Source organism: Rattus rattus, chromosome 3 (genome assembly GCF_011064425.1).
Source record: "Rattus rattus isolate New Zealand chromosome 3, Rrattus_CSIRO_v1, whole genome shotgun sequence".
NCBI lineage: Eukaryota > Metazoa > Chordata > Mammalia > Rodentia > Muridae > Rattus > Rattus rattus.
This window is the reverse complement of record NC_046156.1, coordinates 142,675,718-142,747,806: the sequence shown is the minus strand read 5'-3', so window position 1 is coordinate 142,747,806 and position 72,089 is coordinate 142,675,718. Positions and strand designations below refer to the sequence as shown.

At 42.8% G+C, this 72,089-nt stretch overlaps 1 protein-coding gene across 1 annotated transcript; it reads right to left on the bottom strand.

Annotated features, from left to right (window-relative positions):
* Window positions 1–16,775: 16,775 nt before the first annotated feature.
* Window positions 16,776–65,813, bottom strand: Stmn2 (stathmin 2). The gene is made up of 5 exons (XM_032898637.1): window positions 65,462–65,813; window positions 36,475–36,570; window positions 32,657–32,829; window positions 23,409–23,600; window positions 16,776–18,123 (listed from the first exon to the last, which is right to left on the bottom strand). The coding sequence occupies exons 1-5, from the start codon at window positions 65,478–65,480 to the stop codon at window positions 18,064–18,066; spliced, it is 540 nt and encodes a 179-aa protein (XP_032754528.1). The 5' UTR covers window positions 65,481–65,813; the 3' UTR covers window positions 16,776–18,063.
* Window positions 65,814–72,089: the final 6,276 nt, after the last annotated feature.

Here is a 72,089-nt window from a genome sequence, read left to right as displayed (position 1 = left end):
AGCAGATTTCTTTGAGTTGGAGCCTGGTCTGTATGTCAAGTTCTAGGACAGCCAGGACTACACAGAGAACCTCTGTCTCCAAAAACAAAAACAAAAACAAAAAGTTAAGTATCTGGGCATAGTGGTGCATGTGCCTTTAATCCCAGTACTTGAAAGGCAGAGGCAGGAGGATTTCTGTGAGTCCAAGGACAGCCTGGTCTTCACTGTGAGTTCTAGGATAGGCAGAGCTACATGTGAGACCCTGTCTTGTAAAAACCAAAACAACAAATACATATTAAAAATTTAAGATACATTTTTTTTTGGTTCTTTTTTTCAGAGCTGGGGACCGAACCCAGGGCCTTGCGCTTCCTAGGCAAGCGCTCTACCACTGAGCTAAATCCCCAACCCCTTAAGATACATTTTAAAGTGAAAAATAAATGACCAGAATTAGAAAAATAAGTGTGGACTTATGTATGTGAGTCAAGCAAAAGAGGGCTTGACACACTCTGGAGTTGGTGCTAGGCCATTGCAAGCTGCCTGATGTGGGCTCTGGAAACCAAACTTGGATCTTCTGCAAGAGCAGGTAATATTCTTTTCCACTCATACTCACACACACACACACACACACACACACACACACACACACACACACACACACACACACACACACACACACACACACACACATGCACAAACACACATACACATAAACACACACACACACAAACACACAAACACACAAACACATACACACACAAACACACATGCACACACAAACACATACACATATACACCGACACATACACATGCACACAAACACACACAAACACACACAAACATGAACATACACAAACACACACACAGTGTCTTAGGGTTTTATTGCTGTGAAGAGACACCACAACCAAGGCGACTTTTATAAAGGACAACATTTAATGAGGCTGGCTTTCAGGTTCAGAGGCTCAGTCCAGTATCATCACGGTGGGAAGCATGGCAGTGTGCAGGCAACCATGGTGCGGGAGGAACCACGGGTTCTACATCTTGATCTGAGAGCAGCCTGGAGGAGACGCTCTCCTGCACTGGGCAGAGCTTGAGCATAGGAGAGACCTCACAGCCCACCCCCACAGTGATGCACATCCTCCATCAAGGCCATACTTCCCATGGGCCAAATATTCAAACACACGAATCCACAGGGCCCAAACCGATTTGCAGTACCACACACAGAGGTACACTTGAAAATTAAGTAGATATCACAATTTAGGGAAGACTGCAGTCTCTTATTCTCCGGAGCTTGTGTCTGTGTTAATTTGTGGTAGTTTGTCAACTATCACGAAAAGAAGTTTCTCTGGTGAGGGTTGAATGAATACACAGGTAAGTCATTAGGAGTGGGTTTAAAGCTAAGTCCATTTAGCAGAATATAGTAGTGAGTAGTAACTAAGTGTAAGTTTTGCACAAGGCTTGTGTGGCCAAGGGTCCTTGGTTCCATTTCTTTTCTTTTTGGAGTGGGACTTATCCAATCAGAAACTGCTTGGTTAGTCCCATAATATTAAGAGCTTTAGTATACTAACAGGCACGTCCTGTCAGGTTGACCATTAGTGTAGCTCACAGCTGGATACATATCTCCTTCAGTAGGGTGCACGGCACCTTAAAGCACCATGAAAGCTAGCCAGCAGGGGAGAGGATTCTAGGTGAGTACCAATCTGATCGCCTGTGTTCTGTAACTTCAGCAGTTAGGTCTTACCGTCAAGTTCTGGAAAGTAACCAAGAACAACAGCCATAGTCTTTAGTGTCTGAGGTCTATGGTGTCCCACTGACCAAATAACTCCAAAGGAGGTAACCTTTTTTTTTTTTTTTTTTAAATTTGATAGCTTATGGTTTCCAGGATGGGTAGTGTTCCCCTATTATTAGGTGACTGTTTAAATTGTGTGTGCATGCATGAGTCTCTCTCACTCTCACTCACTCACTCTCTCCCTCTCTCTCTCTCTCTCTCTCTCTGTGTGTGTGAGGGGGGGAGGGGAGGGGGAGAGATAGGAAGTTTCTATGGTAATATGTTTCCATTTGACTTTCTCATGGCTCGGAGATCATCACAGCAGAGGGGCAGCAAGATTGTAGGAAGAGCCCTAGGACTACAATGGACAACTGTTTCTGAGCACAGCAGGGTAGCTGCACGTGTGAACTGCAGCAGGGAAGCTGCAGTTGTTGTAGCATGCACAATAGCCCTGCAAGCTCAAGCCAGACACAGTTCAAGCATGGAGAGAGAGGTCATTATGTCCCTAGCCAAGGAACTACTGGTGGATTCTAAGTTTAAGGAGAGAGAATATGTTTCCTTAAGGATGTGGCCCCTGGTAAGTCAGGAACACTCTAGTAGGTCACGCTACACCCAGAAGTGTATGGGCAGCACAAAGCTAAGTTGTACAGGTTAGGAAACAAAGGACAGAAATATGGGGGCGGGGTAGGAAGTAGGGATGTGTTCAGGAGAGATTGGGGGACTGGAGGGTGACTGCGATATGAGATTCTCAAAGGATTAATTTTAAAATGAAAAAGAATAACATTGAAAGTAATAAGAAGGTTTATCGCCTTTGGTCTAGCCAGTTATTCCACACATTCGCTCACTCCACAAGGATGCACTGGCTTCTGCCATGAACCTGGTATGTCGTTGGATGTGATTGGCAGACCACAGGCCTTTCAGACACTCAAGGATGTCACAGTGCTCTCCCCATCCGGAAGACTGCAATGTGGAAGTACACTCTCTCGGGTGAAGAAAGAATAATCAAAACTTTTTTTTAGTGAAGAGAGGACACAGGCAGATTTCAGCATTAGAATCCCACCTTGGATGGCGTGCGTGGGTTAAATGTCGGAGGGTAAATTATGGGCGAAAGGCTATCCTGTACTTCGCATGGTTTTTCTTGCTCTCCAAAACCTGGAGTTGGCTTCGACCTACGAAAGGGAAGCCCAGTCAAGAAAATAAAAGCTTGTTAAATTTCGAAGGTTTCACTTGATGCTGTAATAGGGATTCTAACTGTGTAGTGTGGATCTCATGTTTCCCAGATTTCCCACCTCCCCCTTCTGTGTTTTTGCGACTCCTTTGGTGAGTGCTTGCTTTATAGCTCTGCATAGAAATTAAGCTCCTCCTGAACCAGCCCTATCCTGTAACCATCCTGGAACAAGGCCAGACTTCCAGCGGAGGGATCGGGACACCAACTCAGCCTCAAAGCTTTTGACCTATGATTTGTCCTGCTTGTAAGACGTGCTGTGGTAAAGCTGGTGCAGAAGTGACACTGCCTGGAGGGCCAGGAACCAAAAGCTAGCCCAGACACCTAGGGCGGAGCCAAGCACAACCAGAAAAAAGTCCATAAAATGATTCCTAATGGTCTTCTGCTACACTTGTAACTGGCATAACCATCATCAGACAGTCTTCATTCAGAGTCTGCTGGAAACGGACGCAGAGACCCACAGCCAAACACTAGGGGGAGCTTGGAGAGTTCTGCTGAACTGGGCGGGGGTGGGCGGCGGAGGATTGTGGGAGCCAGAAGGGTCCAGGACATCGCAGGAACACCCACAGAATCAACTAACTTAGGCACATAGGGGCGCATGAAGACTGGATGGACCCTGCATGGGTCTGCCCTAGGCCCTCTGCAAATACAGTTGTGTAGCTTGATCTTCTTGTGCGTCTCCTAACAGTGGAAGAAGGGGCTGTCTCTGACTTTTTGGACTGCTTTTGGGACTCCTTTCCTCCTACCGGGTCACCTTGTCCAGCCCTAATAGGAGAGGCGGTGTCTAGTCTTACTGCAACCTGATATGCCATGTGCGCTCGATACCCATGGGAGGCCTGCACTTGTCTGAAGGCAACTGGAGGAGGAGTGGATGGGGGCTGGGGAGAGGGGAGATACAAGGAGGGACTGGGAGGAGAGGAGGGAGGGGAAACTGCAGTAGGGATGCAATGTATTAGAGGAAAAGATCCATTTTATTCATATTTATACAAGGTGGTAAATCTTCTAAAAAGGATGCTTTCTTCTTTTTCTGTGGCCATTAGTTTCACAACAAATGTGCGAAAAGTCACGGTTGCCTGGGTCCCCAAGACAGAGAATTCTTGGGGTACTCTGCTTTTGTTCATCATTCCTTTGCAATACGTCCTTCATCACTGCAGGGACAATGAAAAAACCTATAAGCAAGTTATTGTTGCTGAGTGAATGCTCGCTAATGAGTAGATGCAGGGATCACACAAGGAATGCTGCTCACAGCTGTTCGAATTTATAACCGATTCTTACTGTTGTGTTTCTCAGTGTGTTCCCTCACCAGAGCAAATGCATGTGATTTACAGAGTAAATGTAGTATATTTGGGTTTCAAAATGATCAGTGGAAATATATTTACTCCTATTCTGTTCCAGAATTGACTATATAATTAGTCCTCATCATAGGGTAGTGGTGTTTCCTTCTCCCTCTCCTTCTCCCTCTTCCTCTCTCTCTCCCCCTTTCCTCTTCCTCTCCCTCCCTCCCTCTCTCTCTCCCTCTCCTCCCTATCGATCTCCCTCTCTCCACCTCTCTCTCCGTCTCCCTGCTTTCTCTCCCTCTTCCTTTCTCTCCTTCCCTTCCTCCCTCCTTCCTTCCTTCCCTCTCTGTCTCCCTCCTCCCATCCCCTCCCTTCCTTCCTTCCTTCCTCCCTTCCTCCCTTTCTTCTTTCTTCTCTACCTTCCTTCCCTTTCTTTTTTAGACAAGATCTTCCTTATTTCAGGCTGTCCTCGAACCTGCTATGTAGCTAGTTTAGCCTTCAATTTCTCCTCCTCCTGCCTCCTCCTCTTAAGTTCTAGGACCACAGGCATGAGCCGCTAGCCTGACTCATGCAGTTCTGGGAATTAAATCTCAGACTTGGCTTGTGTTAGGTAAGCATGTTGCCAATGAAGTAGCGTACGTAGCCCCTCATTTAATTTTTATTACAACTTAATAAGATGAGTATCATTGTGACCCCGCAGTTTATGACTGAGGAGATAGACAAGAGAGGCCGAGTATTCTGTTTATTGCTACATGATTGATAACTGGCACCACGGAGTTTGAACTGAGCACTTTGGCTCAGACACCTTTATGCTTACCCAGTGCACCTGCTTTTGTGGAGGTCAGAAGCTGTTGAACGTGGAAGACTGGGCAAAGGTTACAGAGAATATGGACAAGTGCATTAAACAGGGTCTGAGAATCACCTAGTTGCCTGGTATTTACCTAAAGAGTCTAAGACAAAGCCAGGATGAAGACAAGAGTGTTGGCTGAGCAGTTAAAAGGATGAGAGCATAGGAGGATGTGGAGTGAGGCAGGTTTGGGAAGGAGCGCTGTGAGTTTTGTGTGTGATGCCTTACTTTGAGATGTCAGTTATCTACACAGGGATGGTGAGCCAACAGTCGGCTCCAGACCACAGCTCAGGTGAGAGATGGAGGGATGGATTTAGAACTGCTAGCACGTGGACGCTGTTGGAACTGTAGGCTTGGTACAGAGCTCCATGAAGTGACGGTAGACAGGGGAGGAAGAAGCTCTGGGACTGAAGATGTTGGCGTGAAGAAGAGGGTCCAACAGAGGAGACGGTGAAGCTGTGACACCATGAGAGAAAGCCAGGAGAACCTACAGTTCCAACAGGGTTAGAGAGAAGACTGAGAAGATGGAGAGCATTGGTGGTGTCAACGCACAGGTTAGGTAGAATGAGGGCTGAGAGTCTCCACTGGGTGTAGCTCCAGAGGGTCCCTGGTGACTTGACCTGAACAGCACATCTTTAGTAGAACAGGGGTAAAATCGTATTGTGGGGTATGATGAAAGACGAAAACGGAAGAAATGTCAGAGTGTGAGTGGAGACAGGGCTTTAGAAGTATTGCTGCAAAGGGGAGCTTGTGTGGGAAATTAATTCTTTTTAAAGAAGAAAGAATAGCGTGGGGAGCTTCTGGGAAGGAGGGGGTCCCTGGACCAGACTGTCTGAGATGCTGAGGGGAGCTGGCTGCTGGAGAACAGACGTGAAAGCTCGCTGTGTGTAGCTCGCCTGCAGTGGTAGGTCAAAGGCAGGGCATGTGAGTGGTCCATGGTGTCATGGTTTATATGTGGTTTAACGTTTCGAAGATGTCCCCTGAAGATTCAGAATCTGAAACCTCTGGCCCTAGGAAATCGTATTCAAGTGTTGAAAGTGAACTAGATGGCGGGATAATGGAAGACAGTTGGGGTTAATTCCAAGCTCAAGGGAACAGGTTAGGGTTCAGGTGGCTGGATTAGATCTCCACTGAGTGTGTTATAAGCCGGGGCCAACCCATGTGCTTGATTCTTCTGCAGAAGGACAGTTCCCTTTCTTTGTGCTTCTCTGCCATCCATCTTGAAATGTAGGCAGCAGGCCAGCATCAAGTTGCCTAGATTCCCCAGGATCCTAGGCCAAGTAAACCTCATTGTAAGTTACCCGGCCGTATGTATTTTGTTACAGCAACACAAAATGGAGTAAGGTAGGAGTCTTAGGAAACTGTGTCTTCATTTCTTCAGTGAATCAGAAAGAAGAAACATTGTATACCTATTGTTTTAGTTAGGGTTTTACTGCTGTGAACAGACATGATAACCAAGGCAACTCTTTCAAGGACAACAATTAATTGGGACTGTCTTACAGGTTCAGAAGTTCAGTCTAGTATTATCAAGGCAGGAACATGGCAGCATCCAGGCAGGCATGGTGCAGGAGGAGCTGAGAGTTCTGCATCTTCATCTGAAGGCTGCTAGTGGAAGACTGGCTTCCAGGCAGCTAGGCCTAGGGTGTAAAAGCCCGTGCCCACAGTAATACACTTACTCCAATAAGGCCACTCCTCCAAATAGTGCCACTCCCTGAACCGAGCATACTCAAACCATGACACCTATCCTCCAGTGACAGTTGTAGCAGATGGGAGTGGCTTGGGCGCCCTATCCTCTAGTGTAATTGGATGCAGCCCTCATGGTCTCTCACTGCCTACTGCTGTAAGTATCAGACATTCTGTTCCTGGTCCTGGCATCTTTTAGTTTGTGCATCACTGCCTTAGGGGATGCTCATGGAATCTTACTCTAATCTACACTCTTTGGCTTCTTAGGCTTTCCTTAAGAAGCTGAGTGGAAGCTTCCATGATCTTGCAGCCCTAGCACTGTGTATGTGCAGTCAAATGCTCTACCACTGAACTATACCCCCAGCACTGTGTATGTGGACATTGTCACAGGCTATACGGGCTCAGCTGGTAGCTGCCCCCTCTAAGCCCTCATCCACAACAGTCACTGAGTGCCTAGGTGGCTGAACCTGGGAAAATCCTTTCCTAGATGACTCCATGTGAGCAGAGCTCCCTCATTCTCTAGGTTCTGGTTCTCAAAGGAAAAAAAAGACTTTACACTTTTACTGCCTTCAGACCTTCCCCATAAGTGCCACCAGATGGGACCAAGGCTTCAACATAGCCTGTAGGGGACTTTTCACATACACAATAGCAAGGACTGTACATAGCTCATCTCCCTGAGATGCCTATACACTGTGTTTAGAGGGATCAGAGTCCCCGGGAGAGAAAATGGATTAGATGTTTAAAGGAAGACAGCACACTGGGTTAGCACAAAACACTAGGGATAGAGCATGGATGTATACTCACCCATCTGACGACAGTTTAGTTCAGCTAGATGCCACTTTGTCAGGAGTAGTCAGAAACTTGAGGTTTCAAAGAGCTGTCTAGCTTCTGCCTTGTGTGATGTGACTTGCAGATGGTCAGCAGTTCAGGAGGTGCACTTAGTGGGGCTGGCATTACCTTGGTGGTGTAGCTGGAGGTTCAGGAGGTGCACTTAGTGGGGCTGCTATTATCTTGGTGGTGTAGCTGGAGGGTCAGAAGGTGTGCTTAGTGGGGCTGCTATTATCTTGGTGGTGTAGCTGGAAGGTCAGCTTTAACTCTCCAGCTAAGGAGTCATGTACACCTGGGTGGTGGAGAATTCTACTTTTCACAGAAGCTTATTTTCCGTAATTTAAAGTAGTCCTTTGTGGAATAGAGAGAAGGCTCTGTGGGTAAGAGCACTTGTTCTTGCAGAGGACCCAGGTTCAATTCCCAGCAGCCACATGGTGGCTCACAACTCTCTATATCTCCAGTTCCAGCAAATCCCCAGAAGGTACCAAGCATGGACATGGTACATAGACATATCTACAGACGGAACATTCATATATGTATAAAACTGAACAAAATAAAAATATAGTCCTTTGTATGATGCAAAGCTTAAGACAAGGTCAAACTGTAAAAGCAAACATACGCTTAGACAGGATTGATGAGAGAAGATGGGAACTCATGAGTAACTATCTGGAGTCAGGCATCACAGTGAGTAGTTCTCTCATTTGAATGCATTAATTCATTTTCTCCATTCGTTACTCCATGTGCAATGTCTGTATGTACCGACCACGTTAAATGGTAGGAAGTGAGCAAAAGCTAGAGACTGTGTCTCACAGGAGATTACAGCTCAATGAATAAAAGCAGTTCAGCAAACAGAAATTATAATAGTGTTAAGCATGTTACTAAGTGATAGCTTCGAAATGTTTCTTATGCACTGGATGCTTCTGGGTCCTGTTACACCAGCATGTTTAATCTCTGCAGTCCTTATCGACATTGTGTGCCTCAATTAAACAGATATTTACTTTCTGAAATGTTTTCTTCGCAGGCTGTTGGTCAGCCAGGCTTAGCTCCGGGTTTTTGTTGGGTTCAAATCTGCTCCACATGCCTCTAATTTCTCTTTGTTCCAGAAGCTTCCTCAGGATATGTTGTCACAGTAGATCATGGCGGGTAGAGGAGTTGTTGTATTAGCTGCCAAACTTCTGAACCTTTAAAACTGACTCAAATATCAGATCCACTGCTACCCTACGGGTCAGAGTATGTCACCATTAAGACGGAGAATCGCACCCTTCCCGATACAGTGGGAGGGGCTGCAGGCTCATGGAACCATGGGACAATTCAAAAACTGACTGCAATGACTCAAAGGGACAGAGAAGTTGGCTGTCCTGTCATTATTTATAAGTGGATGTTTTGCCCAGGATGCTTTGGGGGCAGACAGCAGGCACGAGCTGAGAAGGGCTGAATAGTAAGGTTTGGGGTAAGCCTGATTACCTTGGGTCGGATTCAGAACCTCTGCCATGTTGAAAACAACTGTGGGTCATTAGCATGTTTGAAAACAGTCTCATGGGGGAGGTGAGAACAGAGGCAGATGGTGTCAGATTAAGGGGGTGAATGGGAGGAGGAGGAAGAGACAGAGCTTCTGAGCCCGGCTAAGATGAGCAGGGACATCCAATCCAGCACTGGGACTGATATAAAACAGAGTGTCGCCTTTTCACTGCTCTTACAGAACACGAGTATATATATTTCCCATCCACTAGCTTTGGGTTTAACTTGCTGTTTCCTGAGCCTCTGAGGTAGGTCTTGAAGGTCTCAGTTTCAGTCTCCTTGTTTTGTGGGCGAACTCTCAGAGTTACGCTTCTCTCCGAGAGTGGCCTCTGCTGTGCCTAACAGCTTGTGTTTTTGTTTAATTTCCTTCCCCTAGTTGTACAGCTTCTCAATCTCCTCCCATTGACTTCTATTTTTCCCATTATTATCTGATAGGGAACAAGAAACATTTTTGGCTTCTTTGTGCTCAAGACTTCCTTTATGGCCTACAGTGGGATCAGTTTTGGGGACAGTTGCATGGGCTGCTAGGAATGCTCGTTCTGTAGCTGTTTGTGCCGTCTACTTTGTGGATGTCCATTTTTTTGTGGTTGTTTTGAGGTAGGGTCTCCTCCTTCTTCTTGAGCTTCATGTGGTCTGTGGATTGTATCTTGGGTAATCCGAGCTTTTGGGTTAATATTTACTTATCAGTGAGTGCATACCATGTGTGGTTTTTTTTGTGATTGGATTACTTCACTCAGGATGATATTTTCTAGTTCCATCCATTTGCCTATGAATTTCATGAAGTCATTGTTTTTGATATCTGAGTAGTACTCCATTGTGTAAATGTACCACATTTTCTGTATCATTTCCTCTGTTGAAGGGCATCTGGGTTCTTTCCAGCTTCTGTCTATTATAAATAAGGCTGCTATGAACATAGTGGAGCATGTGTCCTTGTTATATGTTGGAACACCTTTTGAGTATATACCCAGGAGTGGTATAGCTGGGTCCTCAGGTAGTACTATGTCCAATTTTCTGAGGAACCTCCAGACTGATTTCCAGAATGGTTGTACCAGCCTGCAATCCCACCAACAAAGGAGGAGTGTTTCTCTTTCTCCACATCCTCACCAGCATCTGTTGTCACCTGAGTTTTTGATCTTAGCCATTCTGACTGGCATGAGGTGGAATCTCAGGATTGTTTTGATTTGCATTTCCCTGATGACTAAGGATGTTGAACATTTCTTTAGGTGTTTCTCAGCCATGTTATATTCCTTGACTGAGAATTCTTTGTTTAGCTCTGTACCCCATTTTTATATAGGGTTATTTGATTCTCTGGAGTCTAACTTCTTGAGTTCAGGATTGCCTTTTCAATGGGAAAGATGAAAACCCATTCTTCCATCCGAGAGCTGAGAATTGGTAGTTATTTATAGCCTGGTGACCTGTATTATCTGTTGGGCCAGGGCATATTAAACTTTTACAGCTAGGAAAGGAGGTGGCTAGGAATCTAAATGACCCTTAGAGCTCCTTCAAGCTTCCGTAACCAGGAGCAGAGGTGGCTAATCACCCAAATGACATCTATTCTATCTGTCTGACTGAGACCAGGCTAGACCCTCAGGCCCTTAAGCTAGCACAGGTAGCATATCTCCAGAACCCATCTTCTGGAAGAAATGCCTGGTAAGTTGAGTTAAGTCTTAATGTAATTACATTTCTTGTGCAATGTGGATTGTATCAAACCAGGAAACATTTTTCCAAATTATGCGGGGGTTGAAAACACTGGGAATAGAAGGCCTGTCCTTAGACTCCCTGAAGTCTGATCCAGGTTGACAAAGTCAGTCTTCACGGGTTACAGTTCTTTTCTCTTCACTGGATTCACTCTCTGGAATGAACCCCCGTGGGACTTGTTGTGATAGGAAACTGCACGCAGCAGAGGTGGCAGACCCAGTTCTGCATAAGAAGCTTTTGTGTATAAGAGTTCACATGAAGTTTCCCTTTCCCTTTATTTCCCTGTTCCCCTTTAAAGGAAGACTGGTGATTGTAGCCACCATCCAACCAGGCAAGGGAAGAGGGCCAGCTTGCCCTGAGTCTCTGGATTCAATAGTTCACTTGGTTAGCTCAGGTCTCCCCAGTTATATCATGTCTGACTAGCTTCTTTGACACTTAGGCTTTGAGAAAATGGAAGGTACGTAAACCATTTCAAAACTGTTGAAAGAGTCAGAGAAACAATTCTTACCCCCTTCCGTGTAAGCTTTTGGATTGGGGACTATGTAGCTAACCAAGAGACCTCTAAGATGGTGAGAAGATGCCATAATATTTCTTAGCCCATACTAAACCACATAACTCATTTCTCAGTCACGCCAATGTCCTGCACTCGGGGCTGTGCTTTGTCGATGCCACCTCTAGTCCAAATGGCAGTGCAGAGGGAGAAAGCATGGCGCACTGAGCCTTAATTTCCTCTCGAACTCTCTAACTAAAAGTGCTCAGTGTCTTTTCTGCTCATGTTCTATTGGAGAAATCTAGTCACAGATCACATCTTCCTTCAGGTGCAGGGAGAGCACAGTCTGAAAACAATGCAAACCAGAGACATTCAGGCCACAGCACCGGTGGCACCAGTGGAAAAGGATCAGTTGTTATTCCTGCTGGCCGCTGAGAAAGTCTGTGGTCTGTACTGTGGACAGCATGCTGTCTCCTGTGTTCTCTGCCCCACTTCATCCCGCACAGCTTCAGAAGCTGAGCTCACCACACACTTCCTTGTTCTCTGTGTTTTGGCTGCGTTTGGTCAACACGATGTCATGGTTAGACTAAGTAGGAAGGAAATCTATCTGGTTCTTCTTTGTCCCATCCTGTCCATTTGTAAGACAGAGCCCCTAGGTCTTCAGCTCATTTGGGGAGGGTTTATTGCTGCTTGTATTTCCCAGGCCCTTCAACAGCCTGCACTGGTTTTTCTTCGTTTGCTCACCTACCTGTAATAGAACTGTCGTTAACTTTCCTTTTCTTAGTCTGTGTAAGGTGCTGTTTTCTGTTCCTGCTGGAATCTGCTAATATGACAAATGGTATAAACATAGTGACCCTTGCATACTTGAGCCTGGTGGGTAGCAAATAGGCAGAAATGGTTACATAGATGCCAAGTGGGCATTATTTCCTGATGCCCACAGGGAGTGGAAGGCCAGGGAGAGTAGTTAAGAGGGTGGAGCAGGTAGCTGGGGAGACAGCTCAGTGGATAAGGTGCTTGCTGTGCAAGCATGAAGCCTGGAGTTCAGAACCTCAGAATGTACCTACAGTCACCTGTAATCCCAACATCTCGATGGCAACATAAGGGGAGGAGGCAGGGGAATCTCTGTAAGTTCAAGGGTCAGCTAGCCTAGTTAACAAGAGACCCTACTTCCAACAAATGAAAGGAACACAGACTTGTGAGATTTTCCTGTGACCTCCATATATACACTATTCATACATGACAATTCAGGTGTCGGTATGCACACATAGGAACATGTACCCACATGTAGATCTCTGTGCCCTGGGAATAAAGTAGGAACAGAATCAAAATTGTTTCCTATTCCAACCCTCCCAAGTCTGGCCAGTGGTGATGGCAGGATCTCTGCAATGATCAGATGCTCTGCCTGTCTTCCCTTTAGAGTGAGCACGGCTGTGGGCGTGTCTGGTTCAGTTTCACCCACTCAGCCATCGAGTCTAATGTGTGGTCAAGAGTCGCTTTTCTCATTGGTGTGGCAAAACTAAGCCAAACTAAGTCAAGGAAGGAAGGGTGAAGTCTTCACGGGGAAAGGCCAGGGGCGGGGCTTTTGGCCATCTTGCACCTGCAATTAGGAAGCAGGCAGAACACTCAGTCTCCTTTCTCCTTTCCCCACATTTGTTTTGTCTGGAAGGCCAGGCCCATGCGATGGCATTGCCTATATTTAGACTGGGTCAAGCCTCTCTGGAGACAACCTCACAGACACAGCCAAAAGTGTGTTGCCTAGGTCATTCCAAATGCAGTCGAACTGAAAATGAAGGCAGGCTGCCACTAGGACTCATGTCTCAATGGAGGTAGGAAGGGGTGGGGCTGTGAGGTCTCCACACTGAGTCTGATGCATGACTAAATGGGACTTGGTGGTTATCTAGTTGACATCTGTATCAATGATGAGCTGAACATTTGGTGACCAGCAGGGTGGTGGTCACTGATGCAGCTCACTGAACATTCTGCGTTTTCTTCCTGAGATTGTGATGGGGTGAGCCTTCTTGGCTACTTGATGTTGACAGGCTCAGACCACTTGCTTTGCTGTGGTCTGTCCTACTTCAGACTGGAAGCTTTAGAATAGGCAGCGCTGGACAAGTCATGCTTGCAATTTCCCTTCTCTACAGTGACCAGTGAAGTCAGCTCTGTTTGCTTTTGACTCCAGAGTAAGAAATGGCACAGATGTAAGTCAGTCCACAGCAACCCATGCTAGGTATGTCACAGGAGTAGCAAATAAGATATTCTGGTTTCAATTCATTGTGGTAAAAAAAATGTAAGATCATAGCCTGTCCTAGACTTTCATCATGGCTTGAGTTGTAGTGAACATGTTCTATGCAGACCATGGCATGGGCTTGGGGGCCTGAAAGACCACATCCCATGTGTTAAGGGCATAGTAATATGCAAGGGGGTAGGGTTCTGAAGGAAAGAGGGGCTCATGGAATACTTCAGTGTCATCCTGTACATGAAGGAAAGGGAGTGAAGATCAGAATTGGTGTGCAGAGGTGGCAGGAAGAGTCTGAAAGGACAGGGGTTGTAGTTACACAAGTAAGAGGAGACAGGAGGAGGGATGATGTGACTGCTAACATCCAAGCCAAGGACTCCACGTTGTCTTCCTCAGCAGAGCAGCAAGCAGATGGCGCAGTCGTTCCTGTTGGTGCATTTTACACTCTGTTTTCTCTGCTGAGGTGAAGACTGTTGTGAAGAGCCCATAGGCAGATATTTAAGTTTGAGTCTGGACTGTTCCCCAAGGTTCCTTGTGGTAAAAACTTGGTCCTAACACAAATTGGGCCTGGTGAGATCTCCCTCTTCCTCTCTCCTCCTTCTCTCTCTCTCCCTCCCTCCCTCCCTCCCTCACCCCTCCCTCCCTAGGTGAGCAATTCTGTTCTGTCTTACACCGCTGCTAGTATATGCTATTTTTCCATGGGCCCTAGCATAAAGGAATTGAATGATCATGGACTGAAACCTTCAAGACCATGAGGTGAAACAAAACCTCTTTCTGGACTGTCCTAGGTGTTTGTGCAGTTCTGGTAGCTTTTCTGTCACATCAGGCTCTGGAGAGGAGAGCAGAATTTGCTGATGTGTGCTTGTTCTGTACATTTTTGGATGTAGAAGACCAAGGAGAGAGGAGTGACTCATCAGATCAATGGGATTTTGTGACTTTTCACAGAACATTTCAGCGGCATTTACACAATTTAAACATGACACTCACCAGACCAAGAGTGCATTAGAGAAAATCTATAAGTGGATTCAGACTATGCACAGGGTGCTTCATGAACTGACGTCACTCCCACAAATATCTCATAGTTTATTTGTGAAGGGACTGGTTCAGTTTCACTCACTCAGCCATCGAGTCTAATGTGTGGTCAAGAGTCGCTTTTCTCATTGGTGTGGCAAAACTAAGCCAAACTAAGCCTTCAGGGGTTTAAGCCTTTCTGAAACAATGCACAGCATGAGATGCCAAGGCTTTGTCCATGGCGTCCCCTGCCTCTCACCATGCTCTGTCTAGGCAGCCCTTTCCCCTACACTTTCATTGCCCAGCAAGCAGGACTTCGTTTCCTCCTCCTTGGCTTCCTTCCACCCTACACCTACCATTTGAAGAGGATTCCTTCATCCCCTGATCTTCACGGGACGTACCACAACTGAATCAGATTCCCTCTGTGGAGCAACCTCTGGGACTGGAGCAGCGTGCTCATAGTGAGGCTCGGGGGAGAAGGCAGCGATGAGCATCTTGGCTTCAAGGTACAGAGCTCAGGGATAAATTCAGGGTCAGCGATCTTGCTTCTGTTTCCCTTTATTTCCCAGAGTCGAAGATCAAACACAGGGCCTAATGTATGCCAGGCAAGTGGGCAATCAGCTGCTAACAAGCCCTCAAGACCCTTGGAGAACTGCTGGTCAGGGTAACTTCATAGACATCATCTGTCTTCATCAGAGAACGGGACTTGGCAGGCGTTTACTGAAGAATAACTAGCACTGAGGTAAACTGTAGGAGGCAGGCACTGGACTGGGCCGAGTCACTCACCTCTTTAGGCCAGAGTTTTCTCTTTCTTTTTTCTTTTGTTTTTAACATTAAGCAGTGGGACTGGGCTGTAGTTTCTGCTTAGGGAGGGGCACACTGCAGTGTGAGGCAGTGTCAGCCATTTTAATACTCAGGAAGCCTCACAGGAATGATGTTTCCTTTTAACACGCTTAATGAACTAACATATCATTTACGGTGTTAGGGTCAAATAAGTTTTGGGCTTGTGGTCACTCATGGTCACATTTTCCTACTGACCTATGTAAACCAGTGTGAGAACAGAGCTCGCCCTATACTGGTTAGGACTGCCAGTGTGGGGTGGAGAGATCCCCACCACTTACTAACACTAGCTGCTCTTCCTGAGCATTGACTTCATGGTTCACAATCATCTCTTAACTCCCAGGAGATCTGATGCCCTCTGCTGACCTCCTCAGGCACTGCATACATATGGGCAGGCAAAACATCCATATACACAATAGTACTCAACAGACCAAATCTAGATGATGATGATGATGATGATGATGATGATGATGATGATGATGATGATAAGAGAATCTAATTTTTTTTCTTTTTTCTTTTTTTCAGAGCTGGGGACCGAACCCAGGGCCTTGCGCTTGCTAGGCAAGCGCTCTACCACTGAGCTAAATCCCCAACTCCGAGAATCTAAACTTTTTAAAAGCATTTGTATATATCTTTTTAATTAAGAATGTAAAGACAGGTTCTCACTATGTAGCCTTGTAATCCCAGTATTTGGGAGGCACAGATATCGAGTTTAAGGCCAACCTGGTCTACACAGAGAGTTCTAGTCTCATCCAAGCTACATAGGAGACACTGTTTCACTGGCTTAAACTTAGCCAGTGACCTCGTGAGTGACAGCCCAATTTACTTATTCATAAATCTGCATTATTCCAATTATTTCTGACTTTCTGCTCAAAGTGGATGCTGTTTGTCTGGCCGTGTAATACCCATCTGGGTCCCTGGCAGGACCCTGCTGGGTCCATGTGTACAGCGCGCTTGTTGGCAAGACATGGTTTGGCAGCGTGGTAGGGAAGTCACATTTTAACAGAAGGCCCAGGCTGGGGGTGTCCTGTGGGCAGCATGAGAGAACTTGAGGTGGTGCCAGGAACCCCACAATGCCCAGAATGAGGCTTGATTGCTCAGGACTGCTAGCTGGGACCTTCAGTTTCTCCTTCACTGTGCCTGTTGCTAAGGGGAACAGGTGGAAGGCCTTCCCCACTGGGTCAGCCTGTCCAAGGAAGCGGGGGTGGGGTTGGGGAGGTCCTGCTGCTTCACAAGGGAAGTCAACCAGCAGGCCATTGGCTTCCTCCAAACTCATTACTGCCTCTTTGCTCCCACGATTGCCCAATCCAACAGCTCTCCTACTACAATCTCAACACCAGGGTCTGAGCACACAGGGCTGAGAGACCAGACCAAAGCGTTATTAGTTCACAGAACTCCAATTCTTTATTCATCACAGTTTGCTCACAATGACATACAAGAAGATAGCACTGATGAGGAGTAAGTATGCAGGCAGCAACCTTCAGGAGTTGGGAGTTGGGGAGAGACAACTTCAAAACTGCAAAAGGTACGTATGCTGGGTCTCTGCTGATTCTTACAGTGGCACAAATGCCCTGCCTAGCCCCCTTAACTGCGGCAGCGTCACAGATGGAGTGATTTGGTCTTGTTTATAGGCAGGATTGCCCTACACTGGGGATGAAAGACCAGCTTGAGTAACAGTCCACAGTGTTTGTGATTTCGTTTGTGTGTTTAATGCAACAACCAGCTCACAGTCTCCAAGTGGAAAAATATTTAGTAGCATCATGTGCTTGTACTACAGGCAAAAGCTTAAAACGAACATCGTCACCCATGGCACCCACAGATAAGCCACCGACATGTTGATTAAGTCATTCCATCAAAATAACCGAAACAAGAGAAGTAAGCCCACTTCATGAAGAACAACGTCATGGCCGCTCGAACCCTCTGGCTTTGTGTTTGTGTTCGGCCCATTAGAAGGTTCAGCCTCGCCCTTCTACCCTCATTGAGCACAGCTCTGTCTTCCCATCCATCTCTTTCTAAAACCCAAACACGTGTGAAACACACACTCCACGAGAAGCAGAAGTCAGTGCTAGGATTGGTGGATTTCCTTAGCCTGGCTTTGTGGTTTCTAGGCAGGAAGCAGATTATGAGCAGAGAAATGTGGAGGTTCACATGGGCACACGGTCCCCACGATCTAGGTGTGGTCTTGGCCAAGCTCGGAGATTATAGAGTCATCTAGGTCACTAGGCAATGGTGGGTTTCTAGCACCATAGACTGTCTACTGACCTCATTTTTGGGTTGGAATGAAAAGGGCAGGGACTGAGTTCAACATGGGGGAGCTTCCAAAAGAACAGAGCTAGCAAATTCATTTGAGTGGGAAGACACAACATCGAATGCCTGTTACAGGACATGTAAGATTATGAAATAACTTGCATAATGCAATACTTGTATTTTTTAACAAAAATGTAAATATTTACAAAATAAGATCCAAGGTACTTTTTTAAACATCAAGCAAAACATTCTGCAAAGAGACCGCATTGATTTATTTTATTTTTGATTCTGTTTTTTTTTTTTCATAATGAGTTCTTTTTAAACCATGTCATACATTTCCCATACTGATATCGCATGATCCATTATAATATAGGCAGGGGGATTTACTATGGGAGGGGCGTGCCATACCCGCCATTGCTTCAGCCAGACAGTTCAACCTGCAGTTCCTTGTTCCTGCGCACCTCGGCAGCATGCCTCTCCTGGAAACAGCGAGGGCAGAGGGGTTAGTTCACATGGTCCCAAGAGTTCAGAGAGCTACCCTAGCCATTGCTGGACACGTTGGCCCGAAATAACCCAGGGTGGTGTCTACCAAAGGTAAGAATTCCTAAAGGAATTTTCTTCACTTCACAAGGAAAATGTGGGCCTAAGAGACATCACAGTAAAGAACACAAGATATATAGTATCTTTATTATTCTTTACCCTTCCCTTACAGGTGATCAACCCTGGAACCAAATGCCTTGTAAATGATAAGCAAGCCTTTTACTGTGGAACAATGACTTATCATGGACACCACCACCACCACCACCACCACCACCACCACCACCACCATCACTACCATGACCACCACTACTACCACCACCACCACCTACAACAACAACACTGTTTTTTTTTTAAATTTATGATCAAAAGGTCAAATAAAAATGAAGAAACAATCCAAAGAAAATATTGACTATATTGACTTCTGTATAAATTCAGAGACAGGTACTAACATCTGACATTGATGGTTTCTGCATAATCTTAATTCTTTCTTTCCTTCTTTTGGGCGATTTTAAGGAATCTGTGCTTGCCCGTGGGCACTTTGGGAAACTGAGATCCAGACATTGATACTGTCTCTAAACACCTTGTTCGTGACCTTCCGAACCCAAGTCAGCATCTTTCCCAATGCCGCACTGTGCTCTCGGGCATACACTGGCCTAGTGAGTCCAGCAGAGTCGGGTTTTCAGGACTGTGAATGCTTGGGGTTCCCAGCCTTGCACCTAGGCTCTTAAGGCTGGAAACAAGCTCTAAGTTCTGTTTAGGGCATCCTCTCTGCATAAAGGCGCCTCACAAGACCACAGACGAACACAGCTGCTGCATCTGAGCACTTGCAAAAACAAACTCTGCCCCTTTATGGGGCAGTCACATGGTTCTAAACAGGACAAGTCACATTCTTGTCTCCTTGGCTGTGTTGACCATGAGGTCTCGACTGTGTCATTTCACGCTGGGCACATTGCCTGTGGTTGGTGCACATTTATTTTCGTGGGGAAACTTTACTAATAAAGTTACTAGTCTTGGCGTCCATGAACCTTCTAAGGAAGGTGTTGATGGAGAAAAAGTGGATCTGGTGTTTGTTTATTCTTCTACATTGGATGATCATAGGCACATAGCTTTGCATAAAGGTGCTAAATGGCTGTTGAACTGAATTTTGAAATGCTAATTATTAGTAATATTATTTATTTTCTATTTAGAACATTTTAAAATTGCTTTTCTCCTCAGGTAGCTTTTTTTTTTTTTTTGATTCATTCTTAATGATTTTGGCCAGCTATAAAGTAAATCTTATCATTAAGATCTATCAAGGCTAAGGTGCCTGTGCTTCCAAGGGTCTTTATACTATATTACTGAGCATGTATTTGTTACCTAATGCTTAACACACCTATGTCCATATAGATTTTTATTAGATGAATTTCTTTCATACTTACAGTATTGTAGTAGAGATTCTGTTATACCCATTTTACAGAGGAAGAAACCAAGGCATAGGAAGGCTGAGGAACTTTTCCAAGTTTATACAGCTAGCAGGTGGTCAGATTCCACAGTGATTATATATGAATGTGAAAATGCTTCCCGCCTCTCAGCTTTAGGGGGTAGGAGTGGCAAAAAGTGTTACATACCCTGTACTTCCTCCAAAGCTAAAAAATTTGAGGAAGTAGGAAGTTGACTCTAGGGAAAGATTTTTGAGGTAATGTAATTTAATTGGTTTAAATGAGCCTTTCACACACACTGAAACACCACGAGGACAAGGAAGCAAGGCGCATGTAGAGAAATCAAGCTGTGTTTGGAAATGTGAGGAAATTAGAACAGATGCAGCTGAGTTTTCTTTTGTTCAGTCATTTCGAGGCAAAGCTGTAGCGGCGTCCCCTTCTCACACAGATAGAGAGTCATTAGTGAGAACAGAGCTTGTATGAAAACTGGGAGGATGCCAACACCTTCCCTGCACTGGAAGACAACGGAGCTCCAAGTAGGAACAGCAACTCCGCCAGACTGAGCACGACAATTGGCACTGTCAGTCTACTTCGGACTCAAATTAGTAAAGCTACGGTCTTGCGAAAGGCAATCAAAGACTTCATCTGAGATGGAGGTAACTTTAAAAGGAAATTCGGATAAGCCTTCTGAGCTTCTAAGAAAGCCTTTCCAGGAAGTTTGGTTGATCTGCTATTTGGACACTTTACATCCACAATGTGAAATGTATACTCCTGATGTGTTGATGTGACTTTAAATGAAAGTGTTGGGGAAGCTAGAGTCGGCCTGTACAGTAATGTCACCAGGTTGTGGTCCTGGTCAGAGAATTGCTCAATGACCAGAAAAGTTCAGCTAAGAGCTTCAAAGGTTGTTGCAAGTCTTTGACTATGAAGTCCATTAAGTTCACTATGGAGTTCACTAAGGACGTTGTCTATGAAGTTCACTAAGGACAATGTCTATGGAGTTCATGAAGGACATCGCCTGTGAAGTTCACTAAGGACATCGTCTGTGGAGTTCACTAAGGACGTTGTCTATGAAGTTCATAAGGACATTGACTCTGAAGTTCACTAAGGACATTGTCTATGGAGTTTACTAAGAATAATGTCAATGAAATTCACTACGGACAATGCCCATGAAGTTCTCTAGTAACTAAAGTTGCTTCTTTAGTAATGTCTTTTTCATTATGGATCTCACACTTAATTTTTCAGGTATACTTAGAGGCCCTGAATCTGTAGTAGGCACATGCATATTTAAATTTACACAAGACTCTCTTCAACTTTTTACTGCCATTCTTTCTCAAGGGAAATGTAGTAGCATTTTGACACTGTAAACAGCACTTTTAAAAGAAGATATCTTTGAAAGATGGCTTTAGGAAAGCTGGTCCTCTGAAAATATGGGACTTAGATATTTCTTATTGGAAGCCAAGAAGTGTGAGGTCATTTCTTTCCCTTCCTTCATCTCTTAATGCATCTTTTAATGGCTGTATATATCAAATATAATAAGGATAGGAATTAAATGACCTGTGGTAATAATTTTATGAAATCACATTTTCTAAGTTAATTAAAATGCAAGGTGACGTCAGCATTGTCAGGTTCTTTTCTTCTTATAAATGGTTATGAGTCAATGGTACAAAAGAAAGGTCAGAAATGAGTTGGGGAGCTCATAAAAGTCCTGCTGCCATACATCAAGATGCTGGTGGTCATGGGATCAAGGGAAGCATGGAGTATCGCTTCTAGTGCTTATGATGCCATATTCAGTGACTGAAAAAGAATATCAAATTCAGCTCAGAACACACTTTGGTCTGGGAAAGACTTGCATCAACATCTACAACCTTCATTCCACTTGCTCTATAATTTTGGCCAAGGCAGTAGGCTCTCTAAGGAACAGGTTCTTTAGATGTGGAATGGAATAACAATATGTTTTTGGTAGCCTCGCTGATTGGATTAAATGTGACAATGCATGCAAAAGTGCCTGGCCTTCGTTGAGTAATCAATAATGGCTGGGTTTAATCCCTTCCCCTTTCATTATTTATTCACCAGACACATTCAGTAGTAACTGGTCACACCAATGGCACTTGTGAATCAGAACAAGAAAATGAATATAAGTCAGAAGAGAAGAATGTAAGGTAACAACACACGTGACTTCATAACGATTAAATCTATGCTTATAGATTATAGAGACTGCCTCATAGGAAAAGAATCTTGTTCTCTTAAGGAAAATATTTTCACTTGAAATTAAATCATATTAAATAATGTAGTATGCCGCTGTTGTCACTAAAGTAATGGCTACGGTGCACCTACTTGATGCCTGTTGGGTTATTAGACACAAAATTGCTCACTATGCAGACGTCAGTTCTCTTCCTTCCTAAGTTCTATACTTCTAGTTGGTGAGGTAAACCCAGTTGTGTGAGCTTTGCTGGACACTCCTTTGATTTTTGTTTTGCTGTTATGAGGTGTGCAAATTTTATGAACTACTTTACAAATAACATCAAAAGGGACAAGCTGCAGGTTTGCATGTGTACTTCAAAACCCGTGGCTCTCCTGGATGGCCAGTGATGCTGTGGATACTCAAGGTGAGGGTGGCTTAGCGTGGGATCAGCACAGTGCATGCCTGGCAACTGCACTGGATATTTTCAGGGACTGTGATGCAAGCTCAAGGCTAGGAGCTCCCAGAAAGGACTTGTAAACCAAGGAAGACAGAGGATATAACGTCAAAGGCTGTCCTGGGTCTCAGGGAAGCACCTGCTTTGGTGTCACCACATGTGAGCTGTGGAGAAACAGGGTGTTGTTCTGAGGAGCAAGGGCACACCTACTTATAAAGTTTAAAAAGTTAATCTAAAGTTGGTTCTCCTCCTTCTGCCCAAATCCCTAGGATGTGTTCCCACATCTTTGAGGGCCTCAGTGTTTTACTTTCTGTATTGGAGCCTACAGCATTTTCTGGGCAGAGATCTTAAAAAACTCAGGAAGAACACATTCCGTCTAAAGGACCTCTGGGAAATAATATTTTTAAAAGAGTGTAGCTGGGAACTGTGGTACACGCCTGTGATCTGAGCTCTGAGTCTGAGACAGGAGGATTATGAGTTTGAGTGTAAACTCTCAGTACTTAGGAGACGATGGCAGTGTCTCTCGAGCCTGCAGTGCCTGAGGTAAAAGAGTGGAGAGAGCAGGCAGGGATGGTGAGATGTATATGAGATGTACAGATGCATCTTTTCAGAGCTCCTAGTTTTCAAGCTTAATCCAATTTCTGGAGGTGGACAAAGCAAAACTACTCATAGCTGCAATGTGATTTTTTTCAAAAGCAGGCGCAGGTGTGTGCGTGACACACACACACACACACACACACACACACACACACACACACACACACACACACACGTACAAAGTTAATGAGAAAGACCTGAGGACTTCAGAACATGGCGAAACAATAGTCTCTAAGCTATGCTTCCCATGCTCCAGATTTCCTTGTAGATTCTGTTCCATAGAGAAAATGGGCTTCGGATAAATATATATTTTAAATTTAGTTTCTGTATTAAATACATACTTCTTTAAAGAAATAATATTTGTTAATTTTATATTAAGTATTGTGTTATAGTAGTAATATAATCAGGCAAATATTAAAAGTGTACGGGTTTCTATTTTTCCAACACAACGGTTTGTACAGGCGTCATACACATTTGGAACTAGCCTTCCCGAGTCCACCCTGTGGTGGAGTGTTTGACAAGGCTTCCAGCGCGGATAACATCCCCTGCTCTGCCCTCTGCTGCCCTTACCTTTTCCTGCAGACGTTCAATGATAGCAGCTAGATTAGCCTCACGGTTTTCCTTAATTTGTTCCATTTTCAGGATCAGCTTCTCCTCCGCCATCTTGCTGAAGTTGTTGTTCTCCTCCAAGGCCTTCTGGAGGACTTCTCGCTCGTGCTCCCTCTTCTCTGCCAACTGCTTCAGCACCTGGGCCTCCTGAGACTGGGGAGGAAACACAGCACTTACACTTATCTGGACGCCTACTGCGCTGAGTGCTAGACTGGGGCTGCAGCTGCGAGCGGCGCTCTCCGCACCGTGCAGTCCGTAGACCTCAGCACCTCCAACAGAACATGTCGGCGGAGACATGGCTCCCTGAAATTTTGGCTGTGAAGGTTTTGGACAGAGTATCTCAGAAATAATATTAGTTCTCATCGAGGATCCATTTTGTAGACTATCTGGCCAGTTTTTCCTTTCAGTTTTTTTTTTTTTTTAAATAAGATGTTGCTAAGAAGTTATGCAACATGCAGTCTTAGAGTGATACAGTGGACCACAGCTTTCTGTGGGAGCCTGAACAAAATGGGGAAGGCCTGAGGCCTGCATTTTCTTTCCCCTCTGCCCTTTTATCCGCCCCACTATTTCTAAGTGTAGGGTGGGCCATATAGGAACCGCTCAACATTGTTCATCAAATTCACTTTTTCTTTTTCTAACACACCTGTCCTTCCCCTTTCCCAGGAGCTATAATAATTAAATTCTCTCGAGCTGGAGATATGGCTCTGGTAGAGGCACTTGCTGCTTCTGAAGGAACTAAGGTTTGATACCCAGCACCCATATGGCAGCACACAACTGTGTTCCACTCCAGTTCTAGGAAATCCTTGGATGCCAGGCAGGCACACAGTGCACAGTCGGACATCCAGGCAAAACACCCCACACATAAAATAAATTCTTTGTAGGTTGAAAACATTTACACAAATGCAATGACCACTTGGACAAAAGGGAAGAAAGCCCTGGTTGTGGCTGTCCTCCTCACTGGTTCTTCAGGAGTGAGAACAGAGACATTGTAGTTAGCTGTTTCCTGTGCATGCTCTCTCTTAGCCTCAGCAAGATGTATGGCTGTCCTCAACTGTCATCACTAGGGGCTTGATAATGGCAGAGATTCCAGTACCTACCTGCCGAGATCGATTTCCAAAGTTCTTTAGTGAGGCCAAGGAATCTCTACTTTTGATTAGCAACCCAGAGATACTATTGCTGGTAGGCCACAGTCTGCTCTGTGCAGACACACTGGCTGTCTTCCTGCCAGGGGTAAAAGAGTGAGCCACCATACCTTGCAGTATTAAACTCTCTGTCTCTCTCTGTCTGTGTCTGTGTCTGTCTGTCTGTCTGTCTGTCTGTCTCTCGTGTGTGTGTGTGTGTGTGTGTGTGTGTGTAAGTGCACTTCCCTTTGCAGGTGTATGTTAAGGTCAGGGATTGGAGTTAGAATGTAACACAACACTGTTTCTGTTTTATTTACTCATTTATTGTTGAGATGTGGCCTCTTGTTGAACTCAGAGCTTGCCATTTTGTAGACTAGCTGGCCAGTCAGCCCCAGGATCCACCCACCTGTCTCAGACCCCAGAGCGATTGGGAGATCAACAAGTGCCTAAATATTTACATGGATGCTGGGTATTTGAACTCAAGTCATCAGACTTGCACAATAAGCATCTTACTCACTGGCAATCTTCCCAGCCTTGGGACTCAGTGTTGAGACAAATTCTTCACTAGAACTTAGCTTGGGGCTCTGGAGCGCTCCATAATTTGGCTAATTCTGAAAGTCAGCCTTACTGCCTATTTAATGCAGCTCGCTGGCTGCTCTTTCTGCCTGTAACGTCTCTGGTGCTATTCCTCGGAGAAAAATCAATTCTTCCCTGAATATGGCTTATTCTCGCACTTGCACCACCCAGGAAGAAGACTGGTTTTGATCCCAGTATTTATATTAGTGAGCAACAAGTTCAGAAAATTATACAAAGACCTGACATAAAATGAGAGAAGCTGAACACTGGCAGTGCATGATCTAAATGTGTGGAAGCATGTTCCTACATGTGAAGCAAAGTTCTCACTGCATGCTCAGTGTTCCTACTGTGTGTTGTGGTTGGGCAGATTAGAAGAAAGGCAGGTTGGTCGTGTGGGTTTGAGGGATGGAAGCTGGCAAAAGCGGCTGCAGATGCACTGTTCAAGGTGAGTGTTTGGCCCCGAGGAGCATGGTGGAGACTATGTTTCTGACACAGAAGGTCTCCGAGAATTGAAATGGAGAGTTGGGCAAGACAGTGGTCAGTTGATAGGATGCAGAAGTAAGTTAAGGAAGAAAGAGTCACTCAAATGTGGCATCCGTGGGGGAGATGTCACTCTCGCTGACTGTGTGAGAAATTGAGGTAGATTGCTGGCGGACCGTTCTGTGAACGTCCTCATAAAGAACTAAGGATCACTGGAATGACTCTGTGAGGGGCCCACGAAGGCACGGTGACGAGACAGGGAGAAGAGTTATTGTCCATGCAGGAACGCTTGAACATTTTGCAAAGAGGTTAATTAGCATCTCTTATGCCACTGAGTCTAAGAGTTTAATTACTGCACAAATGAATTGGACGATAAATCTGAGTTAACTGGTCTATAAAACTCACTTCCTTTATACACACGTAAGAGATTTAAGACTACACTTTAGAGGCACCGGTTTTCCGTGGCGTTTGAAGTACACATTCTCTTGCTGCTTTATCTTGTCCCCACTCATCATTTGGGGGTATATTACTTGATACCCAGAACTATTCATCAAGCACCAAATCCCTTAGTTCCAGAATGCCTTTCCACGACTAGTCTGGATGCTGCCTCTGTGAGCATCAGGCTGTCCGTTAATGCTAAAAGCATTGTTGTTCCAGTGAAGGCACAGAATCATGGTGAAACACGACAGTGAAGTGTAGCTGTGTGAGACAACATGAAGCACTTACTTCATGTCCAAAAGCCAGGAGCACAGAAAGAGACAGGGAAGAAACCCATGGAGTTTTCATAAGGATCCCTTCTCCCACTAAGCGGATGGGTTTGCTGAGGTCCCCTTACAGAAAGAGAGTCGGGTGACCTTCCTTGCTTAGAAGACCACCAATAGGGAGATTTTATGACCATGCAGCATGTCGGCTTCCTGAATACTAAACTGTGACTACAAAAACGACCCCCATTCTCCTATATTCCATCTCAAGTGCCATTTCTAAGTTATGATGCCAGCTGCCAGTGACAATTCCCAAAAGAATGCAAAGTTGCCTGACGGTTCGAATAGCCTAATGATTGAAGGAACATCAGTGTGAAGTCAGAACCTGATTACAAATTGTCTTAGGCTAGTTTGGGCTTTTGAACAGTCGTTATTCTTCTTTGTGTGCGACCTGCTGTCCTAGAGAGCATCACTTAATCCTTTGAGGTAGAGGAGTCTAACAGACCACGAGGTTTCACCAAGCCCAAAGCCTCACACAGCAGTGAGGACTATAACAGAGGTTTCTCTGCTTTGCTGTGACCTGCCTATTGTGTGTTTCCACCAGTATATTACTTCTGCTTTGAGGAGAGATTTGTACTTTTGCTTGGCTACAACATGTCACTGGGGGAGAGTTCTTGTAGGAAGTAGAGGGTCCTCCCCATAAAGACTGAGAGCCAGCACCATGAAAAGGATGGTGACTGAGTAAACTGCACCCAATTCTGACCCCACAGGAGCCATGGCTTGACAAATGCACAACTTCAGGGGAAGGAGAGTGGCCGTGTTAGAGTTTTAGAGGTCAAATGGAGACACCGAGGCAACCAGTGGCTGCTAAAGAGTCCCTTTCACAGCGTTTCATTTAGAGCGAGGAGCTCACTTCTCTTTCAGAGAGGTTCATAGGTCATCAGAACCCACCGTGCAGCGCGATGTTAATACATCGATTAAGTCCTGGTGGACGGGTTGAGTGGGGAGCCTTTTAATTTAATCAATTGTAGTGTACAGTTTTATCAAGCTTAAATTTACATCGTTTTTCATAATATTAATGTATTAAAGCCAGTTTTAGTTGGCCCAACCTACTTGTACATCTATTATTCATCAGTCTGCTTATTCTATGTATTATGATAGACTAATTTACATCTCCAATATGGATAAAATGTACTATGTGGCAGCACTGTTAACAGAACTGCTTTCCTTTGTAAAGTCATTTGCTGGACCCCAGCCCTTGCAGGCCAGAGCTGGGTGCATTTTAAGCCAGGGATAGCCAACCCTTAATGCTGCTCTTTATCAGTCTGCAGGGAGCAATGTCCCCTTCTCACAGTGCTTGTGTGACAGGGGATGTGTTTTACAAGTCCTTTCCATAGGTGAGTGTGCTGGTTTGTTTTTTTGTCAGCTTGGGAAGAGGAGATCTCAGTAGAGGAATTGCTCCCATCCGATTGGCAGTGAGCACATTTGTGGGCCTTTTCTGGACTAATGATTGATGTAGAAGGGCCCGCCCACTGTGGGTGGCGCCACCCTGGGGCAGATGGGCCTGGGCTGCGTAAGGAAGAAGACTAAACAAGACTGTAGGTGATATTCCTTAGTCTCTGCTGCAGGTTCCACCGTGAGTTCCTGACCTGTCTTCTCTCAGAGATGCATTGTTACCTGGAAGTAGAAGTCAAATGGGCTCTTTCCTTCCCAAGTTGCTTTTGGTCATGGCATTTGTCACAGCCATGGGAGATGTGGGGGCCTAGGATAATGGGTACGAGAAGATGGAGTTTAGATGACTTGCCCAAAGGCATTAGTTAGTAAGTGGAGAGATAGGTTCAACTGCAGACACTCTAATAATCACGTGTTCTTGGGATGATTTGAAATATTCCTTTAAAGTCTGTAGTCTGCTGCAGATAATGAGACCACAGGTTGTCTGCACTGGGACATGAGGGAAAGAAACCATTAGTAATGAGGTTGGCGCAGCGGAGCGTTGGAGGTATGCACTGGGGATGTGCGCAAGCGCACTGGGGATGTGCGCAAGCCTCCTGCTGTGCGGATGATGAATGGATGGGCACCGTGCCTGGCTGGCCAACGTGTTAATGTCATTTCCCAAATGCGGTCAGTTGCAATATGAAGAGCTTAATTTCAAAAAATAGACACTGATTACCAGAGGTACTTTAATTAAGGAGAAAAAGCCAGGAAATGTTACATTCCTTTTAGAATGTGCGTTTTTATCATCTAAACTATGGAGCGTTAGTTCTGGCTGGAAGGAGCCTGCGGAGTGCCATCCAAGCTCATCACCAGATGGTCAGTGCTATGGCGGTGTGCACAAGTGGCCTGGGGACATTGGGGGAACTGCCAGGATATTTAAGACACAGCACATTTGATCTCCTGTGGAAATACTTGTTCAGCAGCCTTCCAGCCCTGACTTCAGAGAGCCTGCACAACATGGACCCCAGGCCCACAGAGGGCTTTTGAATTCCCAGAGACAGGCCTTAAACACCCTAATAAGTGGGTTTGTGTTTACAAAGTCCTAACAAAAATTACGTGTTACACCCCTGCCCAAGTCTACCTCTGTATTTACTTGGAGTTAGGATTGTGGCAATTTAGTGAGAGAATGCTTACTACCTTAAGATAACCAGGGATATTGGTTGGCAGTAACAGCTGACTTTGTTTATAACAATGGCAAAGTATTATTAACACACATGTAAATGTTGTATGGCTTCTGGGCAGAGTCTTTAAAATTTTGTAATGTATGGGAAAGGAAATAGGCCCAAGGCAATGACTGTGACTACAGCTGAATCCTGTTTCTCAGTTTTCAGCAGCTTTTAAGAACCATCATTTATTTATTTTTAAGGTCTAGAAGCGTTTATTCTATGCAAAAAATTTTAATATCTCTCTGTGGCTTACATAGTAGAGTCTGGCCTGGCATTCCCTCCCATTGCCTGTCCACTAGTTTGAAACCACAGCCTTCAAAACACACGTTCCTTATGTTTGCTTCTGAGTATCCTTAGTTCTGAAACCATTGATTTTTTTTTCAGTCTATCCCTATTTATCTAACACCACTTTTTTTAGTTTACCTTTTATGTTTGTTTGCTTGTTTTTTTCCAGACAGGGAAAAAACCATGTAGTCCTATGTAGTCCTGACTGTCCTGGAACTTTCTTTGTACACCAGGCTGGCCTCAAACTCAGAGATCCTCCTGCCTCTGCCTACTGAGTGCTGTGACTAAAGGCGTGGGCCGTCACTGCCTGGCTCTAATTTACCTCTTTAAAATTAGAGTTCTCTTCAAAACTGTGCTCTGGGTCATGCCAAGAACTGCCGCAGTTTTATTTTTTCCTCTGTTGTCCTTTGACTTGAACTCAAAGCCGAGGTCCTTTACTGCTCTGCCGCAGACATCCTTAGCTTCCCTGGCTTCCTGAGCTCACCGCTTCCGCCTCCCTGGCCTTCGTGGCGTTTCTCAACACACCAGAACCTCCCAGCCCAGCGCCTCCGCACCAGCTGCTCTTCCTACTCGGAGCATTCTACCCTCGTGTGGTGTTCCCTCGCTCATGCTCGCTTCGGTGTTATATGCCACAGTACTGCTTATGACGGGCGGTCGGTCCCTTAGCGAGAGGAAGCCTTAGGGTGAGAAGCAGGTCCTCGATAATATCTGTCAATTGTGTGATTTCAACTCAGCAGATGTCATTTGCCAACTTACTGCCTATAATGTTTCTTTGGGATGGTAAAATGGACTACAATGTCAGTATAGCTTACATATTGGGAGTTTTAATTGCTTAAATTTAAATTTTTTTATTCACCCCAAAAAGTAAAATTTGTAGTGATATAGCCAGGTATTGTAAACACAGTTAACATGAAGTTTAATGGAGGTGATAGTTAAATAAGGAGTAGTGCAAATAAATATATCCTTACTAAGTTGCCAAGTTCTGGGAAGGAAGAGCTAGGCACTGCGAATAGAGCAGAGAGTAAGACAGGGCACACCTGGTAAGTCACAGGGACAGTATGTGAGCAGAGACTACAGGAAGAGAGTGTGGGGGGCATAGGTCCTTAATGTGTCCTGTGCTGGCCCTGATAACACAGTGATAATCACTGCAAGGCTCAGTCTCTACTTCCTAAACTCCTATGCAGAGGTAACTTCTAGACGGGATAGATTTCAGAATGTTTAGTCTGAGAAATCATTCGGTATTGATTCTGAAGCAGATGTCAAGGTTTTCCATTCTCTATAGAAGTTGTTCAATCTAGCAGCCCGTGGGGCTCTTCGCTTGCATGGCTACTGGCCGCAGAAGCTGCATGAGGGTTATCTGCATGTCCTTGCCTGATATTCTCTGGGATATATACACCTGCTGAAGACGCTTTAAGGACAATGGACAGTTTTCACATGAGTGCTAATTAAGTCAGTACAATTCAATAGAAAACCAAAATCAATGGCCGAGTGTTTAAGTTGGTATTCTATCTTAATTAGCTGTCCTTTCTCCTAATTAAAACTCTACTGCCAGAGCATAGTCCACATGGTGATTTCTTCACCAAAAAATTTCCCAATTGCACAATTAATTTAATGAGATACGCCATTTTAAAAAAAGGTCCCAAAAATATTTTTTTCTGAGTATCAAAATGTCAGCTGCTTCCTTTGGTCAGTATCCATTAGCTACAGTCGATTTCTAGTTTGCTTTAATTGTTTAAATAACTGTTAATAGTTTACTGCTGTCAGGATGTAGGAGTTTTACAAGAACCATTAATTAGTTGCCTCAGGGAGTTTTATAAGATTTATAAATTAACACCCAGTTAATTTTTATTATCTCCATGTTCCCTTTTCTTTGGTCATTTTCTGTTAATTAAGTACAGTAGTTGGAAATACCATCAGTGTACCAATCCTTGAAGCTGAACTCTGCTTTCTGAATTTTAATTTTGGACCAGTCACTGGTTTGTATTCTAAGCTCCGTGTCAAGTTTGCACGTGTATGTACATGTATGTGTATCTGTGTGTGTGTATCTGTGCGTGTGTGTGCGTGTGTGTGTGTGTGTATGTGTGTGTGCATGTGCGTGTATGCATGTGCGCATGTGCATATGTGTTTGGTCCATGTGTAGACCTCCTGGGCTGCACCATGCCCTTTTTATAGAAGGTACCTCTGCCTAGTCGGTGAGAACTTAAATTGCCCAGGATGAGATAGGTACTGAGGGGCTTTAGACAAGACAGTTGATTATGTGTATAAGTAACACCACAAGAGGCAGCAAAAAAGTTATGTCTTGTGCACTTACCTGGGTTAATAGCTCAGTTTCTCCATCTTAAATCTAAATTTATAACAATATTATAGTGTTTAATATATTAGCAGATTTTTTGTAGACAGCATAAAAAGTATTAAAATAGGAGTTTCACTCATGTAATAAACATAATTCATATTTATATAATTCATATCATAAAATTATATAATTTATATAATTCACATAATAGATCTGTGTGTTCAGGATACTTGTATTGACCACATGACTCTAAAATACTCATGATAAAGCAAATAGGAACTACAGTGCAAAGATGGGTTATGTAAAAGGTGCTTGACAGGGAAACGCAGCGTGTTGGGGCAGGTACATCTAGACAGAACATCTTTAATTCATAGATTTGCCACCATATCTTCTCTTGCTGCTCTCAAAGTCTTCAAATATTTAAGTGCTCTTAACTACTGAGTTCTTCAGCCCCTGCTCTCCAGTCTTAATGTTCACAGTTCTTAGTATACTACAGTAGAAAATTTCTTTTTTTAAAAAAGATTTATTTATTTCATGCATGTGGGTTCATCCGATGCCAGAAGAGGGCATCGGATCCCATTACAGATGGTTGTGAGCCACCATGTGGTTGCTGGGAATTGGACTCAGGACCTCTGGAAGAGCAGTCAGTGCTCTTAACCGCTGAGCTATCTCTCCAGCCCCCTACTGTGGAAAATTAAAGGTGCTCAGATAGTGCAGTTCATTCAGGTATCCTTGGCTCTTGGAATCTCTGACTGACTCTCTCTCTCTCTCTCTCTATCTCTCTCTCTCTCTCTCTCGTGTGTGTGTGTGTGTGTGTGTGTGTGTGTGTGTGTGTGTGTGTGTAAAAGTGGAAGGGAGCAGAGGGAAAGAAGGAAGAAAGGAAGGAGAGGCCTTAAAAACCTCTGTGAATTTTGAGGCCAGCCTGGTCTACAGAGCAAGTTCCGAGACAGCCAATGCTACACAGAGGAACCCTGTCTCAAGGGAACAAAAGAAGTCAAACCAAACCAGACCAAACCAAACCAAACCAAACCAAACCAAACCAAACCAGAACAAGAAGAAGAACCAGGACAACAAAGTCCGTGGAGAAAGTTACCTTCCTTCGCCCCTCTGCAGCCTCCAGCTTTTTCTGGATCTCCTCCAGAGACAGGTCTTTCTTCTTTGGAGAAGCTAGAGTTCGTGGAGCTTCCGAGATGGGAGATGGTGGCTTTAAGATCAGCTCGAAAGCCTGGCCGGAGGCACGCTTGTTGATCTGCTTCACCTCCATGTCTGTGGAAGGAACAGCGGAGAGCATTAGGTAGGTAGCTGGACCATTCAACTGCTTCAATGCCTTGGAGACCAGCAATTGCATAAATGCTCATAAATTTAGGAAATTGTGATTTGTGGCTGGCTATGTAGATAAACCTGGAGTGCATTGTGGTAAGAGAAAGTCAGGGGCAGAAAGACAGATTTCCTGTCCTCGTAAGTGCAGAGTGTAGTGCGGCTCCCAAGGCTGATGGATTCTGGGCAGATACTGACTTAGGTAGTACAAAATCTCTTCTGGACAATTATAATACGTTAGCAAGTCTCCTAGTTTGCTTTCTGTCACTGTGACAAAAAACAACCTGGGAGGAAAGAGTGTATTTGGCTTCCACTTCCACATCACAGTCAGTCACTGAGGGAAGCCAGGGCACAGACGTCAGCGGAAACCAGGAGGCTGAAACTGAAGCAGAGACCCCGGAGGCACACTGCTTCCTTTCTGTGCCTTGTCCAGTTTGCTCATACAATCCAAGGCCAGGGGTAGCACCACCCACAGTTGGCTGGTGCCTCCCACATCAGTCAAGAAAATGCCCATAGACAAGTGCACATGCCAGTGCGGAGGAGTCAACCTCCAACTGAGGCTCCTTCTTCCCAGGTTTGTGTCAAACCGACCAAAAGCATCCAGCTAGTTCAATGTGATCTATAGTGATGCTATGTTCATTTAAAAAGTTTTAGCATATGATGATATGTTTGTTTGGTTTGATGATTTTGTTTGATGTTTTGTTTTGTTTGATGATATGTTTTTATGATATGTTTTTATGATATGTTTGATGATTTTGTTTGATGATATGTTTGTCAAAAAGTTTTAACACATGATGATATGTTTGTTTGAAAATTATTAACATATACTCATTGTACAAAGTGTTGGGTGTGGTTATGACATTTTCCAACTTTCCTATCTACTGCTTTGCTTTTATACTGCACTTCCCTCCCTTGTCTTTCTCTGCGCCATCTTCCAAGTCTCCTCCTTCCCAAATGCTCCTCCTCCTGCTTTCCCATCACATATATGCATACAATATTTATGCACTTAAGTATATATGAAAACATGTGAAAGAAGGTGAGATATATGTCTCTCTGAATCGGATTTACCTTGCTAGTAAAATGATCTTCAGTTCCATCCATTCTTGCAAATGACAGTTTTTTTAAAATGTAAACTAAAACTCCATTTTTATTAGTAGTCGAAGCATTTTTAATCTACTTTCTCTGATTGGACTCTTGCCACAAATACACGACAACAAATGGGGTAAGCGTGTGTTAGCTAACTTGACTTAGCCATTATCAATACATATTGTATTTCAACATGCATTCTGTAGACATATTCCACTTTAATTGTCAATTAAACAAAACCCAGAAAATCGTTAGCTATGGTTATCATTGGCTTATGTCCTAACTACAAGTAGATCACCAGACCTTCACATTTTAATCATATATAATAGTATCATTAATAAGCTGATTGTCAGACTTTTATATTTTAATCCTGTGCTATCATTTATAATCTAAAATAATTTATAAAATAAAAAGTAATAGGTAGGTAGTAACTTCAAGGTCATTTATAACTTCATGGCTCATATGTAGGAAAAGGTACTGAATTCTTTAAAACTCCATTGGTCAGTCTTCAGTTATAGCTGAGTGCTTTGGTTTGAGCCTCATGCTATAGCCCTCTGATCTTTGTTGCAACCAGAAACTTCTTGGGATTAAGTCACTGCTCATGTCCCTTATATAGTATAGGTGTCTCCTGGTACCCTCCAGGGTGGTTCCAAGATTCCCAGGGGATTCCCAAATGTGCAGTGGCCAAATCTCTTACCGGAATACATGGCGATGTTCTTTTATTTGAGCTCCAGAAAGAGCCCTTTCCATTGTCCCTACATTGCTTAGATAATTACTGTTCAGACAGAAATACAATGCCAAATGAACACTTTGAAATCTGTAGACACATTCTACTGAGTTTTTAGACGTGGTGGATGAGTGATATGGAGTTGTCTCTTCAGCTTCAAACATCTCACACGGATTTGCTTTTCTGCCCCTCTTAGTCCCAAAGCATCAGAAGCCATTCCATCCTTCCTGTCCTAGGCATTTGGTGTTCTCCCTGGGGATCATTTGCGGTTTAAGACTCATCTACAGAGCTCTGAGTCCCAGGAAGGCAAGGACCATGGTGAATTCATCAGTGGGTCTCGTGACAGCAGATTTTAGAGTCTCTTAAGAAACAACTGTACTCCTGCTAACAGCAACATCTGACAGACAATGAGGAGCTATGTGATTGATTCGTTGGCTCCATGAACTTCCAGGAAGTGGGCGTGCATTGCAGTGGAAGTTTGGTTGCAGAAAGATTATACACATAGGTAGGGTGTCCATGAGGACAGAGCTGGAGGAAGAGTGGCTGTGGGTTTTCAAGCAGACTTTAAGGCACTTAAGGCTAGGAGCTTGCTCTTTACTGTCTTTTACAGGTTCTTTACCTATATGGGAAGGCAGAATAACTGAGCCTATCATGCATTAAAATGCCTCAGGCAGGGTTGGTACAGATAGTGGCTCTATTTTGATTATATTGGCCGAATTAGGTGAAGTTGATATGAATAAGGACAGAGAAATAACTGGGCACCTCTTAGGCATCAGGCTAAGACATGTACTACTCTCTCCACAACATCACTAGGAGAAAAGAGTACATGATGTTCCAGGAGCCTATGTATCCTCTTGCCTGAGGCCCCAGACACAAGGGAAGATCCAGAAACCAAACTCACCTAATTACCACAATTGGGATAAAGCAAACCTAAAACCCAGCACTTCAGTAAAGTCAGCTGGCAGCCTGGCACAGAGGTGCCTTAATCCTAGCACTTGGGAGGCAAAGGCCTGAGGATCTCTTGAATTTGAGGCCAGCCTGTTATATACAGTGAGCTTCAGGACAGACAGGACTTTATAGAGAGACCCTGTCTTAAAAACAAAACAAAACAGCAACAACAAAAAGAACAGTAAACAAAACAAAAACAGCAAATAAAATCTACTGTGCCAACCGCAGAGTGTTAGCTCTCTTCAACAAGGTCTTAAGTTCTCTTTGTTAACCTTGAACTTGCAAACCTCTTGGTTCAGTCTTCCGAGTGCTGGAATTTTAAGTCTGAACCATCATGGGCAGTATTGTTATTGTCTTCTTAATCCCTCTTTGCTCGTGACCTCAGTCATAAGCCAATTTTATTTATGAATTTGATTATTATTAGCTTGCTTATATATACCCACAAAATGTGGGACAAATGTGGAACACAAAATGTACCAAGACAAATAGCGATAGTCGATTTTCCCTTCCTTGAGTGCTCTAGGTGGAAAAATAATTTCATGCAAATTAGAATCTAGTGTAATAGTTCAGTGTGTCTCATCATTTGAAAAGAAAAACCTTAGACATCCTGTGGATTGTGGACTTCAGATGAGGATGCTGATAACAAGCCAGCATCGTTCTTACAAGACATTAATGTGCTGCTGTTAGCACCAACCTCAAACTGTTAGGAGAGATAGGCGATCAGTAAGAAGTAATGGCTGGACACAGCCTACCAGCACTGAGCGCTCTGAGAGGAAAGCACATAAATCCAATTTCTGCAGATTATGCAGCCGACGGTCTCTGTGCTGACTCACCATCGTAGGTGTAGATGTTGATGTTGCGAGGCTCCGGGTAGAAGCAGGAGCAGATCAGTGACAGCATAGACAGCTCCTTCATTTTTTCCTTGTAGGCTGAAAGGGAAGATTCAAAATTAGGGTGCTTCGTTTTTCAGAATTTCCTCTTTAATGCCTATGCTAATTCCAACAATAATTATAGCCTTCAGGAGAAGGCTGGCTTCTTGGCTCGCTTTCCCAATGAATGAGAGAAGTAAACAACTCTGGTGCATATATTCCTGCCTACAGGGGGAAGAGAACGGCATAGGATAGGTAAAGTGAACGTGAGTTAAATTAAAGAGAAAAGGCCTTGAGATCCAGCAGGAAGGAAGGGGAAAACAGGGAAAACAGTGAAAAAGGATACAGACAATAGTTGCAGAAGCAGGCGCATGCGCATTGTAATTACTGTTCCTGTGAGTCGTCTGCGCATAAGTTAAGATTCTCAGGGGTACGCCATGCATCACCACCATTCATTTGGGGATAGTTGCAGAGCTCATCAGGAGGGTTGTTAAGCAGCTGTCCCCTCTAGGGAACTTTGTTGCTGTTTTCCCTTAATCCCTAGTGCATTTTCCTATCTTGTCTCTTCCCACACACACTGCTCTAAGACTGGAGAGCTAATCGGGATCTCCCTCTCTCTGACACACAGTGTGAGTACCAGCCTCACAGAGAAGCTGCAGATCGGTCTGTGCTGGTTCCAACCCTCCCCTCCTCCTCTTTTCTGCATGTCCCCTTTCCTCTTCTAATATGCCTGCCCAGGCAGACCTGGTGAGCATCTCACGGCTGTCACCAGGACAAGCGTCTCCAGACCATAGGATTGGGAAGAGAGGGTGGGACACTTTCACGTTTGTGGCCATTTAATTAGTGGGATTAATTAAAGAAAATTGAAGAAAGGGATGAGTATGTTATATAGTAATTTGTGATAAGGAAACAGACATCTACGGCCTAGAAATGTAACACCTGTGTGTTGGCAGGATCTGAATCATCACTGAAACCCAGGGGACAGCATTTAGACCTTGGGAAAAGAAGAAATTCCTAGAAGATGAATTTGGACATTATTGACAGATTTTTTTTTTGTTGTTGTTGGTTAGCAGGGTAACTATGAATGTAGCCCAGCACAAAACTGTAAATGTATTTAAAACTGCATGAGATTTATATCTTTTCTTATAACTCAACTGTGTGTTCCCCAAGGCTGACTTTTGCAGGTGACATGCCATAATGTCAAGAGGTTGACAAGGAAAGCTGAACCAAGGCGTTTCTAAGAGATTTTAAAACCCAGAGAAAACCTACTCAATTACTAATTTTAGACACAAGGAAACTGAGTCTCACAGAGGCCAAAGTCACACAGACTGATGACGAAGATGAGGGCTCTGGGTAAAAAAGACAATCTATATCAAAGCTGACAAGGGTCGTTCCATCCAGTCCAGTGACCACAGGGCTGAGTGTCTGAGAGTATGATAGAACCATACGCAAAGATCAGTATTGCCAATTTCACACAGATCAGCTTAGCACGTCCAGATGATCTGCTGAAGAAACGTCTATTTATTTCCCCAAAAATGAAAAGCACAGTGTCGTTTCTGCGCCACAGACATTTTTGACAAATGCTCGTTCTGAGAAATTTTATTAATTTTCCAATTTTAGAAGGCCAAACCTTTTTCCTTTGCCTTGTTTCTTTACTGGACTAGTAACTTACTTGTAGCTAAGAAAGTTTTCACATATATTTTCAGTGTGGATCATAATTTCTGTCAGAAAATAGTGTATCTGATGGCTTAATACATCGAATTCCACAAACTGACAACAGTACAAGAAGGCTTTGAGTGTTAGGACTGTTAACTTTTTTTGGTAAGCAAGTACGGTATGATACCCCACACATTTTGTTAAATGATATACACAGCTACTTCTCCATGTCTTCAGGTTCTAAGTCCATGAATCCAACAAACCCCAGATCAAACATATTTGAAATAAAAATGACTTCTGCAATGGCACATACCCTCCATGGAATCAATATTAGACCAGTATTATTCAAAATTGCTTTTTTGCAGGATATATATAGATATTTCTCTTATTCCTTAAAGATATAGTATAATGGGCATTTACATGGTTTGCATTGTCTTGGGTAATCAATAGGCGACTTCTGGTATAGGACAGGGCACACATAGGTTATAAGCAAATACTACATACCCTTTAAAATATGGGACTTGAACATATGTAAATTTCACATTCCCAGGAGACCATGGAAGCAATTTTCCTGCACACTCAAGGATGACTACACACCATACAAACATTGTAGATTAAAAGTTTACTAAGAAGTAGTCTAAACACACAAGGATAAGGTCTCATAACTCATAAAGAAGCAAAGTTAAAGCTATAGGAGAACATAGATTTCTGCTGACCTCTCTTCATATCTGTCACTCGTGACTTGGTAATGGACTTTAATAATTTTCAGTGATGTCTCCCAGCTAGCGAAGGGAAGGGCATGCAGATTGCCTGAGGCTGACACCCTGGGAGGAGCCCTATGTATAATGAGCAATGTCTTATGCTAATAACAGAACATTTTTTATCCTCTGTCCCAAAACTCAGAGGGGAACTTTTACTTTTAATTTGGTGATATTTAGGCATGAAGCCTTGGGGTATCAGGGAGTAAAATCCAAGTCTTCATGAGTGGATCTAGTGTCCTTGTAATGAGTGAGAGAACTGGGTTCATCTCTTTCCACTATGAAAATACAAAATAAAACAAACAAACAAACGAACAAACAGAAAACAACCCAACATTGTCTGATCCTTGGAAGACAACCCCTATCAGAGTCCCAACATGTGCCACCCAGCTCACAGGCTCTAGTCCTCAGAATTTTATGACATAATCTGTTATATCAGTCAAAGATAAAACACCGACTGGAAAAAATATCGGTTCTATGCTGAAGTAGTTGATCTTGGGGGGAAAGTAGTTGAGCTCTGTGTGTGATTTCTTTAATGGTATCCCTACTTTCCAGTACACTAATATTTTTTAAGGCTAGGTCTCACCACGTAGCTTTGGATAGCTTGTAACTCACTGCGTAGAGTATGCTGGCCTGGACCGTGTAGATCCACATGCCCTGGCCTCCATATGCTGGGATTAAAGACATGTTCCAACATAGCCGGTTTCAGTACTCATTTTATCAAGGACTCTGGCTGGTGGGCAGCCATTGTGTTGATTGCTGATGCAGGTTCTTTGAATCCCAGGGAACTCCAAAGAGCAAGCTGCAAACACCAGGTGAATTCTGACTGTCTCCTTGTAGTAAATATACACTTGTATTGAAGGCCCCCCCCACCACAGTGATTGTGCCTCATTTTCTACCAGGTACCTGCAAATTCTATTTGCTCACTTAAATTCTCTCTAAAGTTGGTCTTAATTCATATCCCCTCTCCTAAGCATCCCTTCTCCTACACTGTTTCTCATTGATCTCAGTGGGTTTACGCTAGCACACACACACACACACACACACACACACACACACACACACACATTATTAAACTATGCATTCTTTGAGGGTACACACTATATCTTGCTCATCGAATGAAACAATTTGCAGAATAGTTCTGGAGAGAACAGAAAGTGGTTGCTCAATAAATTGTAGCAGTCTCAACTTCCATTACAAGTACATGGTATTATAGAAGTACACAAATAAAAGAGAACACTCAGTTTCTCAGTCAGGGAGGCAGGGTGTGGATAGCAAGCTGACTAAGACAGGGGGAAACAGGAAGCATCACATGGGCACAGACATGATTTAGAGAAGCTCTGAAGGACCAATGGCCTGTGACAGAGAGGGGAGTCATAGGATTGCCACACTTTGGACATTAAAAACTCAGGCCACTCAGTTCAGGTTCGAACAAGGCATCACCCAGTGTGTGCAGCGCATGTTTTCCTGAAATTTCACTTTCAGTGTGTGTCTTGGATTCCATAGGTGACCAGAAACAATGACCATGGTCTGCAAAAGTTGAACATGCTAATCATCTTGCTCATGCCCACATCTTAGTGCCATGTGTTTGAGGCTAACCTGTGACACCTGGTCTCAACCATCTCCCCTTCCTCCTGAAAAATGGCCGTAGTGTTTAAGAGAACAAAGCAGAGAGGATGTGTTTCTTTTTGTCAACGTGGGAATTGCTTCTAAAGAGACAACACGGAAACACTTATGTGTAGGACTATGTGAGAACTGACATACTCTCTCCTCTTGCACTTTGAATGATATTCTCTGAACTCTAGGGTCAGTCTTTCATAGGTAGACTCAATCGGGCCTTAACACTTCTGAGAGTAGGTCTTCTTAATTTTGCTTATAGACTTTGGTTCAGATATTTGGACTTTTGCTCCCTTCATGAATTTTGCTTATGTGAAGAACATTATGGTACCGTGTCAGAGCATCAAAATATCATGAATAAGCAGGTACATTGAAAGAATTTTAAGCCTGGGAATTGAGTCTTCAGGTTATCTTTAGGAATCTTCTGTGGCAGATTTTAAAATAATTATTTTAAATTATGTATAGAATGTGCATTCTCCTGTACATGTGAGTGCTGGTGGCTGAGGAGGCCAGAGGTATCAGATCCCCTGGAGTTCTAGATAGCTGTGAGCCCCCTGGTGTGGGTCCTGAAAAGATCAGTGAGCATTCTTAATCACTAAGCCAACTTCAGCCCCTGTGAAAGAGTTAGAGAAGTGTGTAGGGTGACAATGTATCTGTTGGCCATTAAGTCCTGGTTTGCCTCCACAGCTCCAGTTTATGCCCATTGGTAAGGGCCCTTTTCAGTGTTACAAACCTCCCAGGTTAGTCTTCATTATCAACTTAGGAGTAGGGAGCCACTAAATACACTGAGCGAAGTTATTTTGTAACTCCCCCTCTCTCCTTCCCTTCTTTCCCCGCTCTTACTTCCCTCCCTCTTTCCCTCCCTCCCTCCCTCCCTCCCTTCCTTCCTTCCTTCCTTCCTTCCTTCCTTCCTTCCTTCCTTCCTTCCTTCCTTCCTTCCTTCCTTGTGTTCTTCTTTTGTGTGAATGCCCGTTTGCACATCAAGATGCAGACATGGAGGTCAGAAGACAGTCTCTTGTGTTGGTCCTCATCTTCCAACTTGTTTGAGACAGGATTTCTTAGTTATTTTCCCACTGATGATGCCAGGAGAGCTGGACTGAGTCTCTGTGAGACTCCTGTCAATCGCCTATCGCTCCACAGGAGAACTGGGATTATAGATGTATGCTACTAGGGACTATGGGGATTTGAACTCAGGTCCTTGAACTTGCACAAAAAACACATTTACCTAGTAAGTCATTCCTCTAGGACTGTCCCTGCCAATACTTCCTTACTGTTCTTTTGTGAAGAAGACATCAAGAAGCAGATACTGGAAGTGATGGGGTGTGGCATGGCTTAGGAAGTGTGTAGTACAAAGGGAACAAAGAAGGTACACAAAAATTTATGAAAGAATTGCTGGAAAATAACTGGGTTTGGGTCAAAGATTTCCAATAACCCAGAAGGAAAGGTAAAAGGCCTTTCTAAATAGGGCTTTAAAAAGGAGACTTTCTATGTAAAATTTAACCAAGCTGAGGCTCCTAGGGTGGGATTAATTGAAGAATTAGGTGTGGGCTGATGTACTGGAATACAAATAATTTGAATGGTTTTTAAAGTAGCAACAAAGGACTTCCCAGAGAATATGAAGTATCATGAGAAATGTGCTTATTTTCTGTGGTATTACATCCACTGACAATCATGTCTTTTCTTGCATTTTGCAATCAATGTGTGTTAATATTTTTACTATATCCCAAGACCAGGTAGAATTGAATACATCTTTGTAAGAATGTGGGAGTTAATAGGTAATTTCTTATGTTCCTTTACAGTGGTGGGTTGGTTGACTTTGCTATTAAATACTAATGTTTACAAGTAGGTGCATTTGTCTAGTGAGTTCATTTAAAATTCAGCCCACACAGAGTATAATAATTATATAGTAATAGTCTCTTAACCTAATGATGTATAAACACTAATTGAACTTTTTTTTCCATTTTTTCCAAATGGCCACAATAAACTGTGAATAATGGTGTTAGCTGCTCTTTGTTGAGCACAAACAATGAGGTAAGGCATTAGTAGACATCTTCCTGTTTAACATCTCAACAGTGCTGAGAAAGGTCCAAGTTTATAGGGAAAGAAGAGGCTCAGAGATGTGAGATATGTTCTACATTTTTTTGATGGTTTCTAGAGTGTGATTCTTAGTTTTCATATAGGTCTGTCTGACTCTCATCCTACAATGCTGGTTGATGCTTTAATGCTGCTTCACCTCCTTGTTTGCCTTTCTCTCTCTCTCTCTCTCTCTCTCTCTCTCTCCATGCAAGAACTTCACCACCCACTTTCATGCCCAGTCACCTTTCCAGCAAATTGTTATCTGATTTGCTCCAATTTTGCTGTTCACAAGTTTCCAACAAGAAACTAATAAAGTAAAACTCATAAACTGTTGGTCTTTGGCATTTCCTCCGTTACTTCTCCCACACGAGCCATTGATTACACAGCTACAAATATAGTCATCCCTTAGTATGCATGGGGGACAGGCTTTCAAACCTTCTGCAGACATCAGAATCTGTGGATTCTCAAGTCCCTTGAAGAAAGGGTGTAGTATTTGCCAGTTACCTGTGTTAAGCTTCATTTATTTGCACGTCTTCCTCCTGGGTAAGTTCTAAAGGTTTTTGAGTTCATAATAGGATGACATTTCTCTATTCCTTCTCTTCCCTGCAATCCCTCCCACATAACTGGCCTTGATATCTTTCAAGTGCATCTTTTTCACTAATCATTATTGCATGCATATATGTACATATATGCTGTTACTTATGAGCATGTGTGTTTGTATATGCTTGAAACCATGTCTCAATTATTACATGTTTAACAATTACAATGTATTAGTTAATATTTGCTATGTGCCACTGTCCAGGGAATATCCATATGAAGTAAGTGTGCACATGTTTAATATAAAGACTTTTTGAATATTTTAAATTTGTGATTGAATCTACGGATGCCAAATCAGAGGGACGATGGATGTTTTTGCAGAAAGAAAATATACTTTTTGATTTGTGAATTGTCTCTGGATAATAAATTCTGATACAGAAACAGTGGAAACTTCAGGAACCATTTCTCAAAAGAATATATGGATTTAATAATCAACTAAGATTTTATTTTAGATTAAATCATCGTGGAGATTAGTTTACTTTAGAAAACAGAACATGAGCACGTGAAGGTGTCTCCCATTCATCTACATATACGCCACAGACTGAGCTTTCCTCAAGCTTTCAAATATAAAGTCTTGACTGTGTATGTGTCTTGCTTTAAATAGAAAATAATATACATTATTCATGATGTTATACTCCATTATTTTTAAAGACCCAAACAATTAGATGTAAATGGCTTAAAAATTTTCAATTTTCCACTTCATTTGGCTTATGTGGGAGTAACCATGAATATGACATTTCATATATCTCATTTTGTTGTTATTTAATTTGAAATTGGCAGCCTTGTAGAAATTCCTTCTGGTTAGTCATCCTGGGCAAAAATGTATCTTAGTTCTTACTTTTAGCTAATATTCAACATGAGAAGGAGTAATATGTGTTTCGCTTCCTGCTAATGTGTGAAGGACAGTACAGAATGTTCTGGAAATGTCACATGTGAACATACTACTTTAGTAGAGACTATCTCCTTTAAAATATTATTCTTAGCAAACAAAATATTTCCTCTTAAATGCTCTTACACCTGTAACTTTAACACTCAGGGGTGTTTTCAGAGGGACAAAGATATGTATATATATATATATCTCTATATATATATACATATATATATCTTATATATATATCTCCCATACATATGTCTATACATATCCCCTGTTGAGATTAAATATTTTCAACAACAAATGAGGATAATGTTCATTTGCTTTTGCTGTTTGGGATGCTTGTTTGTATTCTGGTACACTGGTATTCATTCCCTACCCCGTAACTACCATTTTATTGATAAATTATTTTGCAATGACTATGGAACATACAGATGCCACCAGCTTCAGTACGTGGGTGGCCAGCATTTTATGTTTAATGGCGACTTGCCATGTAAGAATTCAGTTCACAAAACCACAATAGCTATCGGGTCATCTAATAACAGCTCAAAGAGCTTGATAACAACCTTTTCCTCTATCACAAGTATAGACAGAGAGGAAAGTGTGATTTGCTCTTATCTTTAAGGGTTTGAAGTGAGATCCAGAAAGGAAACTGAATTTTGAGTTAGGGAGAGTCAGAGACCAGAACCCGAAGTTCCTGATTTTTACTTTGTCCTTGCTGACAGTCGCACAGAGGGCTGGCTGGCCTTGGCTCTAGACTGGCTGGAGAGTATCCTGAGTCAGCCTGGGACCAACCTGGGATCAGCCTGCCTATTTCCTGGCTGTTCCTCCTGCAGGAGAGTTTCCCGACCAGTCCTAAACAGCCCCTGTGGAGTCAACCTGCACTTCTTTAGGAAGGTCTCTGGGGATGGAGGACAAAACAAGGGACTACAGAATGCAAAATCAAGGTCTCTTGCACATGGTTTTATAGCAAATGGATGTCCTGGTTTCTTCTAATAGAAAGAACAAAATTCTTTGACCAAGATTTACAGTTAGTGTAAACAGTGATAAACACTGTTTTTCAAAAAGAAGGACTCTGTCATTTCCCGGCAAAAGCTTTAGTGTTTAACTAGGAACCCTGTTTTCTCATAGTATTTGTAGCTTGTTCCAAAGATATTTTATTTTACTATTTTTCTCACCTCTTTGAGGGGAGGTCTCACTATGTAAAGCTGGCTGGCCTGAAATCACTATGAAGATCAAGCTTGTCTTAGAGCTCCACCTGCCTCTGCCTCCAGAGTTCCGGGATTCTGCACTCAGGACAGCAGACACTCAGGCACTCAGGACAGCAGACAACGTGACAAGCACTGCCTTTGCCAGCTGGTTCTGGAAAGATCAGAGCCTAGCAGCCCCAACGACTAAGAAAGGCCACGCCGCTGCCTTACCAGCCTGTTCCCGTCCTCACACTCAGGTCTTCTCATAGGTAGGAACCAGCTACATGGCAGTCATTTTCTGACTCTTTAAAATGTTTACATTTTGCATATTTTGACTCCCACTGCTTATTTTAACTACACTCTGACATGCTGTGTATGCACGAGCACTTTGCACAGTGGTCCACTCTTTCACATTATTTAAGGTCAATTTATTTACTCTTCACTTGTATGTGCCACTTCATCTAAGAACTCATTATTTATTATTTGTTTATTATTTATTTTTAAGGCACGGCCTCATGCATCTGAAGCATCCCTTGAATCGGCTTTGTCGCCAACGGCAATGTCAAGCCTTTTATCCCCCTGCTTCTGTCTTTCAAATGCCAGGATGGGCTGTGCCACCATATACGGTGTTTGTGGCACTGGGGATCCAATCCACAGCTTCGTTTGGGGCAGGTAAGGTCTGTTACTGCTGAGATACAGGCGCGGTCCCTTATTTAAGAGGATTTAGAAACTCCCCGTTGTATTTTAAAATAAAGGAGACAGGGCTTGAGGATGCTCCACCAACTCCAGCACCTGCTATGCAAGCGAGAGGACCCTAGTTAGACCCTCAGCTCTTACTCGCGGAGGGGTGTTGGGAGGTGAGGGACAGAGCCTTGTGGATGCAGGACGGACGCCGACTCAGCCAGGGGGCTGAGCCCAGATGGTGAGCTGCAGCTTCACCGAGAGGCTGTCTCAGAAACAAGTGTGGAAAGCGATCAAGGAAAGATACTTGACATCGACCGCTGGCCTCCACACGCATGTGCACACATGTGCATGCACACCTACATGCACAGGTGCAGTAACCACTCTAACAGGTACATGTACCACAGGAAGCCATACACACAAAGAAAAAGGCTGGTATGAATTTGCTTAAATACTTCCTACATGCAACATTAATTTAAATTGAGAGAATTAAAATATTTTGTTGATGAATATGTAACTGAACATTTATCACCAAAAAAGGAAACCAAATAACCCCAAATTTAAGGGCTTATTTTAGTATCTTCGAAAACCGCTGATATGAGGTAATGTTTCTAGATATTTCTGCTAGAATGACGTAATGTTAATTAGCTTAGTGTAAAATTAGCCTACTTTCATCCTATCTATCTCTACTCACAGAGATTATGGTCCCCAAAGCCAGAGAGGCTTTGAAAGAGTCACATTTTGACCAGTGAACACATTCCAGTATTCTCTGTAGGTTAAAACTCTCACATCAAACAAAGGGACTTTTAAGAGAGTCAACGCAGTATATCCCATTACTGGGTGTTGCAAAATTATCTGAAGCCTTTAATGTCAATTTAGTGGATTCTTGGCTCTCGTAATAGCCACTAGGGAAATAAACGGGCTGCTGTGGATGGGTTCCGATCCACACTGCAGTAGCGGTAAATTATATCACTTGGGAAACTCAGATTTGTCTTGACTTCTTGCAGCTCCTGCAGTGTTTAATGAAAAACTTGTATGAGGCTGGGGGCAAGGGGAGTTGTCCCTTAAAACTCCCCCAGTGAAAGATATTAAGGTCCACGGCGGCCAAGATGCACTATGATTTAAAGAAATCTTAGAAGCACTCCATTTTGCTTGTGTGTCAAGATTTTACCACCAAGCCTTATTGTGAGCACTGAAGGGTTTTTCCTCCTTAACCCCTAGGTAAATGGCGACCAATGATGAGTTTGAATATGGAGATAGAACATTGGGAAGAAACACAGTCAGGTTAAGGAAGACTCTACAGCAGCCTCCACGGTGAGCATCTGCAGTCCCATGCCACTGTCTCCTCTATCATTCTGAGAGCTTCCTCAAAGATCAATCCCTCGTGCTTAGTGCTCGAGTCCCTAAGAGAAAGACAGAGAGAAGCAGATCTGCTGAAGGGAGACTAGCACTCATCTGGTAATTTACCTAATAGAAAGAAATCACTTAGTGACTATTTTCTTCAGGTTTCAGTTTTAATACACAGATTTTTATGTGTTTTAATTTGAAATCCTTATTTAGGAAAAAAAATCCATGCTGTATCTAGGAATGGTGGTGCAGCTCTTTAATCCTAGTGCTTGCAGGCAGAGGCAGGTAGACTTTAGTGAGTTCGAGGCCAGCCTGGTCTTTGTTGAGAGTTCCAAGCCAGCATGGGCAGCATAGTGATATCTGTCTCAGCAGCAAAAAAAGGTCCATGCTGTGGGTATTACTTGATATTAATATCAACTGTGAATAAAAAGTATTTTAACTTGGTATTACTGCCAAAGTATATGTGATAACTTTGCACCAAATAGAATTCTCGTCTGTATTTAAGTTGTAAGCACAGCAGGTTACTTCCTAGTCATTAGCAGAAGGTAAAACCACCTCACGCGTGAGTCACAGCAGCTTCACGAGGGAGCCATATTTCCCTTGTTTCTCCGAAACATAAGAGAAATACTAAAGTCTCCATGGACACTGCGTAAAGTGCCCTGTACACAGACCTCCTCAGCATTGTCCCGGCAGCTGGATTTCCGAGTCACACTCATTAGAGTCAGTGCGAGTCAGCCATTGAGGAAGTGTGCATTAAGTGTGTATGCATGTATGCTACACTTATGCAGACAGGGAGGGTTAAAGCAGCAGCCAGGGAAGAGTTCTCTGAACGGAAGAGTCCTGTGAGCTACAGCTGCATTTGCACTTCATTGCTCTTTTGTGTCTCAAGAGAACTCAGTGGATGCACACAAGAGCAAAGGCAAGCAGAGAACATGGATTCGGTCAAAGATTAGGACTGTCTTGTTTTAAAAGCGATTTTGGGAATTTTTATTATGAGGTATTATATATTTGGCAATCTGGGGTAGACTGTAAATGTTCTAAGCGTATCCTTAGAAGGGAAGCATGGGCTGGGGGAAATGTTGATTAGTCTTTTGTTGCTGTTGTTGTAGTTTTTTTTTTTAACCATTTCACAGTGTCCAAATACATTAAATCACCACACTAAATCACACATTTACACATACATTCTGTGTTCTAATCATATCTTAATGAAGTTGAGAAAATGCAATTTAAATTTAAAGGGCCAAATTTGCCCACAGATAGGCTTCGCATGCTTCTACTGTGATAAATATAAGATTGCTGTGACTTCAACAGCTAACCCTCCCGACCATGCCTTTGTTTGTAAATGATGCGTGTGCTGTAGAGGAGACAGTGCTGCGGGGAACTGGATTACCAGCTGTGCAATGCAGGAGAACTGGAAAGATTTAGGAGCAGCTCTGCTCTTTGGCAGGTGGTTTTCGCAGCGCAGTTAACCTTAAGGATAACCATAAGGATTCCAGGAAGATCAGGTTCTTTCCATGCCTCTGGGAAACATGTTGTATGGAGTTTTATGGTGATTGCATTTTAATTTCTCTCTCTCTCTCTCTTTTTTTTTTAGAGAACTGGTTGCATCTGGTTGGTAAGTATTCCCGGTAAAGTTACTCTCAATGCACAATGTAGAGAAGCACAGACTATTTGATGACTTGGTTTCATGCAGTTAAAATCCTCAGTCATGCAGTGAACATTTGCAAGTAAAGCTGTTGGGACAAAACGGCCTAATGTGTGACATACAACGACACACTAAAGCTTCCATGGCTAGATGTCTTTTAACTTTCATTTTCTGTTTTCTCTTGCGGGAGGTTACAGGGTGGATGGTGGATATGGAAGGACTGGGAAAGGAGTGGGATTGGGTGCATGATGTGAAATTCACCAAGAATCAATAAAAACATCATGAGGAAATAAGAAGAACCTCCAGTCATAGCACCTCGGACTTCAAAGCAACAGAGGAGACTCCCTGATGATGCTCTCATAGATAAGGAAGTCAGACCTGGTACCATCTGCTGCTTTCTCGCTTTGGGGGTGGCAGGCAGTGAGGATGGCAGCAGGAACAGGGTGGGAACAAATGGGAGGGACTTAATGCACAGCCATGGTGAGCCTTAAAAGTATCCTGTGTTCTTATTTGAGATTTGACTCTCCTGTTTTTAAACTTGATTATATGCTTTTGGTGTTGAATAATAAAAATGATTTCCCTTCTTAGGGGCAGATGCCTGTAGTCAATAACCCCTCAGGGACCTTGGGGCAGACTTTCAATGGAGTCGCCTGTGGCAGTTTGTCCCTCTGTGAAAGGCATCGCTGAGGGGAAGGAGAGAACCTTCCTTGACATGAGCTCTGGAGGAGGGGTCCAGAAGCGATGAATCCAGCAGCTCATGCTGCGTCTGCCCGTGGCCATACTCATGTACACTTACTATTTCCACACAGCCCCAGTCACACAACTTTCCTTAAAATGACATTTTTCTTTGATTTCGTACGTGTAGAATGCATTCCTACTCTGTCATGTAAAATTATGCATACTATTGGTATGGATGGGATCAAGCTCTCTACCACTAGACAATATCTAAAGGTCGGCAGACCTGGAACATATCACACCACCTCTCTAGATACTACTGGCTATCCTAATAGCTGGTTTTTAAACACTCAATAGATTTTAAAATGGAGTAATTTCCCCATTACATACACTTCATGTTTTCTGAAGTAAAAACATCCTTTATCTACCTTATGTTAGACAAACTATCTTATGGCACCTCATACAGAAGAAAACCTAAGTTTTATTTCATATTTCTGGCTTGTAATGTTTTCTTCTTTCTGGATCTTTGTGTTGTGAAATAGCTGTGTGTGAGAGATAGTGTGAACGTTATCTAATGCAACAAATGTTTCAAGGAAGCAGCCCATGTCTCTGATTTCAACTTGTTAAATTCTCAGAGCAAATTTCACTCTTCCTAATGCTTCGCGGAAAGTCTATTTTTGGCTTTAAATATTCTTCCTCACAGGCAGCAAGTGATACATAAAACATAAGCCTTTTGCATGCCATCTGGAACTCTCTTTGGTAGCCATTCTTACACGGTAAAGATTCCATGCTAGTGTGTAACTAGATTGAGAGATTGGGGTGGCCTATGGATTTTATTTTATTCGTGGCAGCAAATACTCTGTTCATTGGTTAAAAAAATAAAAATAGAATTAAGCATTCGCTTTGCATATGAATTGAAATTTGGCATGGTAATGTGCTATTATAAAAATATCACCAGTTGGTGATGCATAAATCTGAGGAAACAATGTTTGTTCTTCTTTAAATTCTATTCATTCTGGATTTATTTGTGCTACATATTTTTCACTAAAGTAGGGCTTTTCATTGGAATATTGCTCACAGTTTTGAAATTCAGCCCTATTATAGTAGGTTGAGTGGACAGAAGGTCTATCAAGTAGGATGGTGACCATTGGTAAGTGTAATGTAGTTTCCAAAGCTAAGCCTGTGTCTCACTCAAACTTCAAGGTTCACATTGCAAGGTTCACATTTGGCATCTTTGGCTTTTTGAGGAAAGAGCCCCTTTCCTGGCTTGCTCCCCAACAAGTGGCCCTGTTTTCCTTACTAATTTTTTTTCTCAACCCTGCATTTTTGAGGGTGGAGAGGGTGTCTCTCTTAGTGTATTCTGTATTCCCTTGCATGGATTCCTAACATGCGCTCAGCAGTTAACAGATGTCTACACATGCTTATCCTTTGGCTGCTGAGTAGGGAGGGGCTGCCGTTCACAAGTAAGCAACAGATGCAGTTTGTCAGTTGTCCTAGAAACTGAGTTTAGTTGGAGGTTCACAGCGCAGAGGTAATGAATAGCATGGCGGAGCTGGCTTCTCCCCTTGAAATTCACTAGCTTCAAGTCACACTGGAAGATAGGCTTTCTGAAATCTTTGCTGTGACCTCCTCTTAAGGCAGACAACTGATGGTGCCAAAGAAAAAGGAGAGACAGACATATTTCTTCTCTTATTTATATGTTCTCTTGCTTCTGCTCTCAGTAATAACTAGAGGTAAGCAAATAGTCCTCCAGAGTAATGAGGAAAATATGAACTGGAACTCAAGACAGTTCTGGATCTAACCAACCTTAGGTGACATATTATACCTTCTAAAAATGAGTGTGTCAACCTTAGGTGACACAAAATACCTTCTGCACATGAGTTTGTCTACAAATGGGGATGAAATATTATTGTAGTGAATGAGATGATGTGTTGAGATAGTGAACTGTTGACATATTACTAATAAAGACTAATCATCAGCAAATTGATCTTTATTTTTGACACTTTAAAGGGTTAGGGCTAAATGTGCTCACTGTTTTTATGTCCACTTGCCACAAGCTAGTCATTTGGGGGGGAACCTCAATTGAGGAAATGTCTCTATCAGATTGGTCTGTGGACAAGCCTGTGGCAGCATGTTCCTGATTAATAATCCACGTGGGGTGGTGAACCCCTAGGCGGGTGCTTCCCAATGGTCTAAGAAGGCAGGCTGAGCAAGCCATGAGGGGCAAGCCAGGGAGCAGCTCTCTTTCATGGTCTTTCATCAGCTCCTGCTTCCAAGTTCCTTTCCTGAATCCCTCAATCGTCAGCCGTGATTTGGAGCTGTAAACAAACTAAATGAGCCCTTTCCTCCTCAAGATTGTTTGTATCGAGGTGTTTGATTACAGCAATAGAAAAAAGGATACTATGCGGAAATTTAATCCTTACAATTCCCATTCTTTAAAAAACATTCTTTCACTACTTTATTAAATAGTTGTGTGTGTGTGTGTACTTTGATCATATCCTTGCCCATTATCCTTTTACTGAACTACTCAGTGAACTACTTTTTCTTCCCAACAACCCCTCCCCATTTTCATAACTAATTTTTGTAGTACACTGTATGCTTCTATTATTCATTTCACTTTTACCACGAAACTAGCAAATACAACCAGAATCCCTGCTGTGACAAAGGAGACTGTAGGTTGGGGTTCATTAAATGGGCTCTGGATCAATGTGATTTATTTCAAATTCGGAAATTACCCTCTTTCATTTCTCCTCTTCTCACCTGTTAGAATGCAGATGATGCTCCTTGTAAGGTCTTGGTTCAGCCACAGTAATAAACATAGCAAGTCTCCGTGCATGTTAGCCCTAAGTAGTTCTGCAAGGAACATACCTGCTGTAGTGAGATACGGTAGAGAAACATGCCTGGCTCCTACTAAGACCCAGGCAGACTGGGGAGCAAGAGAAAGAAGTATGTTATGCTGACATACAGAAGAAAAGCATTTCACAATGCAGAGCCCAGAAGGCAGGGGTGAGGCTGTTCCTGGTGAAGAATAAATGTTAGGGAAGAGAAAAAAAAAACCTATAAGGAGACTTCATGTTGAATTTGTTACAGGATGAGCTTGAGTTCACAGGAAGGAAAGATCAGGGAAAGCTAGCTAGAGAGGGGCTGCCACAGTCTGTTCAAGGATGCTAGAGCGACTGTGAGAAATCTTTCACACGTTAGCTGATGATGCTCAGTCTGTGTCTTCATGGTCATAAAACTGATCAAAAGTGATGTAAGGATCTGGCAGAGGAGCATCAGAGCTGTGTGGTTCCTCAGGAGCAACAGCCTCCAACTTTGATCTAATTAAATGGGGAGTTTTGAAATGTTTGCCACCATCAGAGCCAGATACAAAAGCTCCATGTTCTTTCTCAAGTGACAGGCACACATGCATGTGAGTATGTGCCTGTGCGTGTGCATGCTCGTGTGTGTGTGTGTGTGCATGCTCATGTATGTGTGTGTGCATGCTTGTGCATGCTTGTGTATGTGTGTGTGCATGCTTGTGTGTGTGTGCATGCTCATGTATGTGTGTGTGCATGCTTGTGTGTGTGTGCATACTCATGTATGTGTGTGTGTGCATGCTTGTGTGTGTGTGTGTGTGTGTGTGTGAATTGGCCTTAGGTAAGCTGTAATGCAGCTGATAGCACAGACTGCATTTGTCTATCTATGCTGCTTAGTTTTTATATCTTAGTTTTCATGTCTCAGTTTGAGGAAAGTTTTAACAAATGTAATCCAGGTCTTTTCCAAGGTGCTTAATGACTCCATGGCAGCCCTCCACCTAGAAAAATAAATTCATCCTAAATACAGATTTTATCTTACTTGTTTTGTTATTCCATGAGGCACCCCGTGAAGCACCTCAGACTCTCCTTGAGGATTTCAAGCTGAGGAAAAATGGCTACTTCTTTTCAAAGCGACGGGGAGTTCTTTTGCAGTAGTTATGACCTTGTGAGGATTTGAACCATGATGGTGCTTCCATGCAACATTCCTCCTTTTAATGACTCATTGCTTAGGAGAAAGTAGGAGTATATCTTGTCATCTGGCCTTTAGAGATTGTGTGTAGACTATTGTAAGACTATCTAACCTGAAACAGACTCGTAAGTATGGTTGCAGATATTCTCAGTGTATCTAGAGTTACATCGTAAGTACAATCCCTCGTTTATATACCATGTGTTTTTAAACGTCAAGTTTTTGGAGAAATAGCAAGGATGCTGGAAATTGAAGTGGAGAAGCATGGTAAACAGCAAGAAGATTGGGGGTGGGATGACTGAGCAGCTAAGATGTGGGGAAACCGATGGATCAATAGCGATTTTGTAGGTGTGTGTGTGTGTGTCTATGTGTGTGTCTCTCTGTGTGTCTATGTGTCTGAGTGTGTATCTATGTGTGTCTATGTGTGTGTGTGTCTATGTGTATGTCTATGTGTGTGTGTGTCTATGTGTGTGTCTCTATGTGAGTGTATGTCTATGTGAAGGTGTGTGTTTCTCTGTGTGTTGTCTGTGTGTGTTTGTCTCTCTCTCTCTCTGTGTGTGTGTGTGTGTGTGTGTGTGTGTGTGTGTTAATTGACATCTGATTTTGAGGAACTTCCCTGACACAAGGAGACTCAATTATTCTGATGTTGCCTACATTGTTCAAGATACGAATGCCAGGGAAATGTGACAGAAATAATATAAAAAATACACTCTTGCTTTAATTATCTCTCTTGCTACGGTACTTTGACCCAGAAGGAATACATTGACTACTAAATTCTAGCCTCGCTGGACATGGATTTGCTTGGAGATTTTACTTCTCCAGCAACTGTATAGGATATCAATCTCCCTTCTGTTACAAACAATTATTGAGTAGTGACCATTTCCACAGTTGCAAGTGCTTTCTAATAGATTGTCACTACGTGTGGAAATTAACATAAGAATTGAGATGTTTAATCTTAAAAATTATTTTTATTTAGTATTTTCATGATTGGCTCAGGGGTCAGAGAATGAGTCTAATTTCTTTTTAAACTGTAAACTGCTAAGTATTCAGTCGCTTCTCTCAGTGAACAGCACATAATTAGGCATTATTTCCCTGTTTTGTAATGGTAAGGATTGTATTCCTACTGTAGAATCAATGAGGAATTTGCTCAGGGGTTCTCAGGCTGTGAGCAGAGCAGGGTCAAAGCTGAGTTTGTGCAACCCCTGTATCTGCGCACCGGTCCCACAGCAGCTCTTTCCCACCTGGAGCAGGCCGTCAGGGAGCAGCGTTTTTGCGGAACTGAAGTGCTGCGTTTCCGTTTCCACAGGGCTCGGTGTCTGGTGTGCTGGTCCGTTCTCTCTGACTACATGGACTTTTGCCTTTCTAATAGCCCATTGAAAAGAGTTTTTAAGGAGGCTTTCAGTCTATGTGGGTATGGGTCTGGGTATTTTTCCTGGTTGGGATTTGTTCTGCCTGACTCAGGTAGAGCATCAAGATGTCGCCTGCAGGGGAACCATGAGACAGAATGCTAAGCCGTCGAGGTCTGAGGTCAGTTTCTTTTCGTCCCTTTCATGTTTTCTGCCTATGTCTTGGGGGTACCTGTTCTGGGCCCAGAGATTGTCTGAGATGAGTGAGCGCTCTCTTGTCCACCTCCTTCCTTCCACTGAAGAAGCTTAGACTTGGGAAGGTTACGTGGAACAGGACACAGACGGACCTTTGGGTGAGTTCAGTGCTACTTGTCAGGAAGAAGGCTCAAGACTGCTCAGCAGGGTTCTGATATCCCACCCTCAAAGAAGAACCTGCTGTTGCCTGAGGGATGCAATTACCATTTTAGCTCAATTTTCATTATTTTGAATGTATCTTTCAAAAGTAAGTGACTTCAGATTCAGACTGTGTTTCTTGTTTTCCTTATTTACTTATTTTAAATACGTGCTCATTGGCATTTACCCATGACATGTGCCCCCACACACCCTAACACCCTTAACCAGGTGTGGTCGTCTACAAATGTAATCTCAGCAGTTGGAAAATGGATGCTTGAAGGACAGTCCCATTTGAGCCAGTCTGGGCTACAGAGTGAGGGCTTTGTCACACACACACACACACCACACACACACACACACACACACACACACACACACACACACACACACACACACACACACACGAGAGAGAGAGAGAGAGAGAGAGAGAGAGAGAAAGACTTAATGAGAGAGACCGAGACAGACACACACAGAGCAAGCTATTATATCTAATGATAAGAAGACACAAGCTCTTGCATTTATGCAGTTACTTGATAGACACCAACGGTTCCCATTAGCTTACAATCACTTTCTGATACAAACAAGGCAGATAGTTAGGCAGCTTGTTAGGTATGAAAGTTTGTGGGGCCAGCTTCAGACCCTCAGGACAGAAACTCTTTCCAGTGCTCAGGAAGACCTGAGAAACATTTTGACCAAAGGGTTCTAACCTGCTTGCAGCACTTGGTGATCTCAGGCCTTCCTAAGGGATGTTATTATTAGACACGGGCTGGTCAGATAGTTTGGATGGTATAACAGAAGTGTGAAAGGTGAGATGCCTTCTATGCAGCTATAACCCTTGCTATTGCTTTTCTCTTTTGTTAGTATGTGAAGATCTTGTTATCTTCAAAATAGCAAATTACCCAAGAGTGAGGAGCAGACTCATTTATAGTCTTAGAATACAGACCTCAGGCTTCTGAACAGAGTTGGCATTCACATACTTAAAATAAGTTCTTTTTAATATAAGGGCTGCTAAATGTCATTCTTGGTGACGTTAGCTATCGGTGCTTTTGAGCTGCAGACAAATACACCTAGCATGTAGTTTTTCTCTTCATGCATGTTTGATTTCAGTACACAGGACCAAGTGCTAACTGTAATTAGTTTCGTATCCACATCTAATCTATATGAAATGGATCTATATCTGCCTTGGGTACCTGGTCTTTCTTGCTCTACACTTGACTGAGTAAATTCTTCTAAGTCCTTAATGGAATGACTTATATACAATGTCCAAAACACAGGTATTACATGAAGATTTAAAAAGAAAGTGGTTTGGAACAAGTGAATGTTTTTTTTGAAATGTTTTCTCATGTAGACAGATTATACTGTCTAATTAAAAAAAGATATTTGGTTTCTGGGTATGGGTGTTTGTATGCATGTCTGTGTCCCACCTGTGTGTCTATTGCCTGCTGAAGCCAGAAGAGGACATTGGATCCCCTGAGACTGGAGTTGTTAGCCTTCATGTAGGTTCTGGGAGGTGCAACCAGTGCTCTTAATAGCTGAGACATCTGCTAAAAACAAACACAACAAACAAAACCCAAACAATTTCTTCTGAGCTTATCTGTTTTTTTTTTTAAAAATGATAAAAGAATTTGCTCTGACTAAAGGAGAACCGAGAGATGATTTTTTAAGAGGCAGAAGTGTGGGTCTTGTGATCTGCCACAGAGACTTGAAGTCACTTCGGTAATTTTCACGTTTGCGTTATCAGGAGGGGATATCAGCTGGAACCTTGCTGTCAGAGCTACAGAATGGCAATAATATTAGTGTTGGAAATAAAAGAGATTGCTGAATGTTGAACTGTGTCCTGAGGCGGTTCCTGGGGACTGCCATCAGTCACCTACACAGGAGGTCTGGTACTCCCTGATATCAGAGGTGGAGGTTCCTGGTCTCAGTTTTCTAAGTCAATATATATTATCAGTTAGTTTTTTCCATCTGTAGAAGTTAGGTTTCTCTTTACTAAGGAATGCAACTGGAAAACAATTAGCTTTACTGTGAGCATTTTTTTCCATAGAAATTAAACTTTATGGCTGATGTTAATATAGAGAACCTCCCCCTTTTTTTAGAGCAAGCAATTGTGATTACTAATCACAATTTAGTGTAGATTTCAGAATATTTATTGTAAAATGTGTTTTGGGGATGAGATTTAAAGAGATTGCATTCAATTATCTTCATCTTGATATAAAAACATTCAGTGGACTGACAGCTCACAGTGTTGACAATCTGTTGTTTTCTAAGTTCTTGGACAGCAGAGAAAACAGCACAGATTCCAAGACGCCGAGTATAACTGTTGCAGAAGGACAGTTGCTAAGCGGGAGCTCCTGAAGGCGCTGCAGTATGACCTAGCAAAGAGGGAAACTCAGTCCTAGATAACGCAACATTGAAACAAACCAGCCTCAGTGTGCTACACTGGAGCCTTCATTATCTACTTCTTATCAAAAGAAGGATTTTGGAACTTATAATTTCTCTAAGGGAAACAAAATTGTAAATAAAAAATTACTCAAGGTTTTGTCCTGTTTTACATAACAGGGGCCTTCTCTCAGGCACAAATCCTACACATGGTACCTCCAGGTGACTGGTGTGATGGGTGCTAAGACGCATTAATTAACCTTTATATTGACATTGACATAAATGTGTTTTTCCAGAACAAATGTACACAAAATGTTTTTAATCATAACTAATGAAAAGGGTTATTATAAACACAGGCTTTGCTGCTCAAATGTCTCCTTGACAAATGACAGAGCATTTTTTTTTTTTTTTGTGAAAGATAATTAAAAAGTTCGCACAAGGGAGTCAGAGATTTCCCACAGATCTCTCCAGCTCATTTGCTTTTGAACTAGTAAGAAAGTCTTGAAATAGTACATAGTTTCATTAAATGAGGATGCCTAGGTTGTATTTCTTTTAAGTTTAAATTTATTTCATAAGCTAAGGATTAAAATTAAATATCTGGGGTCAGTGCAAGGATTGAAAGATGCAGTTTGTCTGTACCAGAAAAATGATTCTTAAAGCAACACGGCAGTAAAATTATTATTACAGGACTAACATTTTCTTGTTCATGTGTTCTGTTTAAATGTCTATCATCTCCAAATGTTACCTCTAAAACTGCCAGGATTAGCCATCTCACACACAACGTCTGCTCTGCTGTCTTAGCATTCCTTCCTTAAAAATGAAACGGCAGCCACATCAGCAACAACAACCACAACAACTAAATCCAACTGCTTATTAGCAACTACAGCAATCTAAAATAGTGGTTCTCAGCCTGTGTGTGGGTCACGACCCTTTTGGGGGGGGGTTGGCATATCGGATATCTTGCATATCAGATATTTACATTATGATTCATAACAGTAGTAGAATTACATTTATGGAGTAGCAACAAAATAATTTTATGGTTGGGGATCATAACAGTGTGAGGAAGTGTATTAGAGGGTGGCAACATTAGGTAGGTTGAGAAGTTTTTCAGCTTCCAGAGTCCTGGAAAGACCTGGGATGACCCACTGAAAACAGTAACAAACGAAAGATAACTTTACTCCAGTTCTGGGCTGTCCCTGTGTTCTGCTGCCTGGGACAATTGCTATTTGGGAACTTGGTTTAAATGCTGTCTTTGAGACGTTGTGTATTTAGTACCATTTTTGCAGTACAGAATTTTCGGAAATGTAGTATGTCTCTGCTCTGCCACTCACTGCATGGGGAAACTGATACATGATCTTTTAAGTGATATTTCTTGAAGACTTACTTATTTCCCATCTAGACCATCTTTCTTAGGGGAGTAAAAGTAAATGGGGGAGGCTCTTTATTGACTTAAGAAAGCGGAAAAAATTATTTACTTACTTGGTTTAAATGAGGGTCTCCCAGCTCAGCCCGGGTTGGCCTTGAACCTCAAACCCTCTCACCTTAAGGTCTTGAGTGATGGGATTCACAGGCATGAGCCACCACCAAACCAAACCAAGTGGTTTCCAAAACGGGGCCATTACCTAATGGATTCCTTATAATCCAGTGAACTCTCAATACTTTCAAAATGGGGCCATACCTAATGGACTCCTTATAATCCAGTGAACTCTCAATACTTTCAAAACGGGGCCATACCTAATGGATTCCTTATAACCTAGTGATCTCTTAATCCTTTCAAAATGGGGTTATACCTAATGGATTCCTTATAACCCAGTGAATCCTTTTTTTTTTTTTCATGCAACATTCAGGATGAGATGCTCTGTTGGAATAACTTGGTAAGTAATATCTATGCACATATACTGACTTCAGTATAGTTTTAACCTGTTTTACTTTCTTTCCCATATGGCGATAACTGTCTAGTAAATTGTGCATTATCCTACTGGTTTTAACTTCTGTTCTGGGTATCGTTTGTAAATAACAGTAATATCATATGACTTATTATCCCTTCTTAACTGAGCCACAGCTGTATTCCTTTCATGGACCCACCTACCCACACACATGGACAGAGACAGTCTTATTTCTCCCACATTTTTCCCCAAAGGTCTTCTGTTGAGTCCTGTAATATAAATATATTTTAAACAATCTAATTAAGAGAGCGATGGTACAGAATACGCATCCTCAGAGGAATTAAATCCCTATGCATATGAGTTTGGGAGTGAAATATTCTGTAATCCGTTGCTACAGATTTAAAAATCTTAAGTCACAACCTGGAACTTCTATGAGAGGCACATGCACATCATAACTCTGTATTCTAACAGTGATGAGTTGACGGTCGGAATCGGTATCAGCCAGCAGGTTGCCAGAGTTGAGACTCACCTTCACTCAGTCCTACCCCAGCAGAATCTAAACTGCAATGAGTACCAAAGTTTGAGAAACACATTGAAATGATAGCATTAAATACCTTTAGGATAAATGATATATATATATAAATATATGTATAAATTAAATATATATATAAATATTATATGTAAGTTAAAAATATAAAGAAGACTTCCCTTCTATTGAACATTGAAACAATTTTCTTTGATAATCATCAAAATTAATTTATACTTATATGTTTCTTATTCTTTAAAATGGGTATCAGTTATTTACTAGACCAATAAAATTGTTCCAAGGTTTTAAGACTAATTTTTTGTCATTTCAACAATTATCAAATATAGTTGTATATATTTATAAATATATAGTGTGTAAATCATAATTGTTGAACATGCACAAAACTTGGATGGAAATCCCATTAGACTTGGTGAAAAGCTGTCCTTGAGGAACATGTGGGAGCAGTTACTGTTTGTCTGGCCACACCTCCTTAGGACCATGCTTTTCTGTCTGCTTCTTTCACGTTTTTTTCTTTTGCAGTTTCCTTTAAGGGTGGAGCCCCTCACATCAGAGCCGTCCCTAGCATGGGGCTTATTTAAATAAATGAACCAGTAAACAATAATTTTAATTTATGCCTTTACTTACAAATTAAAACATCTGTTCCTAAATAATTTTGCTATTACTACTGACATTTTCTACCATTTATGCACCATACAACCCCAGAAGTAACATAAATGATATAATAATTATACTGTAATGAAACTGGAAAGAAAGATCATGAGGGACTAATTATCGGGGCTCTGCCAACTTGTAGACTACAATCGCTCATCCCACTGTACAGATGTGCATGCCCTTCTCATTCACTAGAGCAAAGCATGGCATTATTCTATTAAATCAACAATTGAATGATTCCAATAAAAGAAGAGTTTTTTTTCCCTCTAGCAGTTACTGTTTGAAGCCACGTTTAAATCAATCATAGAGAAACTGATTGCCCTCTAGTGGGGTGAAAAGTTAGTGCAGACTCCATGGTCTCCCAATTGCAAGAACCGGGAAGCAAAAAGCTTGGGTTCGGTTCTGGAAACATTTGGGTCACTAACTATTGAGTGTTTTCTTGTGGACCAGCTCATTCATACAATGTTGCAGATTGCATGGCAACAACAGTGTGTGTTTTTCCATAGACAAAAGAAAACTGGTGAGAGCTGGGGATTAACTCTCCATGCGGGACTGACCACACCCAGGTCTGGGTTTGTGCAGTTAGGTCTCACATGCTTTGAGACCGGTTTATCCAGCCTTTTGCAAGCAACTAGCGACTGGAGTGACAGAAACATACACCTCATCTTAGTTAAGGGAATAAAAACACTAGTGGACAGAATAACAGCAATTTCCCTAAAAATGTGCTGTATTTATGAATGAAAAGACATTCAATATGGATTCATCTTCCATTTTATACTTAGTCATTTGAGTTTTATGGGAAAAAACCTTGCTTGATAGATATCAAATAATTACAGAACTAAGTAAATATTTTGATCCTAAATTACAAAAGGAAACTATTTTATTGTGTGAACTGGCTTTCTGACATCCTGGAGGGCCTCTACACACAATGGAACTTCTTGTAGCATTTTTCTTGTTTTTTGTTACTGACAATCAGAGATTTGATGGAAGGTATATCTGTCGTTCCATATGACCTAATGCTTATTTTTCCAAATCACTATTAATCCATGTCAATCGAAATTTATATAGAAAGTAATGGTAACTCTTTTAAGTGTAAGAAGTGAAATCCTGCAAAAAACAAAAAACAAAAAACAAAAAAACAAAAAAAAACCCAAACAAACAAACAAACAAAAAACCCCCAAACCAAAAAACTCTAATGAAGAAGCAACAGCTCTCATAAAAAACCAAACAACAAACAAACAAACAAACAAACAAAAAACCCCACAAAAACAAAAAACCACTTATCTTCTTCCTCTTGGCATAGAAACATTTACCACAGATTTGTTTGTAAGTCAGTGAAAAGGCGTTAGGAATTTTGCTGAAACATTGGTCTAGAATTTATTTAGTTTTTTAAAGCTACAAAGCATTCAACATTAACGATCATTGTAAAACATGCCTTTTCTCATAGATGTTTATGCAGGCAAACACCAAAGATCCGCTGATACACAGCACTGTGCCAGTGATTGACAGTGTGCTTCATTGGGCATAGCCCTGCTTACTGCCCCCACCCAACTAGTATGACTTAGATATTTGTCATTGATGGACCAAGCTCCATTCATTTCTTTAATTTCCTCCCTGAAATCCTAATAAAATCGTCAGCTTTTTATTCCTAGTTGTTCATGCTTCAGTTTATACTGTGCCCCCATTTGAGAAGATAATAGGCGATACAATACGTACTTAGCTCAAACATGCTGGACACATGGATTGTTTAATGAATCCGGAAAAAGCACCTCCCTTGCAGATTAATTGATTACTCTTTGCAGTGGGATGCTTTAAAAAACCAAAACCCGAAAGGGCACCCTTTTCACTGTGAAGGTAATGTCTCTTCTCACGTTCACAAGTACAGTCTAATTATGGCAGAAGGGACTTTTACACCTGTCACCTGTGGGGTGGGAGTTTCATTGGTTGGCGGTCACCATTTCACGATACTTGTTTCTGGGTAGAATTGAGACTGTATCAAAAAGCACTTGGGAGAGGAGTTTTGGGGGAAAACAAACATTGCGTGCATAAATCGATATTTAGATATATATCTCCTTTTGTGGAGGGGCATAACATCTCAGGTATATATAATTTTTGCCCACTGAAACAAAAAACAATTCTCTGTGGAGAATTTTCCAGCAATCATCTGGTACACAGGCTCTCCTTAGCAAGCAGCAGCACATACACTTCAGTCACACTAACATACATAACAGCGACGGGAAGTCAAAATGTATTTGCTTTATAGAAACTTAAATGAATAGCCACAGACAAAATCATCTTTGGGTTGGGAATGGGGAGTGGGTGGAGGTTGGTGAAGATGATCAGGAAGATTAGTGGCAAGGGGTTAATCCGTACCAAAAGGGACCAGCATCCTTTTTGGGGGAAAAAAAAAAAAAAAGGAGACTTAAGAGGAGATAAGTGAGTTTTAAGCTAATAATCATGATGATTTCCAAGGAATCACAATTCTGGTGATGAGAAGTAACTAGCCAGTCCTCTGCAGCTGAAACCACTCCGTGGGAGTACAGACAGAGCAGAAAAATCTCCCCAACCCCCATCAGAACCCTTGCGGACAAGCGGATTGATAGCCAATTGTGGCAACTGAGAGTACCTCAGGACACTGCGCAGAACCCTCCTCTGGGATACTCCTGCGGGGGCGAGCACCCAGTTCCGAGAGGAAGGCGAGAACTGCAGGGCTGGCCCGGGTCCACGCGCGCGATCGCCACGTGCGTGCTCGCCAAGCTCACAGCCTTGGTTCTAGCAGCGAGGGGTGCGGCCGAGCCACGCCCCATTGGAGGACCCTCGGTGGGGTCCCTATCCCGCAACACAGTAGGCCGTGGGTTTGGAAAAAGGTCCTTGGGTTCTGCATGGGCAAGGACACTTTCCCGAACCACAGGGAAGGGGTCACCTCTGTGGTCCAGGGGCCCGGAAGGGCGCGGCTGCGTCTTTGTGTGGCCAAGCAGAGATGGGCTTGGCCCTGAGACCCTGAGCCAGGCCAGGTGTCTGCACACCCTGAGGGGTTCGAGGCTATTCTGAAAGGCGGGGCTAGAAAGAGGGGTGCCAGGACTGCACTGTTCTGCAGCCCCACCCAAGTTCGTGGGAGCCAGCTTGGAACCTAAGTCTCCAGGGCTCCGCAGACAGGGTGGGGCAGGGCAGGGTGGGGCCAGTCCATATCTTTTTTCCTGCTGTGCATCCTCAGCCCGGCCTAGGGGAGGGGGCCTTCCGGCCGCCTCCCCAGTGCAGGTCCCTCCCAGTCTGTGCACCCCAGGGCAACGAGAGAAGCACAGGACCTTTTCCGAATGAAGGCCCTGGATCTGGACTGGACTCCAGTGGTTTTACATAGCCCAAAAGATTTGGCTCCGTCTGACCCATAAAATTGAAATTGCACGTGGTTCATCTTAAAGACCTTGACCTCTTTTGCTTTACACTTCTTTATCTGTATTATTTTCTGTATACCCTTCTAAGTTCCCTAAACGTCCTCACCCCCCCCCCCGAAATGATCTAAGGAGTTCAGAATAGCTCCCCACCTCGCTTCTTTCTCTTTTCTGATTTTTTTTCTTCTGCTACTATGTCTAAACATCCTATTTAACGTGGTTCTGAGAAAATACGTTAACCCACTCTCCTCTCGCCCTACGAAGAACAATGAGGCTAGGGTGGAGCGTCTGAGGTTAGTGGTCAGGTCTCTGGCAAGCAGACTGCTAGTGAGTGAGTGGGGCGTGGCGGGGCTCCGCTGTTTCCCCCAGGGTTGGGTTCTTCAGTGTCTTTCTGGGCTACCCATTCGCCCCCTTTACTGAGGGTGCAGAGCTGGGTAGGGATGGGGACCGCTTGACTCCTCACAGGGTGGGGCGGTCCGCATAGTGTGCCCAGCGCTGCAGGTGCCCCCCCGCACCCCCCCCCGGGACCATAGCTTCACACACAAAGAAACCCCACCCCGGCGCCTTGGGAAGCCAGGTCCCTCTACCCCTCCCCACCGCGCAGGCTTCCCCGCCCCTGCAGCTGCCCACCCGCGCCCTCCACGCCCTCCTCCTGTTTGCCCTCCCTTTTCCTAAAACAAAGGAGCTAAGGTCCTACCCCACCCCTCCGGCCGCCTTACCTCCCCGCACCGCGCCCCAAGACTAGCGATTTTTCCAAGAGAGACAATACCATTAAATGTGCCCACTCCCCTCCCCCGTTCCCACCCATCTCTCAAACCTCCCGGATGGGACCGCTTTGACTTTGCATTTTCTCTTTTATTCCAGTATCACCCCTCCCGTTCCTATTTTCTCTTTAAACTACAGAATAAATATAGGGCGTTCCAAACCACTCCGAAATGTCCCTTCACCTTACTGAAGGCAGATCGTTAAGGTAGCCCCTCCCTTCTTATGGCACTTAAATTTTAAATATGGAAGCAGAATAAAATTTCTGCCCATCGTAGGAAAACTTACCTGCTTCTATCTTTTAAAAAGAAACCATCTGCTTTAGTTTTTCAAAGACCCCCCTTCCCCTTTGGTCTCTTATCTACTCTCAGAGCTCCCTCCGACCTTCCCAGCTCCTGTGTCACGAATGTCTTTCCCTTTATAAAATATCTTTTAATGTCTTCAGAGAAAGGGAGAGATTGCTCCAGATAGAGCCTGTGGGGAGCGAAGCGCGATTCTTACCCATTGCTGTTTTAGCCATTGTAGGGATGTGCACGCTCGGAGCGGTGGCGAAGGCGAAGGAGAAGGGTCCAGCTGTAGCCGCGGAGAGAGCGAGAGAGGAGTCTGAGTAAGGCACTGAGTCTGCAGAGTGGGACCGTGCTAGAGAAAGAGCGAGAGGCAGGAGCCCATGAATAATTATCACGCAGAAGCTCAAGCAGATTGGCTCTCAGGGTCCCCTGACATGACTCCTGCAGAGTCAGAATCTCCAAGCATTAAATATTGATCGGCCAATGGTGCTGGAGTACAAAGTACCAGAATGCAGTTTGAAATGGAAATCAGCTCCTGCCTGGAAGCTCCCCCCCATTTTGGAGCCCAATAGTACAGTCCAAGTGGAGTGGTGCCTTAGCCTGGAAGCCTCCTAGGAGCTAAGGACTGGGCTGTGCTTTTCTATACCCAGGAGGCTATACTTTGCTTCAAACATGTGTCACTGCATAGATTGGCAAAGAGAAGGAAAAGACCCAGGGGCCTGAGAACTCACCCCAGTGTGCTGAGTGTCGGAAAAATGGTTTAAAGCTTATGTTATTACTGTTTCTTGTTTTCTCTTTCACCTTTGGCCTTGCCCTTGGTGGATCCTGACCTCCCTAATAGGTGATGAAATTCCCAAACTAGCCCACGTCTGACTGTGGTAGTAGCTCAGATATGGCCAGGGCTACTGGTCTTCCCTTCTAGCATAGTTGGGCTCCATAGTCCATAATCTCAGGAAAGTTTCCTAGTAGAGGGGGGTGGCCTGGCCTTTCCTCTCTAGCATAGAGGAGAGAACTGTTGGCTACTTGGGCACAGGGATATAAATTCCATCTAAGGACATGATGCAAGGGAGCAGGAGAACCTGGACTAGGAATGGTTTCCCTGCATTCACAGTCAGATTAAGCAGTATGAAGTGCAACGAACTTTGAAACAAATTATAAACAAGGCATTTACTTATTCATTTATTCATTCCCTTAAAAAACATTTAGCAAATGTCCACTTTTTTTCAATATATATATATAAATATATACTGAGCATGTGCACTGCACTGGAGAAAAAGCCTTAGGGATATAAGTCCTAGGACTTTTAATGTACAAGACTGAACTTTACGGTACTAACATTGTATCAGCCTAAACTCATGTAGGAATTGTGGTTGAGGTATTTAAAAATAGCAAGAAATAGATAATTCCATCTCAGAGATGAAAAAAAAAAAACATCGTGGCAATCATGAACATGTATGAAACACTGTCTAATTTTAAAACTAAGATTTTGCCCATTGGTAAGTTTTTTGGTAGCTACTAATTTACACCTTAAAATTTCTTTTTTGTTTCCTGCACAGTCCGAAGTGCAAATGCCAGTGGTGGAAGAAAAGCAGAAGCACTCTCCGTGGTGCTGAAATGGCTTGGCACTTCCTTTTACTTTGTAAAGGCATTTTCACACTCTGGATGACTTGCTGAGCGGCAGGAAGCTACTGAAAAGGGAGCATTCCTGACCTGCTGAATCATGGGAAAAATAAAAAAAATGAAGATCAATAAAATTATTTCTTGAGCAGGAAGATGAGAAATTATTTTTCCTGTCATTGAACAGGCCCATGACTATGATACAGATAGCGTACTGTATGGAAATGGCAGGGTTTGGAAATAAATGATCATTTTCTCCTTCCCAAAAGCCATTTCTCAGTATAAATGTGAGAGCTTCTTCCTTCTCAGTAGGCTAGTTAGTAGCCACACGATGAGGACTCTTCAGCTCGCCTGTGTGACTAATACTTCCCTCACCACACCCTTCTTCCCAGGCTTGTGTCATCTACATACATTCTTCAACTTCCTCAGAGGACCGGTCCTTCAACCACAACGACAGAATGTCTTTAACAACAACTGGCGATTCAATGAGATCTATTGCACTTGCGAGCACAGAATGCAACACAACTTCCACTGTCCTCATTTTTTACTCTCTAGTGAGTATTCCTCCCTGACAGACAGGAACGTGAGAAGGAGGTCAGTGTGTGCAGGGGCAGCTATCACATGAGTGGCTTTTAAAAACAGTTGTGGCTTTTTGGGAGTTCCATCCACTTCACCACAGCTCTGTATGATTTTCCAAAGAGGGGATAGGTTAGTATAAATTACTGTAAAACAGATGGTGAGTTATTATTGATTGGATAAGAGAGTGAGATGGATTAAAAGATTCATATCTATTTTGACTGATGCCTTTTATTTTCTTTGACACCGCAATGTGTTATCATGCTTCTTGTTCTGGGAAATTATGGCAAAATAGGAATTGGAAGATTATTTCATATTCAGTACATCGCTTTCTTCTTCAGCTAGTTCATCTATTCAACAGCTACTTATTTAATGATGTTTATATTACAAACTTAGGTAAGCTGCTCTTCATTGCCTAAAAAGTATAAGATAAAGAAAACATAGACTTCTTCCTGAAATAAAATGCTATTAACTTTGGAAGATGATGACTATCTTTTGAATCAATTAGGCCACCCTTGCTTGCAAATAATAGAGAAAAAAAAAACCACAACAAAACAACCACACATTGCCTCTGAAAATGAAGTGGAATTTCTTGGCTCATGTAACTATAAAACAGAATGCATTCATTCTAGTCATCTCTTTCTGAAGCAAGTGCCTTGCATGATTATTGGTAACCACTCAGAGGAAAGAGTAGGCACCCCAAAAGTCCACTGTACAGTAAGAGCAGTGACACAGGGATTTGGGTGAACTGGCAGGTTATCCTATATAAGTGTCCTGCATCACCATAGCTATACAATTAACTGTAGGTTTTGTGACTGTGTTTATAGCTTCTAATACATTTAAACACTTTTAAAAATTTACCTTATTTCCTTTTTTAAAAAAAGATTTATTTATCTTATGTATGAGTACACTGTAGCTGTACTCATCAGAAGAGGGCATTGGATCCCATTACAGATGGTTGTGAGTCACCATGTGGTTGCTGGGAATTGAACTCAGGACCTCTGGAAGAGCAGTTAGTACTTTTAACCACTGAGCCATCTTTCCAGTCCAACTGTTGGGGAGTTAAAAGTAGTATTAATGGCACTTTTTAATTTCTAGATCAGTCTATTGCACATTGTCTCTGAGAGGAGGTCAATGGGATTGGTTTCCTTCCAAACTGGAGAAAAACAGTTGCAGTAGATGATGAAGTGATCTAATACAATCGCCTGATCTTGCTATTAATAAATCAAATGTCTGGGAAAGAATCCTATAGTACTTATTAAGAGATACTAAGATATGACAAGTCATTGCTACACTTGAATTGTTTTGATTTGACCTTATGTGACTACAAGAAAAGAGCCGCAGATATTTTTCTGGGTGTTCAGAAATTTAGAATATTTTTTAGTTACAAAACTACACATGAAAACTAGTTAATTTGCTACCAGTTTTGTTGTCTTGCTATATTTGTATCCTTATAGATTAGAAGAGAATAAAAAGCATGTCTTTAAAAGGAAATGTACAATATGACTTATTTGACAAGAGTGCAACTCAAGGAGAGAGGTCTGGTGTTCTTGGTTCAATATGGTAGCATTATTTTTCTCATAATACTTGTCATAGCTTTTTGAGAATTTAATACATTGTATTTTGATTCTATTTACCACTCCACCACTTCTCTCACTCTACCTCTTTCTTACCCACCCAACTTTTTGTCCCTCCTTTTATATTTTAACCCATTAAGTTCAATTGTAGTGCTCATATCCCCTTGGGTGTTTGTCTACCATTGAACCTTGGTTGACCCGCCAGGAGCCACATCCCTAAGAAAAATGGTACTCCCTTTCCAAGGAGTATCAATTGCCAAAAGCTTCTCCTCCTGGGGCGGGGACTCCGTGTCTACCTCCTCTCTCTGCTCTGATACTTTTGTCTACTCTGAGCTTTTGTACTCTGCGTGTTGGCAGTTGCTCTGTGAGTTCATATATGCAACTTCTCTGTTGTGTCCAGGAAACATGTGTAGTCATTCTCCAGCTTTGGCTTACACCCTTTCCATGTTGTTATTAGCACTATTTTTGAAATGAGGAATAAACACTATTTTATTGTTTTCCTCAGAAATTAACTGTTAACATCTGAAGAACGTTTAGTTAATTTACATTTCCTTTTCTGTACCTAAGGTTTTTAAACTTTATGCCTCTGTGAGGGTTATGCACATTAGTAATTAATATAATTCACCTGGAGGCAAAGGGCCTTACTGAAATTATCAAATCCTATTGCTGGTTTTGTATTTAAACTCCTAGGGATGAACTTGCTCTAATCATAAGAGACTGGTATAGACCTACGAAGCTTAATCTTTACATTAAATTGGTGATGTTGAAAAATTATTTGTCATCTTGACAGCCATTGCTGCAACATTTCTCTCCTCTTTGTGAGTCTCTTTACAGCCTAAAATCGAGGGAGAATATTAGTTGGCCATTATTGAAGCTAAGAAGTAGGTTTCCCTGGGGATTCCACCCAGCTTTGAGTTTATGAGTCTTGCGTGAGGACACAAATGTGATGATTATAAAAATGCTGAGCTACTCTATGATCATGGTGAGGTTTGACTAGCATTAGTTGCCTAAAAATTCCTCTGTGTCATAGAGGAGGGGAAGGAGAACTTAAGAGAGAAAAATGACCTTAACTCTAATCCTAAAGAGGTTCTACAGTACTGGCTTCCAAAGAGATTTTCCTGTGAGTCTGTTATTAACTCACCCTTTGACCTTCTGAACTCCCCTGCCCTGTCTCCCCTAGTCTATTGTAGAATAGAATCACATTAGCAGACATAGGTAGCATTTTGGAAAGCTTCTTGATAAAAAAAAAATCTACTCAATAATAACAGAATCTTGAATGACCATAGAATCTTAATCTAAACTTCCTTGTCTTTTCACATCTTGCAGAACTTTTCCTATTTTCTATTTTTTTTTAGTGTGTGTTGGTTGATTATAAATTATAGGTGGAGAAACCACTCCTAAAATTTTTAGGATTCTATTCAGCAAAACCAGAGCAATGTGCAATTTTCTCACTTATTGTAACATAAAATAAATTGCTGCTGTCTTATCAGATATGTTGTTGAGTTTTTTTTTTATTTAGAATGCACAAGGAACTTTCTCTTCTGAAGGAACACTCCAAGAACTGTGAACTCTCAAATATTTATATCAAAATATATAAACATCAAAGTTACAATTTTATCATGGTCTATTTGATCAGGTCTGAAGAAGGGCAGAACACAGTGTCAGCAAAGTTTAACGGTTGCCAAGGTGACCCAGATGACTCCTTTCCACAGCCACAAGGCATGGGTAGGGCAGGAGACACCTCGATTCCCAGTAGCCTCTTAGATGAGCAAGTAAGTGTGGAGGGTGGGAGAGAAAGAGGAGCAGAATGCTGTGTGCACAGTGCAGACGCAAGGGTTGTGAGGAACAGCCTGATGTGAACAGCCTGTGCTGTACCTGAGATCATTGTAAGGCCCCATTTTGCCACCAGGGACCATGTCAGGTTTGTGGTCTTGCAGCATCAGGGGTGGGTGGGGATGGGTCTCTTTTGATGTTACAGTCAAAGGCTGTGAAGAGGTTCCTGGTCTGGGCTGCTGTCTGGGGCCATGTTGATGTCCAAGGGTTGTGCAGAGCTGGCTGCAGCACTAGGATAGCTAGCCCCAGCCCTAACTTGGGCAGCGTGTGAGAGTTGGCCACACCCTTTGCCAGCTACAACACTCATGAGAGTGGAGTCTGCACCTCATCCAGGCAGCACAGTCGAGCTGGTCCTGGTGGCAGGGGCACAGCTGACCTGGCCCCACCCTTTGCCAGTGGTGGCACTCCAGTAAGTTAGAGCCATCCCTTACTGGCACATTGCTGAAGAGCTGGCCTGATAGCCTGAGAGAGGGAGAGCTATCTGGTTGACCAACTCAGCTACCAACTGGGCACAGATCCTGGGCTTTGAGTTGTCCCCACCCCAACATTTACCCTATCTATAAACTTCTGGAGCACATGAAGGGACCAGTCCTTCAGGATCTCCATGACACATGACAACATATAGATTATATATAATAACTATAAATTATAATTTATCAATAAATTATAGTTTATCAATACTATCTAATACCCAGTCTACAATCACCATTTTCTGATTATCTCAACAATGTTATTCTATAGAAGCCTTTTTGAATTAGGATCCAAATACCACCAATTTGGCATATCTCAAATAATTTTATTCTGTAACACAGCTCTTTTCCTTTTTCCAGATTTGTTTATTACAGAAAGTAGGCTAATTGTTTTAGTGAAACTTCTTACAATTTGGATGTGATTGTCTGCATCCAGTGTGATGCTCATTTAATTTGTCCCAAGGCTTTCTATAAATGGGAGCCAACCATTGAGGTTTTAGATGCAAGATCATTTTATGAAAGAATGACTCAGGTGGATTATCTTAATTAAAAGCACAGCCAAGATTTAGTCACATGCACCAAAGGTCAGTTACGGTACCAAGGAAAGAACTATACCACAGCACTCACTGCAGACATAGGAACGATGAAATGCAGTTTTGTTTACGGGCAAGATAGTTAAAACATGTGAGTGGAGGCATTTACCAGGGAGTTTACTGCAAAATATTATGGCTGGAAGCAGCTCAACGTAATGAATTACTTCAAGATGTGG

Coding starts and splice junctions, on each gene's coding strand:
- Stmn2 (XM_032898637.1), bottom strand. Junction 32,830..36,474: donor CAACATCTACACCTACGATG/GTGAGTCAGCAC, acceptor TTCCTTCCACAG/ACATGGAGGTGAAGCAGATC. Junction 18,124..23,408: donor TTGAACGTCTGCAGGAAAAG/GTAAGGGCAGCA, acceptor CGCTGTTTCCAG/GAGAGGCATGCTGCCGAGGT.